The 69861-nt window shown below is 42.9% G+C and overlaps 5 protein-coding genes across 9 annotated transcripts; 1 reads left to right on the forward strand and 4 right to left on the reverse strand.

Moving 5' to 3' along the window:
* Positions 1 to 385: 385 nt before the first annotated feature.
* Positions 386 to 4893, reverse strand: LOC108033053 (N-acetylneuraminate 9-O-acetyltransferase). The gene is made up of 3 exons (XM_017107180.3): positions 4381 to 4893; positions 3706 to 3802; positions 386 to 3601 (listed from the first exon to the last, which is right to left on the reverse strand). The coding sequence occupies exons 1-3, from the start codon at positions 4685 to 4687 to the stop codon at positions 1378 to 1380; spliced, it is 2628 nt and encodes an 875-aa protein (XP_016962669.1). The 5' UTR covers positions 4688 to 4893; the 3' UTR covers positions 386 to 1377.
* A 75-nt stretch (positions 4894 to 4968) lies between these two features.
* LOC108033054 (vesicle-associated membrane protein-associated protein B) lies at positions 4969 to 12296 on the forward strand. Of its 4 annotated transcripts, none has more exons than XM_017107184.3 (6): positions 4969 to 5133; positions 5580 to 5788; positions 8037 to 8189; positions 8256 to 8365; positions 8790 to 9131; positions 9896 to 12296. In XM_017107184.3, the coding sequence occupies exons 2-6, from the start codon at positions 5728 to 5730 to the stop codon at positions 10049 to 10051; spliced, it is 822 nt and encodes a 273-aa protein (XP_016962673.1). In that variant the 5' UTR covers positions 4969 to 5133; positions 5580 to 5727; the 3' UTR covers positions 10052 to 12296. The 4 variants fall into 4 exon arrangements, with proteins under 4 accessions (XP_016962673.1, XP_016962670.1, XP_016962671.1 ...); XM_017107181.3 differs by having other exon boundaries at positions 4973 to 5408; XM_017107182.3 differs by having other exon boundaries at positions 4973 to 5209.
* LOC108033052 (protein lava lamp) lies at positions 12297 to 23452 on the reverse strand. Of its 2 annotated transcripts, XM_017107179.3 has the most exons (10): positions 23383 to 23452; positions 22820 to 23068; positions 22686 to 22757; positions 21633 to 21713; positions 17565 to 21566; positions 17386 to 17502; positions 13253 to 17315; positions 13073 to 13190; positions 12820 to 13010; positions 12297 to 12756 (listed from the first exon to the last, which is right to left on the reverse strand). In XM_017107179.3, the coding sequence occupies exons 2-10, from the start codon at positions 22871 to 22873 to the stop codon at positions 12629 to 12631; spliced, it is 8826 nt and encodes a 2941-aa protein (XP_016962668.1). In that variant the 5' UTR covers positions 22874 to 23068; positions 23383 to 23452; the 3' UTR covers positions 12297 to 12628. The 2 variants fall into 2 exon arrangements, with proteins under 2 accessions (XP_016962668.1, XP_043949262.1); XM_044093327.2 differs by lacking the exon at positions 23383 to 23452 and having other exon boundaries at positions 22820 to 23376.
* Positions 23453 to 24218: 766 nt separating this feature from the next.
* On the reverse strand, positions 24219 to 28906 carry LOC108033192 (L-asparaginase). The gene is made up of 4 exons (XM_017107436.3): positions 28094 to 28906; positions 26134 to 26369; positions 25322 to 26071; positions 24219 to 25262 (listed from the first exon to the last, which is right to left on the reverse strand). Exons 1-4 carry the CDS (start codon positions 28305 to 28307, stop codon positions 24555 to 24557), a joined length of 1908 nt encoding a protein of 635 aa, XP_016962925.1. The 5' UTR covers positions 28308 to 28906; the 3' UTR covers positions 24219 to 24554.
* A 584-nt stretch (positions 28907 to 29490) lies between these two features.
* Positions 29491 to 32106, reverse strand: LOC108032990 (venom carboxylesterase-6). Its single transcript, XM_017107067.3, has 4 exons — positions 31165 to 32106; positions 30212 to 30559; positions 29851 to 30143; positions 29491 to 29788 (listed from the first exon to the last, which is right to left on the reverse strand). The coding sequence occupies exons 1-4, from the start codon at positions 32053 to 32055 to the stop codon at positions 29581 to 29583; spliced, it is 1740 nt and encodes a 579-aa protein (XP_016962556.1). The 5' UTR covers positions 32056 to 32106; the 3' UTR covers positions 29491 to 29580.
* Between the last annotated feature and the right edge of the window lie 37755 nt (positions 32107 to 69861).

Genomic DNA, 69861 nt, shown 5'->3' on the forward strand with positions numbered 1-69861 from the left:
AGAGGGAATTTTTTTTTAATTTGCCTATAATCGAGATTTAAGAGTTGGTTTTTGCTTAAATTTCGATGTCTAATAATTGGTTAATATATAAAAAACTAGGCTCTGTGGGTTTAAGAAATATTTACGATTTTAGCCTATAGACAAGGCTTTCTCTCAGTGCAGCTTAGACTTAGTTTGCAGCGTGTCAATTAGCGCAATCCCTGCCCCGTGCGACTCCGACTTTTCAGCATTCCGCCATTCCGGCATTCCGACATCCGTGTGGATCCGCTTTAAAGGATGCCCAGTTCAGTGGCCGCCAGTCCGTCCACACAGTGGGTTTTTTTGCGAAAAGTGTGATAAATTTTCCGGTCGATGGCTTCCGCCCGGCGGCTCACAGTGTGTCAAATAAGTATATATCCATTGCTTTATTCACTTGCTTTATACATACATTTGGTTTGCCGCTGCTTGTGTTCTTTCTTACTGAGTGAGTGTGTATGGCCGGGTGAGTTGTTAAGTAATTTGTGCAAAATTTAATTAATTCTATGTTAACCCTAGGTTGTATACACATAAGTAAAATATGTATATATACATATATATCTTTGCAGTTTAGTGTGTGTGCCTACAGTGCGTTTCAGAACCATAAGAATATTGCCTAGTTAAGTTAAAGCCATACTTTCCGAAATTTGCATCTATGGCATAGAAACAAATCTCCATTCAAGGCAGTTATTTGCATAACCCTGCTGATAAGGTTAGTTCTTAAACAAAAATATACAGAATATTTGGGAGCTTTTCATCTTAAAATTATAACGAATTAAGGTACTTAGGTTGAAACAAAATATATTGCTTTTCAAAAAAATATTGCTACAAAAAAATATTGCATTAAATTAGATGTCGAATATCGAGTTATCTAAAGATGTAGAAAGTATTAACAAAAATCGCAAATCGCGCAAACATTTAAGTAAAGTTTAAGTTCCCGTTTCGAGACTTGGCTATCATTTACTTCTTATAGCTATGACACGCACTATATAAACTAGGGTGGTTCGATCTGTAAAGATATATGAATAAATAGGAGTGTAGCGAAAAATAATTTGAATGTAATGTTTTCTAGAACACGAACTAGCATTAACAAATTGAATTATTGTCTTGTCTGAATTTCAACAAAATTGGCATGAAATATTGGACCTAAGGTCCCAAGAATAAACGCGTATCTTTTAGAAAGAGTTGAGATATGGCAAAGGGATTTTGTAGATTTAAAGCTTGCATATTGAACCGATCCACCCTGGCGTTAAACACTTGTATTTGCTCTTATTGCTTTCTTTTTGCCGAAGGGGCTTGTCTAACTATCGAATACTTTGGGGTCACTAACTGGGCGGCAATTGGATTGCATATCGCTCAGGATCAGAACATGCCGTCCGACCGGGCGACGGGTATGAGCACGATGAGAAAGATGACGAAGTTGCGCATGACCAGCCGCCAGTCGCTGGGCACCGCATACGGCAGCAGGATCTGGGTGAGCCGATGCACCTCGTGCGAGGCGCACACAAAGATGAACGACGTGATGATCATGTTGAGCGTGGGAAAGCCGGGCAGCAGCACCAGCACACCATGTCGGTCGGCGGCCAGCCAAATGTGATACTGGCAGACGAACAGCTCCAGCGAGATGCGGCCAAACCAGGCGAAGAAGGCCGAGTAGCGGGTGCGCAGGATGCCCGAGATGTTGCGCAGGACCACATAGCCCACAATGGGGATGAATAGGATGTACGAGTGGATCTCCTCGCAGTTCTGCACGTTGCGGCAGAGGAACGAGAACGAGGTGTACACCCCGACACCCAGCAGGGCTAGCAATGTGACCGATATGGAGGTGCGTCGCGAGAACAGATTCCCGTGGTTGTTGTCATCGAACACATTGTACTTCTGTGCAATGTGAAAGCAGGCCGCGTAGATCATGCCAAAGGCCACCGTGTACCGGTCCAGCTTCCACTGGTGCCACCACTCGTGCAGGTCATCGTCCGTGGTTACGAACAGCGCCTTCCACGGTCGCGTCACGAAGATCCGTTCGAAGAACACCTCCGACATGAAGAGCACCGTGATGCCGCCCAGACAGCCAATGCATTTGCACACCAAATAGAGGTAGTGCAGCGGATTGGCGTCCACCGAGGCGGATGAAATCCGTGGCGGCAGGGCGAGCACAAAGTAGACAACGCACAGCCAGAAGGAGAGCAGCGGCACAAAGTAGTAGAACTGATACGGCCGGTTCATGCAGAAGCACAGCAGCACGCTGAGAAAGTTGGCACGGAACATGGCCTGAAAGAAGCGCACGAACAGCGAGCCACTGCCGCCGGTCTGCCACAGGTGCGTGAAGTGTGTGTAGCCGGTGAGGAAGAAGTAGCCGGAGATCAGCAGCTTGATGTGCATGTGAATGGGCAGCACGCGCTGTGCCCCCGTCATATAGTATATCAGCACCACCAGCAGTATCCAGCCACGCAGCTCATCGGTTTGATCGCGATTCAGCACCTTGGTGAACCGCGAATCCTCCGTGAAGAACAGCCCCAGGGCGAAGACATAGCCCACGGGTATCCAAAAGCTAAACTCCGAGTAGTATTTGTTCTCCTTCATGAAGAAGTTGGTGCGATCGCAGAGGTAGAAATAGGCCAGAATCAGGCCCAGCAGTGACAGAGCCACCATGGGAGTGCCATAGTCGGTTATCAGCGCGGATAAGGCATTACTAGGTGCTCCGGCTCGTCCTCCTTCGTGCGCTTGCTGCTGATGCTGCTGCAAGGGCACATACAAGGTCTGACCACGCAGGTGGAGCAGCCATCTGCGCAGGCACATGCCGCACACGAGGGTCATGCAGACGCCGAACAGGGCGTAGGCCACAATCTGAAGCGTGGTGTGCGGCTCGGAGCTGCTGCAGCAGGTGCCATCGTTGTAGTTCATATAGTCATTGCAGTACATGTTCCACAGCAGCTGGACCTCCAGGCGCTGGCCATGGGCGCACAGCTGGTGGCCATCGATGGCGTTGTCCAGCAGGCCGTTGGCTATGTGCCAGGCGGACTCCCAGACGCTGGCCTCCGTGTAGCGGAACACGCCTCTGGCCACGTAGTTCAGGCGATCGATGTGCTCGTTCTGCAGCAGCTTCCAACTCGGCGGCAATTTCTCCTCGTCCACGCGGTCGGCCAGCTTCCAGAGGACTCTGGATGTTTGCGCCACCAGGCGATGAAATGGGGCCACCAGCAGGGTGAGATTGGCGGCATATTGCCGCAGCACATCGTCTGTGGTGTTGCCAGCGAGCAGGCCGGCATAGGTGAAGCCCACCACATAGACGGAGGACAGCTGCTTCTCGGCCTCGAGGCGGTACAGCTGCTCCACCAGCGCCGGACTCACCTCCTCCGCCCGTATGTACTGGGCCAGCATGTGCAGCTTCTTGTCCTCGAAGCGGGCCGAGCCATCGGTCACCGAGCCGTTGTTGTCCTCCTCGTCGGCCACCTCATCGGCGGCCAGCGGCAGACGCAGTTGCTCCACAAACCGCTCGTAGAGCAGCCGCACACTCTCATCGCCGATGAACACAAAGTTGTTCTTGTTGTCGAAGAAGGCGAGGTAGCGCAAACAGCGCCTTGTGTCACTGTAAGCACAACAAACACCATACATAATGAGAATTTCGGCTGGGGTGAGTCATTAACGAGGTGGATGGGGTTATCTGGGCGGGAATGTGGGTTGATTACTCACGTGAGGGAGTACTTGTGCACCATGCAGCCGTACGGCTGCCACTCGTTGTCGCCCTTGAAGCGGCCCTTGGACAGCAGCCACTGGCAGGAGTCGCTGCCTGCGGAGAAACAGGACAAATCAATATCAATAGGAGAGTGACAGGGGCCGGAAAAGCGCCTTTATAAGCACCTGGGGAGGCTTTAGTTCCTAGAAATGCTATCTAAGCTGGATTGGTAGTGGTAAACGGTGTTTGGTGTGGCAAAACAAGGCTTTCTTACAAGTAAGATATTATTATTTGTACAAACCAACAAGATAAGTATAAGATTTTCTTTACGATTTCATATATATGAGATTGAGTTTTATCCATAAAGTGGAATTATTTTTAATGACCCTCAATTAGTCATTGCTTTAAGTTAGTTGTGTTATAAGCACAACAACAAGTCAGAGATGGGATGAAACTGACTCATTATCTTAGGATAACAATAAAATATACTATGCTTTATGAAAGAGCTAACAAGGAAAGTTATTATTTAGCTAACTAGGCCAAAATGGTAAGTCCTATATATTACATGGTTTGATTTCCGAATTGTCATGGTTCTTATATATGGTTTGTAATGGGAAACTATAGATCTGGTATCTAAACCTCGCGGGATATGCATAGTAAACCTATTTATGTGTTGGAATCCCTGCACCCACCGTAGTTCCAGTTGAGCAGGCCGTGGTAGACGATGAATCCGAGCACCAGGAGCAGGGCCACCTTCTTGGCATTGGTGGCGTTCAGTTGCTCCATGAATATGTCCGCCTTGGTGGGCATTCGCTGTCCTCCGGCGGCGCCGCCAATGCAAATGCCACCGAGCTCGGGACTCGCGGTGGCTCCGTTGCCGCTTCCACTTACGCTTCCCGCCGCTCCAGATGTTCCCGGCGCAGGTGCTCCTCCTCCGCCGCCGCCGCCGCCGCCCCCGCCGCTTCCACCATTGCCGCCGCGCAATTCGCGAAGCTCCATAATTTATAAGCCCGTCTGGCGGCGCTCCTGCTCCGCCTCTCCTGCCACTCGACGGTGACAAAGGTTCGCCCGCAGATTATGGTGTATCCGGGCTACAGAATGGGCATGGTTTCAACCCAGTTTCGCTCGAACCGACGCCACTTTTTGCCCTCTGCTTTGCCTTATTTTACTTTACTTTTGGTGGGCATGTCGAAAATATATCAAAATTGCGATATATCGATATTTTAAATTGTTTCAAACATTGGACAGCCCTGGTTCTGGCTTTAATCGATAACACCGCGCCCAGCCTGGTCACACTGCTCTAGTGACGCATGCGTTTCAAGCGGTTTTTTTCTGGCAGAATATCTGGCTTTTTTGCATGTTGCATTTGCAACTGAAGTTTTTGCAGAAACCGAAGCGTGAAAACCCACGAAAAGCGAACTAATCGAGAGGAAAATCAACTGAAAGTCGGTGAAGAGAACGCACGTTGATCGTAGTTACCTTTTTCCCGAAATTTTCTGCAAGAAAAGCCCGTGAGTGCGTGTGAGTGTGACTGTCTCTCTCTCTCTCTCTCGCTCGCTCGCTCTTCCTTATTTTTTTTGTCCATGCGTGTGTGTGTGGTCGCATAAATTTACCGATATTTCGCCTGTGAGAGCGAAACGGGTGAAAGAAAAAAGAAGAGGCGAAGAAGAAGCGAAAAACAGCAGCACTTTCGTTGAAATATTGGGCAAAAAACGCAAACGTAAGCGAAAAATCAAGAGCAAGTCCCTGTTTTTTACACCAGTACAACTGTGTTTTTGTGCGTTGCGTATGTGGGTGGGCGGTGTGTGTGTGTGTCTGTGTGCGTTCGCTTGTCCCATCTCCTTGTGTTTGTGTGCATTTTTATAAAATTTCGTGTGCATTTCCCTAACAGCAAGCAAGAACAACAAAATAGCTGGGCGAAAACAGGACGCACAACCGAAAACTAAAAACGAAAGAGAGGCGCAAAGCAGAGAGCGAAATCCACAACAGCAACAACAACAGCTACTACGACGACAACAACAACAGCAGCAGCCGCCACAATGAGCAAACACTTTGATCTTCCGTTGACCATTGACCCAGAGCATGAGTTGCGTTTCGTGGGTAAGTTCACGCAATTTACTTAATATATTTTATGAATCGGTGAATAGTTCGGGTGGCGGGCGGGTGGAAAGGTCGCTGCATATCGACCAAAAAAGCCAATTCACCTCCAATTTGTTGCAAAGAGCAAACTGCAAAGTTCGCCCCGTCCCTCTCGCTCTTACGCACACCGCGGCGGCGTACTCCCTCTCTCGCCGAAATATGCCCATCTCGCTCTCCTGCTCTCTCCCTGGCTTATCAATAATTTCCGTTGTTTTTGTTGTTCTTTCACGTACGATTTTTGGACACATTTTTGTGTTTTTGTTGGGTCTACGTGTTTCGCCTGCTCTTCCTCTTTCCTCTTAGTCTTGCTCTTTTATTAATTTCTTTTTATTTTATTCTTGATGCCGGCAGCTGGCGTCGCTCTCTTTCTCACTTGCACTCGCCGCTTCTCTCCCTCTCTCGCACAGGGTCGTCCTGCGTTTTTGGCTAGCATTTTATTTTTACACGCAAAAACTTGTCATGGGCCATTTTCATTTTTTCTTGTCTTTTACTCTTTGAATTTTGGCTAAAAAGCAACAGCAGTAGGGGCAACAACAATGCATATGACAGCACCAAGCTGGCACAGTGGGGCAGGGCAGGCTGAAAACCATACCTCTAATATATTACGATTTTTTTAAGTAAACTAAATAATTTAATTTTTGTTTTGTGCTAGAACAAACGTATTTTGATTAATATTTTGTAAATAATTGCAGGTAATTAATCAGGTTTTTAATCATTTTAAACCTTACGCGTAATTTTCAAAAAAAGGTTATCAAATGCCTAATCATAGAAGTTCATATTAAGTCTAATGCATATTAAACAAATGCATAATGCATTAATGCATATTAAAAACATGAAAATATAATTAAACTTAACGTTCCTTTAAAGTAAACAAAAACCATGCCTTTCCTCCCACTGTGCGCAAATATTTTAATATTTGTGTGTGCGCGCGTGTGTGTGTGTGAGCCTTAGCCCCATTCTTGTGCTCCGCCCCCTCCCCCCGGTTCCCGTTAGATCGCCAAGGGTGTGGGCGGCGGAGGGCGCAGGGTGGCAAACACATGCATGACGCGACTTTGTCTAATGAAATTTCCTTGGAGCAACACACTCTCACACTCGCACCGCAAACAGCACACGCACATGCCATGCTAAGAGAACAACAAAGTCCGTGTTACTATTCCATTTGTTGTTTTTGCCTTTATTTTTTGGCTTTGCTTTCCACCGCTGTCCGAATTGATAAAAAAATTACGATCGATTTTTAATTGTTACCCTGCAGATTAAAAAAATCTATTCCTAATCACATACAAATGGTTGTGTTTACTTTAAACAATTAATTTGTTTTCTATAGGTAATTCATTATCAATCATTTTCACCTTATAACCCATTTGATAGTACAAAATACTTATCAATGATAAGGTTACTTCATTTTGTAGGGTACTCAAGGTACGACTACCCGGTATTTTAGTCTGTTTTTTGGCTTTTGTGCCGCTTTTCGATTTTGTTTTGCTTTTAATTCAATTAATTTGAACTTGCTTTGGCCAATGCACAGTGGGCCATGCAAGACGAATTTTGACCAAAAATGGTTTTTTTTAATAGTAGCTTAAAACTTGTAAAAATATTTATAATACCATAAATTCAATATAGCGCACTTATTTCTCAAAAATTTATTTAAGAAAAAGTACATTTTCCTGTATTTTTTTTAGGTCATTTAAGTAAGGTTAAATTCTTGGGTCTGCCCTATAAGAAATATCTTGAAAATATACTGCATACATTTAAAATCAGCTCCATTTAAATGAAATAAAAGAACTTTTTTTAGGTGCTTTTTAGGCCTAATGAAAAGTGAGCTTTCTGGCCCAGTGTGCAGTGACGCAATGAGCGTGACGTGACACAAAAATCAGGGAGAGTGAGGAAAAGCGGGAAAGAGGGAAAGCAGGGAAAGTGCGAAAGTGGGGTGGCTGGCTGGGTGGGGCCATCATCAATAGCGTGTGACTAATCGGGTGCATCCAATAAGAAGCGCGATAACGCCTGCATTCAGTTCTAAAAGCGCGATAATGCCAATTATGTGTATAAACAAGATCATGAAGGGAATAACTTTAATACTGGTAATACATATCCTGACATGAGTAATCATTAAATTCCATATAATCATAATATAATCAATATATAATCATTAAAATCCATATAATCATAAATATCCAAACTTATTTTTAATTATTTCTTTACATTTTTTCAGGTCCCTTCAACCGCCCCGTCGTCACAATCATGACTCTGCGCAACAACTCATCTCTGCCCCTGGTCTTCAAGATCAAGACAACCGCCCCGAAGCGCTACTGCGTACGTCCAAACATCGGCAAGATTATGCCCTTTCGAACGACTCAGGTGGAGAGTGAGTATCCTTGGACTCCAAGGCCCATTTGCAGAGTTATTAATCGGGTTCCCTACACTTCTTTAGTCTGCCTGCAGCCATTCATCTATGATCAGCAGGAGAAGAACAAGCACAAGTTCATGGTGCAGAGCGTCCTGGCACCCGTGGATGCTGATCTGAACGATTTGAATAAGTTGGTGGGTGGAAACAGTAATAATATAGCCATACTAGCCATATTATAATGAACTACAAATAGGAACATACTTAAGCGCCGTTTGTTGAACTCACACTAAACCCCTAAAACCTGTGGAGACTTAATTATAACTCATGGAATTATACATGATTTTCTACTCTATCATCACAATTACCTCTCGAACTTTAATAGTTGTCAAAATATAAGCAATTTTTTGTTGTCTTCTAATCATTAAGTTGATAAGATCATTTTGTGAATACATAGGAGCTCTTTTTTTTCTCCCTTAGTGTAAAATTTAAAAGCGTATTATATGTTTTTAAAGCTTTTTATGACGTTCAAAATATAGATGTATTTTTCTGTGACTTAGGATCATTTAAAAAATTGAAAAGCATATTCCTAAACGCAAATCTTGAACTCTTCGCCCGCAGTGGAAGGAGCTGGAGCCGGAGCAGCTGATGGACGCCAAGCTGAAGTGCGTGTTCGAGATGCCCAGCTCCGAGGCGAACGCGGAGAGCACCAGCGGCGGCGGGGCCAGCGGCGTCGGAAGCGGAAGTGCCGGCGGCGGAAGTGTGGGCGCCAACACTAGCTCAGCCAGTGCCGAGGCGCTCGAGAACAAGCCGCAGCTCTCCGGCGAGGATAAGTTGGTGGTTCCCCAAATGCAGCCCCCAATTCCGGCCGATACAGCAGAGTACGTGGAGTCGCTGACCGGAGAGATCAACTCACTGCGTGAGACAAACAGAGAACTGCGCAAAGAAGTTCTGCAGTTGAAGGTAAGCAGCTGAGCTGTTTGATTATTAAAAGTTGTTGATGGTCATATTAGGTCGAAAAATGACTCTGATTTTGGGATTATTATAGCTATGAACATGAGGAGTTAAAATTTAGAAATTAAGTAGATTTCAAAATGGGAAATACCCTTTATATGTATTGTTTTTGTTTTTTTTTTAAGTCTTAATTCTGATATTCTTTGTGTAAATCTTCAGAAATGTTAAGAAACTGAAGCTGAAACAATAGTGGGATTAATGAATACATATATTTTTTTTTAATTTAAGATTCTTTGATTTCATATTTATTATTTTGTCTATATTTACAAAGTTTAAAGTGTATTTAATATTGTAAAGTATTTAAAAATTGTTTAGGTGTGGCACAATGTACATATATAGATTATTGTTCTTATGAAACAATTTTTTCAAAGCTTTTAATAACTATTATATCTATAATTATATATATATATACGAGAAATTAGCTTTAATGTGACTAGTTTTGATAAAAACATATATATTTTTAAATTTCTATAAGTTGTTCTGTACATCTGATATGTTGATTTTGATCTTCAGAATATTAAACATATCAGAAATAAGAAGTCTATAAAAATAAAGTAAGGAATTCAACTGAAAACTTTATTTAGCTCATTCGCAACTATCAGATTCGGTTGAAAATGAGCTTAAATATTAGATAATTACAATTAAATACAGCCATAACTAAATGGCCTTTGCATAAGACCCCTATTAACCCGCTTCCACTCCTCGTTTTGCAGGATCAAATCACACGCTACCGCAGCTCGCCGGCCGTCAAGCAGGTGAACGAGCCCTATGCCCCAGTTCTGGCTGAGAAGCAGATTCCGGTCTTTTACATTGCAATTGCCATTGCTGCGGCCATCTTCAGCCTCCTGCTGGGCAAATTTTTTCTCTGAATGCCATAAACGAACGCCAGCAAGCATGCGATATGCAACGTGCAGCAGCAGCAGCAGCAGCAGAAGCAACAACATCAGCAACAGCAACCACAGCGGCAAACACCATCAAACAGCAACTAACAACAACATCAACCACAACGAAAGAACAACTAGAACAACAACATCAGCAGCCGCAGCAGAAGCAGAATCAGAAGCAGTAGCATTGAAACCACCATCGGCAAAGGAAGCGAACCTTGGAGGAGAAAGTGTAAAGCTGACAAAATCCAAAACAAAAAAAGAGAAAGTCAAGAACAGCAGAGAAGTGGAAAAACTCTATAGGCGAAGACGTAAAAAGTGCTTGAGAGAAAATCTCACAAGGAAAATATTTAATGTTCACTTCTATATAGATCCCATACGTATATTGCTCAGATTTTCGATTGCATTTCCTTTCGCTATGATTAATTTGTAAGCATTATAGTTTTTAATGTTCGGAACCCTACGATTTTTTTTTATTCGTTTTCGATGGCATTTTAAGCGGCTAAAGTGAAGTTCTTCAAAGATCTTACCAAAATTACAATTAAATAGAACCTATCATACCTTTTCGACGAGCATACAAAATATATAAAAAAGAGAAAACACAAACCTGTTACTTAAGTGTGAGAATAAAATTCAGTTTTAATATTTTTTTGTTTGAATCCCAACTTTTTTTTTTTGTTGTTCAACCACCGGTCTTGGTGATGTAAAATTTGAATCGAAAAAAAAAAGAAAAAACATGAGCAAAATGCAAAACAAGCAAAAAAGCGAAAAAGAGGAGCACTTGTGTGGAAAACCAATCAATGAAAAGCTTCAAAAACCAAGAAAACATAAAATGCTCTGCAAGGCCGACGCGCTCTCTAAGGGAAAGTTGCTTCACCCCTCCTCGTCCCATCTCTCTTTCTCACCGTCTGTCTGTCCCCCTCTAAGTCCGCGCGGGAACTATGCATATATATATAAATATTTATATAGAATCATTATTGTTTTTGGTTGGCATTTGCATTTACTAAGTTTCGTTTTAGTCATTTCGGTGGTAGCATTGCCACAGCCACAGCCACACACTACACACACCACTCACTGAACGCTATATATAAATATTATACGAATATAATGAATTTCTATAAGCAAACCTTTATGTAATTTGTGTTGTTTGCCCAGGCAGGAATTGAGAAGTTCCCGGGCCTAGAGAAAAATGCATAAACTATATCTGAAACGATATATATAAGAGAGAGAAATCAATCAGCTTATGAGAACCACAACACACACATTTGACACAGGCAACACACACATCCCTAGACATATTAGATCCTCACCTACCGCCCCCCAAAAACTACTCGCTTTGGACTTGTAATAACCGGGTACTAACTGGCGTTGCAACTTGTTTTAGACCATCCCTTCGTTTTCCCGCCCCTCCACATATTTTACTGACCTTGTTTGTGGTTACGACCTTTTTTTTAAGCCATAGTTTGCAAAGCATTGACAAGGGGTATATAGATTTATACAAGAAAATATATATTCGCCGACATGCATGATCGCTGTATCTGTATTTTCATGGGCATGTGGACAACAACTCGTATTTAAATGTTTAACTAGAAATACAGAAAACAAAAGGGAAAACCTAAAATTAAATTAAAGAGAAGAAAGGAGAAGTGAAAATAAAAGCAAATGATAAAGACAGGCAAATCATAAGCAAAATGTACTTGATGTCAGCTGTAGCAAAAACAAAACACAATATATATGAGCATAATAATACAATTACACTTACAATAATAATAAAATGTGGAAACGGAACCTAACATTCGACAATTGTTTCGATACGTTCAACATTCAGTGGCATTATTTAATTGAAATCAATTCAACACACTCTACACTCACACCCAAAGGAGTCTCCTCGCAAAGGGCCGCAAAATCAAAGGATGGCATAGAAGTCGCCGGTGAAAGCGATGGGAAAAGATGATCACAACACACATACATACACACACACACACACGAGAAAAACAATTATAATAATTACAGCATGAATCTTAAAAACTAAGTGTTTTTTTCTCAAAGGAAAAATAAAATGAAACATTGTTAATTAAACATCAAATATCATTTGAAATAAATTTAAATAAAACGAAAGACGGTTGGTGGGCTGATGGTTTTCTATGTCCCAGCTGGCAGGATGATATACATGTATGTAAATTAACCCACGAAGATCATTAGTATTTGCGAATAAAACATTCAAAGCATATTTGTTTTATATCTGGATTTTGGTTTAATTGCTAAATTCTCTTTAGTTAGATTTTCTGGTTTCTCTCTTCTCCATCTTCTGCTTCGTTTCATTTCGTTTTGTTTTATACAATTTTTACATATCTACAACATAAAACGGCTTGGGGGGCAGGAGGGCTGTTTCGCAGCTAGCCAAGGTACATAATATCGTATAAAGAGCTCTAACGCCATCGCCGCAACGCCCTTGTCCGCGCCAGGAGGGCCAGAGCTTAAGTTACAGTAGTGATTCGTAGTTAAAGTGCTAGGCGCAGGGGGCTTCCGGGCATTGGGTTCTCGCCGGGATTGCGGAAGGGGCTAGCCGGAGGCCTGGTGAGCCGATGATGACGACGCCGCCGCCGCCGCCGCCGCCTCCTCCTCCTTGTTGCTGCTGCCCATGATCCAGTCCATGAGCATCATCGAGGGCGAGCGAAAGCCGGACTGAGCTGTGGATGGGCATTTGGGTTAGGTCATGGTGAAATGCTGATACTCCGGTGGCTTCAACTCACAGAGATCCACGCCGATGGGTGCCGGTGCTGGTGCTGGTGCCGGTGTAGTTGTAGTGGCTGTTGCCCCTGCAGATCCGGCTCCCTGCTTGGCCATGTCCTTCTGCAGCTGCAGCATCTGCTGGAGGCGCTGCTCACGCTCGTCCACGATGACCTTGTCCTTGGAATGCTTCACCGTCTGCAGCTCTGCAAGCCTGGAAAGTAGGACAACAATCTTGAGTTCTTAATCCCTAATCCTTGCTAGACTATCACCCACTTCTGCTTGAGGTCACTGCCCGCTGCACTGGTCGTGGAGCCCAGGAGCTCGCTGCTGCTGCTGGCTTTGCTGGGACTGCTGCCCGAGGCGGCCGAGGAGGAGGCCGTGGCACCGGGTGCTATATGATTGGAGATCAAAATAGGTTGGAATCAGCTGTCTAAATAAGGCCAAGCCACTCACGTTCATCGCTGACGCGACTGCGCTCCGTTTCCAGCTGGCGCAGGGTGTCCGATAGCTTCAGCTGCAGGTGGTCGCGCTCCTCGAGCAGCTGCACCAGCTCCACGATCATCTCCTCGACGCGCATGTCCCGCTGGTGGAGCATCATCAGGGCGTAGTCCAGATCCGCTTTGAGCACATACTCGGGCAGTGGTTCGTTGGCATTCAAGGGTGGTGGTCCGCCCGCTGAGATGGCAGCCGGATTGCCAGCAGATCCGCCGCGATTCTGCAGCCGGAAGGGATCGTACTGGGCGGCCAGGAGAGCATACTCCGCCGATCGAATGGCCAGCTGCTCCTTGAGCGTCACTATCTCCATTTCCTGCGTTTCCAGAGCCTTTTGCATCTTCAGCATCATGTCGCCGGAGGCTTCCTCCTGCGTGGATTGCTGACCCTGAACCTGGGGCTGTTCCTTCTGCTCCGCCTGCTGCAGCTGTTGGGTAATCTGCTCCAGCTGCGCCTTGAAGGCAGCCTCGCGCCGACCCAGGTGCTCCTGCCAAACGCTCTCCACCTCGCCGCACTTCTGCTTCACCAGCTGCTCCCACTGCTGATTGATGGCCGCCAGATCGGGAATTTGCTGTGGCTCGGGATTCTGGACAGGATTTTGCGTTTGCAGTACCTCCAGGGAGCGTCGCAGTTCGGTGATCTCGATGTTTTTGGTGTCCAGCTGGAGCAGCGTCTGCTTCATCCTGTCCTCCAGCTCCAGGCTGCTGAGAACATGGTTGTTCAGCACGCGCAGCTCCTCCTCCATGTCGGCCTTCTCCTGCTGAAGCTGTTGGCACTGGACGCGCAGCTGTTCCACTGCTTCCCCATCGCCCGCTGGCGGAGGCGCCGCGGACACCTGGTTATCCTCTCTGTCCTCCTCCAGTTGCTTGACCTGCATGCGCAGCAGTTGCAGCTCCTGGTTTTTGGTCAGGATCTCGAAGACCAGCTTCTCTGTTTGGTCCTCGCGCATCAGCTCCTCGATGCGTTGTTTCAAGTGCACAATCTCGGCTTCCTTTTCCTGCAGTTGCGCCACCTGCTCATCGCTCCTGGCGTCGACGTCAAGCTGGGCCTCTTGCCTTTGGCCACTCTGACGCAGTGCCTCCAATTCGGCTTGGTCGCGTGTGCGCTGAGCCTCCACTTCGGCTAGATGGTGGCGCAGTTGCTGAAGCTCCTGGAGATGATGGTCCTGCTGCTGTTTGAGTGCTCTTAGGTGCTCCACTTCCGGCTGAAGGTTCCTCAGCTGCTCCACCTCCGTTTGCAGGTTCCTCAGCTGCTCCACCTCGCTCTGGAGGTTCCTCAGGTGTTCCTGTTCCAATTTTTGGAACTCCAGATGATCCTCTTGGATTTTCTGACTGCCCAGTTGCTCCTGCTGCACTTTGAAGCTGCGCAGTTGCTCCAGTTCGGATTGAAGGCCACGCAGGTGCTCCAGTTCGGCTTGGAGGCTTCTTAGGTACTCGACCTCGGGCTGGAGGCTTCTCAACTGAGTCACCTCCGCCTGGAGCTGTCGGAGGGACTGTACCTCTGCCTTCAGACCCTGTAGTTCCTCCACATTGCTCTGAGCCTGCCTCAGCTCCTCCACCTCCTGCAATCTTTCCCTGAGTTGCTCCTGCAGGGTCTCCTTTTGCGACTGGACCTGAGCGGCGATTTCCTGGGCCACTTGGCCCAAACGTCGCTCCTCTTTCAGCTTCTCTTGCAGCTCCTGGCACTCGGCATTCAGATCCTGGTTCTCCGCCTGCAGGTTTTCAATCCTTGCCGCTTCATCGCCGCTTAAGGATGAAGAGGCGGCAGGAGCACTGGGAGTAGCTGCAGCAGCGGGCACATCCCACTGGTCCAGATGGTTGAGCTTCTCCTGGAGCTCCCGGATGCGCGCCTGATACATCTGCACGTCCATGTCCTGGCGCTCCTTCAGCTCCGCCATGCGATCGTTGCCTGCGGTCAGGACATCAATCCTCTTCGTTAGCTTCTCCTTTTCCAGGGCGTGCTGCTGCAATAGCTCCTCTGCCTTGGCTTGACGGGATTCGTGCAACTGAAGCTGGTGCTTAAGCTCATCGATAATGGCAGAGTCCAGGTCATTGTCCACTGTGACTGTGGGCGTGGCTGTCGCCGTGGTCGTTGCCTTCGTTTTGTATTCCTTCAGGCGCCTCATTAGCTTGGCCGCCTTGGCCTGCAATTCGGTTTTCTGCTGCTCGGCACTGGCCAGCTGCAGCTCCAATTGGGCGATTCGCGCGTGCAGGGGTTCCACATCCGTTTGCGGCGCCTCGGTGGCGGCACTCGCCCAGGGATCCTCGTCCACACCCCAATCGATGGATTGAGTAGTCGGCTCCTGATGTTCCTGCTTTGGCTGGCAGAGATACGCCTTTTTGGGCTGAATGAGAGGCTCCTCCACTGGCTCCGTTTGCGGCAGGCCCAGGTCCAAGTGGTGACTCACTGCGTCGGGCACTGTTTCCCCGCCAAAGAACATGTCCAGCGTGGGCGCTGCCGCCGGCTGGATGAGCTTCTCCAGCGCCGCCAAGCGCTCACGTTCCTCGTTGGCCGTCTTGATCTCGGCCAGCTGCTGATCGCGTTCCCTAAGCAAGTTCTCCAGCTCCCTGAGGCGCTGCTCCAATTGCAGGCGTCGCTCTTCCTGTTCCGCCAAGCTCTGGTTGCGCGCCAGCAGCTTCGTTTCCAGATCCTGGGCATGCTTCTCCAGATCCGAGACATTCCGCTGCAGATCCTCGATGGTGGGTGGCGGAGGAATGTGCGGCGGAGCACTGGCTGCCAGCGAGGAAACCCTTATGGGCTGGGCTATTTCATCGAAGGGCGAGGGAGCGGCCAAGGCATCGCCGCCAAAGAAAAGGGAAGCTGGAGGCGGATGCTGCTGAGATGGGGCCACAGGATGATGGATCTGCTGCTGCTGGTTCTGCTGTTGTCTGGCCAGCTGGGCCTGCAATTCGCTCAGCTGCTCGGCCAACCGCTTGTTCTCCGTTTCGATGTACACCTGGTCGTCCGTTTGATTCTGGCCCAGCGTGTCCAGCTCGGCGATCTGCTGCTGCAGGGCCTGCAGCTCCTGGCTGTGGTTGGCACAGAGGGCGTCGATCTGGGTGCGCAGGTTGTCCATTTCGGTCTTGTCCTGCATGACCTGCATGCGCAGCTCCTGGAGCTCCAGCACGTCCTGCTCGGCGCAGTCCTGCTGCAGACGCAGCAGGGTCACCTCGCGGCTCAAGTTGGACCGCTCCAGCTCCACCTGCTGGAACTCTTCGTTGAGTCGCTGCAGCTCCTCCGTGCGCTGCTTCACCAGCTCCTGAGAGCGCTCCACTTGCTGGAGCAGATCTCGTGTCTCGGTAGCGGCTCGTTCCACATGGCCATTGAGGTCGCACTCCAGTTCATCGAGTTCCGTGGCCTTGGCGGCCAGCTTGGCATCATAGACCTGCCGCTGGCGCTGCAGATCCGCCTCCTTGGCGGCCAATTGCTGGCGCAGATCGGCCAGCTCCTCCTGACTCTGGCTGCTCAGCTGTTCCCGCTCTGCCTGCGCGTTGGCCGTCAGCTGAGCATATTTGGCCTGCAGGGATTCGTAGTCCGCTCGCAGCTGGGCCAGCTGTTGCCTGGATTCCTCCGCCTCGCTGGCAGCCAACTGGAGCTGGCGCTGCTGAGCCTGCTCCCGCTGGCCCAGCTCATGTAGTCGCTCCTGCAGCTGCTGATCATGCTGACGCTGCTGCTGCTCCTGCTCGCGCTGCGCCTGCAACTGTTGCTCCAGCTCTTGCGTGTGATCCTCGGCTTGCGCCTGTTGATTGGCCTGGCTGGCGGCCTGCTCCTCGAGAGCAGCGCACCTGGCCTGCAGCTCCGACACCTGCGACTCCAGCGACTCAATGTACGAGGCATCCTCCTGCAGCTTGGCCTTGATGCCCTCGTGGATCGTCTCCAGCCGCTCGATGGTCAGCTCAAAGTTGGCCTTGTCCTTGGCATACTGCTGCGCCAGCAGAGAGTGCTGCTGCTGGGCCGCCGTCAGCTGGACACGCAGGTGGTGTTGCTCCCGCTCGGCCTCTCGAAGGGATTCCGCTTGCTGCAGCTTAAAAAAGTTGGGAAACAGAAACATTTCGTTACAGGCAGGCGGCTGACAGTCAACTGATCATACTAACCGATTGGGATTCCAATTGCTGCTGTGTGATCTTGGTAATGGCGCCATCGCCTTCGCCCTCGGCAGCACTGATCCTTTGGCTCTCCAGCTGGGCAATCTGCTGGCGAAGGGCAGCAATCTGTTTTGGGTTACAAAAGACTTGATAATGAAATGAAATATAGGGAAAAAGTGACTGCCCACCTCCTCGTCCTTCTCCAGCTGCAGTTGCTCCTGCGTGGCCCGCTTGGCTCGCACATGCTCCACCGGGCTGTCCTGATCCTGCTGCAGCTGCTGAAGTTCTCGCTGCAGCGCTTGAATGGTGGCATTGCGATGCTTTATCAGCTCCTTGGACTTTTCGAACTTCTTGGACTTCGCCTCCAATTGAAGCCGCAAATCTTCGATGGCGGTTGGCTGCTCCCTCAGCTTCTGTTCGAGACTGTGGATCTCCTGCTGCCGCTGGGAGAGTTCTTGCTTCAGCCTGGAGTTCTCCTGGCCCTGCTGGAAGACTTCTTGCTCGGCCTCTTGGCGCTCGCGTCGCAATTCCTTGTTCACCAGATTGGCATCTTGGAGCTCAGCATCGCGCTGCTGGATCAGCTCCTCCTGCTCCTGGATTTGCTGCTTCAGCTGGCGCAGGGCATCGCGGTTCTCCAGATTGACATGGATCTTGGCCTTCAGATCCTCGTTGAGCTTGCTGATCTGTTGCTGCAGCTGCTCCACTTGCTGGGTATCCACAATGGGCTCAGACTTCGCCGGTTCCAGCTGCTCCTTTTGCTTGACCTCCTCCTGCAGCTCCTGCAGCTGGGTGGTCAGCTCTTGGACCTTCTGCTCGAGCTCGGCATTGTCCTGCGTTCGCTTCTTGAGGTTAAGGGCGTATTTCTTGAGCTTCTCGCGCAGTTCGCGGCTCTTGAGCTGCTCCTCCTGGCGGGCCTGCTCCACGCCCTGGTACAACTCCTGGATTTGCTGGTTCAGGGCATCGATGGTCTCCTGGCTGGAGGCCAGTTCGCTGACCTGCTGGGCTGCCAGGCTCTTGCTGATGCGCAGAGCCTCGCGCAGCTGATCCGGATCCTCCTTGGCCCGCAGTTCCTGCAGCTCCTCTTGCGCGGACTGCAGTTCCAGCATCTTGAGGTTAAGATTATGCTCGTTTTCGCTCAGGTTCTCGATGAGTTGCTGCTTCTGCTCGGCAACGAGAGCCTGTAGGATGCTCAGTTCGCCCTCCAGGGATTCGCCACGTGCTTCCAACTCGCGCCGAATCCTCGTCTGCTGCTCCAGCTGCTTCTCATGGCTCATTTCCTTGGCGTTCAGCAGCTGATCGAACTGCTCCGCCTGCAGTTGGAGCTGCGTGATCTCGGCACTCTGCCTGGCAACCAATTGCAACTGATCGGCCTCGATTTGACGCAGTTCCCTGATTTGCTCCAGTTGCTCCTCGATCTGCTGACGTTGCTCCGCCTGGGCGGAGCGTGCGTCCTCCAGCAGCGATTGCAGTTGCAGGAACTCCTCTTCTCTCTGCGAGTCGTCACCAACTATGGCCAATCGCGGCTCTGCTTCGGGATAGCTATCCCGCAGCTCATCCAATTCCTGGCGCAAGCGAGAGATCACCGCCTTGAGCTCGGCATTCTGGGCGTTCAGCTGCTCGTACTCCGCCAGAGCTTTGCCATTGGGAGCGGTGACGGCCACCACAGTCTCAACGACCGTCACAGTCTCCACCGCCGTGCTGGCCTCTTTCACCTTGTGGAGCAGCTCGCTCAACTGGGTGTGACAGTTCTTTGCCTCCTTGGCCAGTTTTTTGGACACATTGAACTTGGCCTGCCTGTCGTTGGCCTTGCGATAGGCCTCCAATTCGGAGTTGAGCTTGCTCAGAGATTTCTCGCATTTCTCGAAGAGCTCGGGTCCTCCCTCGCCCGCATCCAAGGTGGCCACCACCTCCGAGGATCGCTGCATAGAACTGAGTTCTTGGGAGAGATTGGAAGAGGTGGACGTGGAGGAGAGCAGATCTTTCTCGCGTTCCCGTTGCAGCAACTGCAGAGAGCTGGAACTCTCCTCCAATCTGGCTTGGAGCTGCACATTCTCCGCCGACAGTTGCTCCAGCTTGTCCAAGACCTCTCCGCGTTCCTGGGTGAAGAGTTCCAGGCGTTCTCTCAGCTGGGCAAGAGTCTCACTGGAGGCATCCTCCTCCTCCGTTTGGGTGAGCTCGCTAACGAGACTGGGCCCTGGTGGATCCACCTGCTTCTGCTCCTGGGCATCACCCTCGCTGGCCGGACGCCTTTGGCCAAAGCACTCCAGCTGCTGGCGCTCCACTATTTCAATGGATTCCGCTGAGCTGGACGAGCTGAGCTTCTCCAGTTTGTCCAGCAGCTCCATGTTCTCGTTGATGTAGTGCGTCAGCTTCTTGTCCAGCGTCTCCTTCTCCGTCTGCAGGGTGTCCAGCTGTTGGCGCTGCTCGTGGGCCTCCTGCTCGAGTTGCTGAACGCGTTGCGTGAGCTGCTCCTCCATTTGGGCCTCGCTCAGCTCGGACTCGACGCGGGCAGACTCGTGACCCTGCTGCAGTGCCTCCAGGGCCTGCTGCAGCTCCAGTTTCTGCTCCTCCAGCAGGCGAATGGCCTCCAACTGCTTAGGATTGGACTCCGGCGATTGGGGTGGCTGGTGAACCTCCACCTCCGCCTTCGCCTCCTTCTTCTTTTCCTCCTCCTCCTCCTGCATGTTGGCCAACTGCCATTGGCCCTTCTCGTCCTCTAGGACCGTGATCCTCTGCTGCAACTCCTCGTTCTCCGCTGTCAGCGAAGCCAATTGCTGTTGGCCATCCTGGGACCGGAGCTTCTGCAGCTGCTTCTCCGCCTGCTTGCACTTGAGCTTCAGCTTGATGTTGGCCTTGTTGGATTCGTCCAGCTTCTGCTTGAGCTGCTGCAACTCCTCCTGCAGCTCCTTGCTGGCCGCACTGTCTTCCACACGGTCGTCCAGGAACAGAGGTTTACTGCGGCTGCTCTGGGCCAGTTTCTCCTCCAGCAGGCGCAGATTCACATTAAGCACATTAAGTTCCGTAGTCTTCTCCGCGATCTCTTCACTTTGGGCAGCCATAGCCGACTTCTGCTCCTCCAGCTGTGTGGACTGTGCTGCTATGGTGGCTTCCAGTTCCTCGAGGCGCTGGGAAACAAGCTCATCGCTCACCTGGAGCTTCGTTTGGGCGGCTAACTGCTGACGCAGCTCCTCGTTGGTGGCCTGCAGGTCCGTCAGCTGATTGGTGAGCTCCTGGAGCTGTTTGGCCAGCTCCACGCTCACCTGTGCGTCCGTGGACGCTGTATCCGATTGTGGACTGCTGGAAGACTTCTCGTGTTCTTGCTCCAGCTCCTGATCCCGCTGCCTCTCCCGTTCGCGCGCCGTCGTAAGTTCTTCCTGCAGTTCACAGCGGGTCGTCTCTAGCAGATCGTTGACGTTTTCGAGCTCTGCCAGTCGTTCTCTTAGTACTAAAACCTCTCCCTGGAGGCGGGTATGCTCCTGCTCCTGCAGGTTCTCCCCCTCCGTCGCCGCCTTCTTTTCCACTTCCTCTCTCGCTTGGCCCAGTCGCAGCTGCTCCAACTCCTCATTTCGCTGGGTCAGCGTGCGCTGCAGCTCCGCACCGGAGAGCTCCAGTTGCTCGATGAGATTGGCGCGCTTGGCCAGTTCCGTGCGCAATTCCTGCAGCTCCTGCTCCTGACGGCCCTGCTTCAGCTCCGTGATTTTCATGCGATTCCTGAGCAGCTTCACCCGGCTCTCGTCCAGCGGCTCCTGACCCTGGGCCTCCAAGTCCAAGGCCGAACGGTGGCGGGAAACTGGCGGATTGGAGGTAGACGCCGCCTGCCGCAGATCCGTCATGGAAGAGCCCAGCTCGGCGGTGGTTTGGTGGCCAATGCCAATATTCGACTTTACGGAGAGCAAGGACTTCGCCAGATCCCTCTTACGCTGCTCCAACAGGGCGCGATTCTGTTCCGTGCGCTGGGTGAGCATCAGTAGCTTCTCGCTGCCGCTGGTCTGCAGTAGGGACACATCCCCAGGGGCGCTGTCCTTCGTGGGCGAGACAAGGGGCGTGGAGGTGTCGCCGGAGCGCGTCTTCAGCACGGTGAGCTTCTGTCCCAGCGTCTTCAGCGACTCCATGGAGTCACTCATGCTGGACTTGCGTCGCCCATCCTGCGACTTCCTCAAGGCGCGCTCTTTTAAGGCAGTTAGGCGTTCCTGAAGGGAGGGATTTTGGGTAAAGTAGGGGTTTCAGATGGTGGTGCTTGGGTCTACCCAGCTCACCTGCTGCTTGTACAGATTCTCTTTAAGGCTGTCCAAACGGCCCTTGCCCTCGGTGCCTCTCGTTGTGCTGGCGGATACATTCTGAAAGGTGATGGATAATGTGAATTATACAGGTCACTCTTGACTGCTTAAGGTTCTTACACCTGAAACACTAGCCCTTAGCATCTGGAAAAGTACAAATTCATTGCGAGTATCTACTGTGTCATTACAGAATCTGGATACTTTTATTATATATTCGCATCTCAATAAGATTCTGTATATAACGTCTTCCTTTTAAAATTTCATTGGTAGGCTTTTAAGTTTTGTCCATTAACCGGTCCTAACTATAAAACCTAAATGGTTTGCCTATGAATTCGAAATACATTTATATTTAAACAATAATATAAGAATTATTCAAATTTTTATGTTAAAAACAGTCGTCCTTGACCGATCGTATCAGTTTAATAGAGCTAGTTCATAAAATCCTGTAACTTTAAACAGTTGTTAACTATGAAACTGAAATAATTTATCCAGGAATCCAATTACTTTTAAGTTTAAATGCTGATATAAGACCTGTTTAACCTTTTAAGTTGAAAATAATAATCCTTGACCAATTCTATCCATAAAATATAGTTTTTGCATTAGGTCCTGTAAATTATATCTTGTTTTTTGGGTTATTTTTGTGATAGTTTTTCGAGTTAAGGCTTTATAACGATCCTAACTATAAAACTAGGATAGTTTATCTATTAAACCAAGATAAAATATGATATAACCTCCCCAGTTGAAAGCAACTAATCCCTAATAGATCCTATCAATAATATTAGGTATTTTATAAGATTCTGTCAAAAAAGTATTGGTTCTATTCTCGATAGTCTTTAAAGTTAGGACCATAAAACGATCCTAACTATGAAAACCAAATAGTTTCTCTAGTAAACTAGGATAATATTAGGTTTAAACACCGATATAAGATCACCTCCACCTCTGAACTTGAGAACAAGTAGTGCCTGACTGATCCTAACCATAACATTTGGCTATTTCTTGTAGATAACCTGGACAGTAACCGGATTTACTCACCTGTGACAAGGACAGATCGTTGGAGCTGCCCGTCAAGCGTGCATCCACCTCGCCATATTCGTGATCCTCGGGCTGCAAAGGGGTAAAGTGCTCATGATACTCTTCCTCTATAAGGAATACGAAGTGCAACCCACCTGAACGATGGAGAAGTCGTAGGAGCTCTCCAGGGCAGCCGAATCCTCCGCCATGGTCGTTTCAATTACAAAATAACACTAACTATCCTAGTTACCGGGGATCGTAAAGAAAACAAACCGAAAAACAAAACAAAAAATAGGGGAAAACAAAAAACAAGTCGGGGAATCGGGAATATATACGCGGACTGGCTATCTGGGGGACCGATTATATATCCACGGTGGCTGCGCAGCGCTAGCTATCGACATTGACTGCAACGAGAGATGGTGCACCATGTAGTTGGCATGTATCTTCCGCCCAAGATCGTGTCGGGTTGACTTTAACCCAAACTTTAGGTTTCTTGTTTTATTTTTTATGGAATTCGTGGCACTGACGTGTGCACCTCCTTCGGTGTGTGTGTGCGTGCGGTGCGTGTGTGCCCCGTGTGTGTGTGCGTGCGTGTTTGTTTGCTGTTTTCCCTGGCGTTTCTCGGCGATTTTCCGGCTGGTTCTGAGTATTAGTTCACCGACAACTCAATTGCAGCCGAGGAACTCCTATGTGGCTGCGGTGGCACTCGTATATTTACCAATTCTAATTAATGCCAGCGTAAAAACAATGCAAAACCAGGGCTGCGCAACAACTGAATGGGGTCACTCTGCCCTGGCGAGTTATCGAGTGCCAGGTGGCTCGATAACATTGGCAGCTCCGGCTATCGATTAAAAATAAATTGTTTTTAAATTGGGAAATTAAACTTAAAGAACGGTATTATAGCTAGTTTTAGTAAGCTCAAAATATTAGATTTAACATTATTTGTTAGTATTTACTTACCATTACTTATTTATATTTATAGGAATACAAATGCACTAACAAATGTAGTAAAAGAAATTAATCTTGAAAAATTGTATTTTGAAGAGTTTCAATAAGACAAAAATATGAAATGTAACATTATTTTTTGATTTAATCAAACTTTTACTTGTTTTGATTAAGGTACACTAAACTCGGTAAAATGCAATACAAAATTTGTATTAAAAAATCCATTTAAAAATGTAGAGTAAAGAAATCAAAAACAAATTAAAATTAAAAAATGGTATTATTGCGAGTTGCATTGTTATTTTTACTTACTTTAAAATTGTTATCATTAAATTTGTTAAAATTGAATGTACAAAATAATATCAATTTAGAAAATATTTATATAGTTTTTAAAATGTAGTGTGCAGCACCCTTAGTTGTAATAGTTCAATATATAATCCCAGTACACATTGATTTTATTTAAGGTATTATTCATTATACCAATACACACCGCTTGTAATAAATACTCAACATTTTAAATATATACTTGTTTATTATATACAATTTTTCGATGTTATTCATGGACTTTCTAAATTATTCTTTAAAGTGACGTTATTAGGAATAAAAATAGGATTTATAATTAATAACTTTGCATTTAGTGAATTCAAACATAAATTAAGACTACTCAAAACAGGGTTTAGTGAGGGATAACATTTTGACATACAAAATAACATTTTAACTACGTTATGTTAAATATAAAATACAATATGTGAGCTATACAAAGTAGATAACAAGACTAGATGCAACACTTAAGTACAGCATATCGAGACTTGGGGTGTCACAAGAGCCTCTAGAGATTTTAGTTGTAAAATCTGGGACAAAAAAATCCATTAGTTTAAGAAGTTATTTAAGCGCTAAGGAACAATTTGAGTTATGGTTCGGAAGAGATTTCTGTGAGAAATTCCTGAGTTATTCGGTCTTTTTGAGAGCCTCTATAACCGCCGCATGTCCTCCACGCTCAGCGTAATCCAAGGCGGTCAGACCCAGCATGTCCTTCTCGTTGGGATTCTCGAAGTAGGGCAGCACATACTGCACCACCTCCAAGAAGCCATGCAGCGCAGCCACGTGCAAGGCCGTCCGGCCCGAAGGATCCGTCTGGGAGAGATCGGCGCCGGCATACTGATACGACTTCAGCCTGACCATCGATCCTCTGGCCGCTGCCGCGCACAGTTGCTCGCCCACCGCTCGCGAAGAGCCGGTCAAGTGGGCGCCACAGTTGATCAGCAGCTGGATGATCTCGTGGCTATCGGTGGACACGGCCTCCAGGAGCGGAGTGCGATCGTAGCGATCCCTCACATGCACGGACACCCCGTTCTGCAGCAGGTACTTCACGATCTCCACGTTGCCCAGCTGACAGGCCAAGTGCAAGGCCGTGCGCTGGTCATGATTCGTTCCCGACAGGTCAGCGCCATAGGCCTTCAGATTGTTGATCTTCTTGGGATCGCCCTCGGCCACGGCGGCATTGATCATTGCCGGAAAGAGGGTTTCGCCCAGCTGGTCCAGTTCCTGCGGCGAGGACAAATGCAGAGATCTGGCCACCGCATCTACCAGGTCGTAGTCCTCCATCTTCGGAGCCTTCAGTGAGGTAAGTTCGCCCCTCAAGTTGGACTCCATCATCTGCGAAGGGAAATTATGTATGAATAATCATATAAAATGTAAAAGTAACTTAGACTTACCTGCTTTTTGACCTCCAGAGACCACTCCTCCTTGCCAATGACATAGGCCAGCTTGGACAGCGCCGCCTCGGGCGTCATATCGTAGCCGGGAATCACGCCCACATCGCAGAGCACCTTGCCCGTGTCATAGATCTCCGCCACGGTGCCATTGGGACACTGTGTACAGTTGATGATGATGACGCCCCTTTCGGCAGCCGCCCTTAGCTCATCGATCAGATCCGTTCGGTTCGATGGTATGTTACCAGATCCAAAGGACTGCAGGACAACACCTCGAATGGGTGGCGCCAGGAATGCCCGGAATGTGGAGTGCGAAATGCTGGGGAAGATGCGCAACAGACCCACATTCTCATCGAGATTTAGGTGGACGGAGAACCTTTCTATGCTGCACGGCCGGAAGATCAGCCGGTAGTCCACATTCACATCGATGCCGATCCTGGCCAGCGGTGGCACATTCGGCGAATCGAACGCATCCAGGGCATTGGAACTGACCTTCACCGTGCGATTGCCGCGCATTAGCTTGTGCCCGAAGAAGATGCACACCTCTGGGATGATATAGTTCCCAGCTATTATCAAAGCCGAGGTGAAGTTGTCCTTGCCATCGGTTCGCGTCTCGAAGATGGGGATTTGGGAGCCCGTGATGATCACCGTCTTGCCCAGGTTCTCCAGCATGAAGGACAAGGCGGAGGCTGTGTAGGAGAGTGTGTCGGTGCCGTGGAGCACCACAAAGCCATCGAAGAACTCGTAGGATTGCTGAAAAATAATTGAAAGAATGATTAGTTTTAGGAAAAGGATTAAAATATATATTACTATACCTGAATATCGCTGGCTATCCTGGCCCAGTCGTTCATCGTCATATTACTGCTGTCCAGCAGCGGTGTGTACTCCGTGATCTGGTAGATAATCCGGCGATCCACGCCCTGGACGAAGGGCAGCACCAGTGGAGCCATCGACGCAGATGCTCCGAAGCGCCGCAACGCGTACTCCTCGTCGTGAATGTTGGGATACTTGCGAATGCTTCGCACCAGGGCATTGGGAATGGGAGCCAGCACTAAAATGGTAATGAAAATATTGTTAAAGAAATCTTATATGCCATTTAAAGCCTTTAAAGACCTATACAATCCTTATAAGACATTCTCTTTAATGTCAGCACTTTCATACATTTTTGTCTTGTCTTTTGAACGTGGTACGTGCCATGCTTAAGAACTTTGTTAGGAACGTGCGTCCTTCAGCAACTTTAATTAAATTTTAACATTCTTATGACTTTCTGACATCACTACCAAGGAATTTATATTAAAGTGCTAAATGGCTTCGAATTTTTATCTAAAAAATTAGAGGATTTCGTAGAAAATATAATCTTAGCTTAACAAATATTTACTTTCTACATATACGTGACTTTTTGATAATTTTTTCTGCTTTCACATGACTTATCTTTTTCTGTATGATATAAAAAAAGAAACCTTTTACCATTTCATTTAAGAAATACCTTATCAAACGCATTATAAAGAAGCACGCTTTACATGCCACTCAATATTATTAAAACAAGACTTAATCTCAAATGAGTCCATTAGTTAGTCAGTGTTAAGATGATTAACTTTCACGCTTCGTGCATTGAATGTTTGTTTTTCGAAACCCTGATTAGAATACGTAATACCCAACAATTAAATACTATAAACCAATATTTGTCAACATCAACAGGCGGCAATCTGTTGATTACAATTGCTTTCAGTGAGTGCCTACTTGCACATATGTACAACCTGTAGTATCACAACGAATATCTAGGTAATACTTGAGTGCAAGCACACCTGATTGCGTATAACAACTATCTATATTATTGAACTTATCTGTTAACTAATATAGACTGCCATTCGGTATTCAATCAGACTATTCTTCAGGTGCATCGCAAAAGTGTTGTTTCATTTATCTTATCTGGCTATATTTCGGGTACGCTCCTGTCTTTCGGCTATAAAAATACCATATATCATAAGATATGGTATCTAGTTAGATTGTGGTTTCCGGATTTGCTGTGCCTTTGGTTTTAACTTTTTGAATATACATAGGTTTGAAATGAATAATATTAAACAATACAAAATTAAGGCATACAAATGAGAATAATACGGGGCATACAAGTGATATAATGATAAATGAAGTTTTAGAGTAACGAAACATTTAAAAAAAAAATTGTATTCTCTATATTATAGATATATCTATTAAAATATTTTGTAAAAAAATATTATATTTATTATAAAGATATTTGAATGTTATAAAATCCCAATATTTAGGATATACATAGATGTACTAAGTACTTATTATTTCTATAGCTTCAAATATTCTATTTTATAAAAAGATACTTGAATGTTATAAAATCCCAATAGTTAGGATATTTTTGGGGTGGTGTTTGGTATATACACAATACTATTAATCTTAATGTTTTTAAAATAAGTACTTACTAATGATTTCTATATATACATCTATCAAAATATATTTTAAAAAAAACTTCTTTTTAATATGAAGATACTTAAATGATTTACTAATGATTTCTATAGATACATCTAACAAAATATGTTTTAAAAAACCATCAATTTAATATAAAGATTTCTATATCTACAAAATATATTTTTAAAAAACCTTCTGTTTAGTATAAAGATTCTTAAATGATTTACCAATGGTTTCCACTTCAACAACTATCAAAATATATTTTTAAAAATCCACCTAAAGCTACTTTAATGTTATGGGATCTGAATAGTTGGGATACTTCTGGAGTGGACTGCTTACCATTCCGCTCGTTGCGCACCATGCCGATGGTTCCGCCCGTATAGATGACCTTCACCCGCGCCTCCTTCACGTCCTGGGCCATCAGCTTGCCGTCGCTCTTGTTCCGCCGGATGGTGGGACTCGGCAGCGTGGGCGATGCCGGGGGCATGCTCTTGTCCAGGCTGGGAAGGCCGTTGGTCTTCAGGCTGGGAATCGCCACTCCGTTCGCGGCCATGGCGCACTTGGTATTAGCAGAATACGGCACTTGGTGTGGCGACCGGGGAGCACCGCCTTATCACTGGCTCTCTAGTTGGCTTCGTTTCGGGGCGTAAATAGATTAATAGATTAACCACCCGTGCCCGTGATTTTTATTTGGCCAGCTCGTTATCGCTCGGTTAATCCGGATTCGGAATCCCAATGCTGCGGCAATAGTTCGCGGGGGAGCGACGTTGCGGCACGTGGTGTCCGGGTTCTTTCGGGAAGGAAAGGAAATTGAAGCGGAGAGTCCGAATCGCTTATGGAGATAGCCACACGAGACTTTGGCCCACGACGTGCATGACTAATCTAATGAAATTCAAACGAAATTCCGCTGATAGCCGTATTTTGACCATAAATAAGACGCAATCAGCTGGGCGCCTATCGATAGACGTGTTCGTACGCGTTTTGCTTCAAATGTTCACGGTTATTTTTGTTTGAATTTATGAGTGTTTGCTATACTTTTCACTTTTTATTTTAGCACATTAATCCTCTATTTTTTGCCCCTCGACACTTTTCTATATTTAGAACTAATCTCGCTGTTTTCTGTATTGATTTGTTTGGACTTTTCTAAGGTTTTTCTAACGATTTGGTAGTGCCGGGTGGGGCGTTGCCAGATCAACCGATGCCGATAAAAAGAAAAAGCTAAAAAATAGCTGAAAGCTCTGAAAAATAATACAAATAATAAAACTTATATATTCTCGTTCCTAAAAATATTTTCCTTTAAAAAATCACAAAAAATATAGGCATGATTTTTGAAAAATTCTTTTTGCAGTTACTTATTTCTGTTTGAAGAAACTTCTTTCTGTTTCGTCAAAATACTTAGGCCGACCAGTGTAAATCAACATTAGCTACTAATGCTGGAAAAATATTTTTAAACGCATTTTGACCTTACTTACTTTCTATTGACAATATTTATAAAATTTTTTTTTTAAACATTTAAAATATTCCATAAAATTATATAATCATCTCCACGCTTTTTTATTAAACCTAAAATTTACATATTCCCTACAAAAAATACTTCCCAACAAAAGCTAAAATAATAGCTTCAATTAGTCTGGCAGCCACAGTGGCTTTAAAGGTCTGGCAGCTTCCCAGACCCGTTATGTTTGGCGGTAAAATTCCAAAGCCAAAAAAGTGACGCCAACGAGAAAGAACTTTTGGCTTGTGCGTATATTGTGGTGAAAAGTTAACTAAACATCAATTTAATGAAATGGATTGTGGAATACATTTGGATAGAGACTCGTTAAGGCCTACAGCTCGTTGTGGGCATGGCTGGCGGGCAAATGGGGCTGCAAATCGCGCCAAAAATCGGCGCGCTGTTGCATCAGCTCGTTTTCCAGTTGGAAAATGGACGTGGAATCCTCGGCTTTGGTGCCCAAGCGGGCGTATTCCACTGGATAACTGGAAGCGGGACTCCATTTTGGCAAATGGAAGCTGGCGTTCCTGGGATTTGGATCGCTATAATGAGGAACTACCATTAGTTGGGGTCCTAAAAACAGGTAAGTGGTATGCGGGCCTACCCGGTTTGCGCAAAGCTAACCCACAGGTGGAGCATCAGCTCGCGGAGCTCCAGATCTTTCTGGGTGGGTACAGCACTCACAAAGAGCTCCCTTCCAATGGGGAACAAGTACTGGAGCTCCTCCGCATGGCAGGTGCCGTAGAACTCGTTCCGGCCGCCCTTGAAGATCTCCGTAAAGCTGGCGGCGCCCTTGTGATCGAACAGGTAGACATATGTGGGCGCCACGTCCTCTTGGGACACCCGCAGGCGTAAGTACTCATCAATGCCGGCCACAAACCAGCCATCCGAAATCAGCTAAAATTGAGGTTGTATTAATGTATGTATTTTTATAATATTATCTAGATCTGTTTTATCCCACTCACATCGGTCAGATTCTGGTGATTGACCTTGTCGTAATCATGGCCCGCCTTGAAGTAGAAGTTCTCGATCCGTTGCGTTATGCTCCGCCGAACCGAATCCTCGTGGTGATCGTAGTTCAGAACGACGGGCAGAACCTGGTCGAACTGGGACTTGAACTCGTCCAACAGCTGGGGAAGATTTATCAGGGCGGCCGTCTTCAACAGGCCCTCTTCGGCGGTGGCGCCCACCAGGAGGGGCAGTGCCAAGCCGTGGGGTCTCAGAGCCTGGCGAGGTGGCACGGTGAGGAAGGCATCCTCGTGCTCCGGTTCAATCACTGGCGGAAAAGGTATCATTGGGTCAAAGTCCCAGACCTGCAAAAGAAGCAAAGTTCAATGTCATGCCTTGGGCTTCCCTTCACCTAATTTGTTTAATAATTCCATTGTACTCTCTTTTAATCAATAGCACTTTGAGTTTCAGCACAAAGCGCACAAAAGTCCAGCTTTTGGCACACATTTGTTGTGAGATACAACAAAAGTATTGTAAATAATAGTGGAATTATGGTGGCTTCTGTTGGTTATGAAAGTCTTATGCACATGGGTAAAAATCACTAAGTCAAAATGTGATGCATCACCTTTTTTAAATAAGATACGTTTAAGACAAACTAAGTATTCGAAAAAAAAATAGAAAACGCTACCTATTTTTATGATCATAAGTATTACTTTTTAAACCTTAAATAGTTTTTAACTTAGTTCTTGATAAGTTTAACTTTTACAAATCCTTTAAATTTACTTTCTGTTGACAAAACTATTTGTTTTTTTACTACTTATTTTTTTAGCATAATCTTTTAGATTTTTAAACACTTTTCACCTTATTTCTCCTGTATTCTAGCAGAAATCTTTTGATTTTACTAGCTTCTAATATTGACAAATCCCATTTGCAGCTAAAAACCAATCATTAAAAAAGAAGGTCAACTTACAAACATGTCGTACAGTGAGGCCACAATGTCATCGGCTGGCCTCTGTCTTAGGCACTCCAGTTTTTCCGGCCATTCCCCGGCGGATCCGCAGCCCACCAGCTCGGCCAACTTGGTGGCCCGGCCAGCGGCCACTCCTTTATGGGCAGGCTGTGCCCAGGGATTGAAATAGGTGCCTGATTGGGCGATGCCGCGATGGAGCAGGCCACGTGACTTCTCCGACAGCATGTGATAGGTGACACTGGCGCCTCCAGCGCTCTCGCCAAAGACCGTCACACTGTTAGGATCACCGCCAAAGGAGGCGATGTTCGCACGAACCCAACGCAAAACCTCCAGTTGATCCTTCAGGCCATTGTTGCCGGGACAATCGAGCGTCTCCGTGCTGAGGAAGCCCAAGGGTCCCAACCGGAAGTTGGCCGCAATCAAGACGATGTCGTGATCCAGCAGAAAGTCCGGACCATAGAAGCTGCTAATGCCAGAGCCACACTGCCAGCCGCCGCCATGGAACCACACCATCACAGGCAGGGAGCCATTAATCCTGGGCCGCTCCGGCGTGTAAACATTGAGGTAGAGGCAATCCTCGGAACCCTCGAGAATCATGTCGCGGCGGAAGGGATCCCGCTGCAGGCAGATGGGAGCATCCTTGATGGCCAACCGCTCGCCCTCCCAGGAGGCCTTTGCGACGGGCGCCCGGAAGCGCAGATCCCCCAGTGGTGGCTCTGCATAGGGGACACCCATGAATGCCCGCATGTGCCGGCCATTGTGAGTGGTCAAGTGGCGTCCGATCAACCAGCCGCCGTGGGACAAACGCACATGCAGACTCTGCGAGTTGCGTCCATCGCTCCACTGGACCCAAATGCACAGCAGAATCACCAGGCCAGCGTTTCTTGTCATCGTATCCCCGCGCTCGAAGTCCGACTTCAGACTGATTTCGCTGCTGCACCGTACGCCTAGTTTTAAGATTACAACATCATCACAGAGCCAGCAATCTCAGCTGGCCAGCTTCCGAAGCGAACTTGTTTACCGAATTTTTTTGGCGGCCCGTCTCTTAGCTCATTAATTCTGCTTATTTTTAATACCCTCTTCGGAGTGATTTAAATGTGGTAAGCAGTTCGAAAGCTCTAGGTACTGTCTTGCAGGTTTTCGTTTAAATATTTTTGCTCCTAAATCAAAGGTAATGATTTCTTAGAACAAAAATCAGTTTCTTTGATGTTTTTTTTTTAGATAAACATTTGCAGAATCTTAAATCTTTAAAATTTTGTTTGTATAACTTTAGTAATGACATATTCTTTTTATTAATAGGTAACAATATTACATGTGGCAGGGTATGCAAATGGCAAAGTGCACGAATTGAAATGTTTTTTGCCACTTAGCAGCGTAATCAGCATCAACATCGGCATCAGCGCAATATCAAGCATCGACATCAATTTCTGATGTTTAAGTTTCGTTTTGGAACACTGCGCAAATTTGGTCAATTCAAGCCGAAAACAGTGGTTGGACGTGTGTCACCCAGCGATGGATGTTAAGATGTATTATATTGCTTCGAAATTTGATGAAAATAGTTCCCCTTATTTAAAATTAATGGAACAGGTAAGTGCATATTTATATATACATTTTTATACAATTATTGTGAATTCCCATCTACAATTTTAGTATATAACATTTGTGTTTATCTTTTTTTCTGGGGTATTTACAATGAAGGGGTTTTTTCTACTACCTTGTCAAATTTTGGTGATTAATGATTAAATACTTTTTATAAATTTATCATTTGATCCCACTGTTTGCGTCTTAATGACTTAATATGGTCAACGTTGGCCTGTCAATGACATGGCATATTAAGTGGGAAACACGCGAACGATACTACAAGTATAATATACTCGTATTAATGGTATTTTTGACCAGTTGCAGATAACATTCCCCAGTTTGAAAAGGTGTTATACCGATCCTAGCTTTGGCCTTGGAGCGGTCTATATGTTCTAAGCAACCAAAAGAATTTGTAAGCACTCTGAAAAATTAAAAATAATTTTCTGGGAAAATGTTTTAGAATTTATAGTGAGTTAGAGAGTTTCTTATCACAAAACTGGGTTGTATCTACAATAAACAAGAAAGGCAGGTCGAAGTTTATATACTCTTTAGCTTGAATTATATAGTTTTTTAAAAATCATACGTTTATTACGAAAACTGAATTCTAAAGATTTGAATATGAAAATACTTTTAGTTCCTTTAAGTGCAATATGTTATATTAGTTTAAATATTGATGAAAAATATAAATTCTTAAAAAATACTATACCTCAGAGTAGAATAGTATATGATCAAAAACAACGAAGGTATATTATTCTTTTTATTATATTCTAATTTATGTCCCGTTTCTATTAGTGTATAATATTTTTTGAATATTATATTTTTTATTTTTGAACTCGTAATCTGATATTTGCTGAGTGTAGTAAAAACCCTATAGAGCTAGAGCATCGCCGATTAAGTAATCTGCTAATTTAAATTTTTACGAATTCATCTGAGCATATTTATGAGCATCAGAAATATGTGACGGTGGGTCGAGCCCACCAAATGTATATATAAAAAAAAAGAAAAAATTAAAAGCCCAAAACTTGAAAGTTGTTAAAACAAAGTAAAAATGCGGCGGGGAGATGAACTGACCCGCGATGAAATGCGATGTGAGATGAAGAAGCGCACTGAAAAAATGCCTTTGCATGCCGAAAAATGCTGTCGAGCTAATAGGACCCTTTGAAGTTACCTCGCAGAGAGAGCGAGCTGCTGATGAGGTAAAAAATTACAGAACTGGGAACTGGAATTTCTAATAGAGCACAGCATGGCCCACAACTTTCCGTTCGAAAGGAGGCCCTTTTTTAATTCATAACCTGACTTGAACTTACCTTTTTGTCGTTCTCTTTTTTTGAAACTAATATGCGAAGCAGACATGATATGCTGCTGCATCACCCCCCATAACCACCTTTTATTTTTCCATCCTGACAAATGTCCAGACCGGGCACACAGATTTATTTAGCTGCAAACAATTTTAATCCACTTGAGTGCCAATTTATCAGCCGGCAAACAAACAGACCGACAAACAAGTCAAACCAAATTGATATGTGTTACCAAGTAACTATATATCTGCCTGCATATGGAGATGGGCAGTGGTGACCGCCGTTGACTCAAGGACTTAATTCATTTCCCTTGCCCAGCCCAGAATATAAATCATAAATGCTCGCTTTTTGACCCACAACAAAACTGGTAGCTGACCGGTTGGTCGACTAGGTTTTCTTCAAAAAATACCCTAAACCGGTCCATAAAGCACCTCATTTAAAACCTTATACATAATGTTTATATTTACCGGCAGGTCTAGTTCTATTTATAGTAAACACGTTTCTCGTTTTACAAGTTCCTTGATTTTATGAAGTTTAAAATATATTTTTTAATATTGCAAGGAAATGCAATAGGCATAGATTTTAAAAAATATGTGCTGAACCATACTATTTATTTAGTAGATTTAAAACCAGTCATCAAAATCGTCTTAAAATCTTAGAAAGTTGTTGTTCTTATTTAAATTTATTGAATTCGGGGGATGGGTTTCAAAACCTTGTAAACATATGATATTATTAGTATAATATATAATCACATTACGATCTGGGTTCTCTGATTGTAAAATAAAAAATATTTAAAAATTGTTCAGGGAATGCAATATGCATTCTATTCTCTAAACCTTGAATCAGCTTTTTACATTTTACCCAAAAAGCTTTATGATTTTAAGACCCTTTCATTTAATTTAAACATATTTTCGATTTAAATTTGCTGAATTTGGGCTACAAAAAGGGGAAAACTCTTGGGGTTGACAAGAAACCCTTTTTTTGCGCTGTGGAAAGGGGCAAAGGTGTAAAGGGGATTTGCTGCCCAACAGCGAAATGGAAAATGATTTATTGAAGGTGAAATATTTATTGTTGTTTTCATTTTTTTTTGCGTACATGATTGTTGTGCTGCTGTGTTTCGGTTTTGCTTCCACAGTAAACAATGGCTATGCGGCATCTTTTGAATTCTTTTCACCTCCTTCGGTCGAAAAAAGTAAAATAATTATTAACAAAAACAAGCGGCGAACATGGAACAACAGATGCTCCGGAGGAGGACGAGGCGAGCGAAACCCTCATCCCTTCCGTAAATATTTATTTATTCTGCGTTTTGGGTCAATTCCTCTGGTTTCATTTAATTAAAAAGAAAAGCCAACTCGCGAGGCATAATATTCAAAAAAAAAAGAGAGAAGCAGGAAAAGGGAATATAAATATCCAGTCACATGCATGGATATCTGGGTGTCCTTTTTGGCTGCCGCCCGGCTTGTCCTGGTATTTACTTAGGATCAGGTGGTGAGCACCCATCCCTGCGCCGATTTTTCCCAAACAATGCCAAGAAGCCGCCGCGGCAGGCGAAGCCAAAATTTCAATTTCGCGGTTGCTGCATATTTTCCCAGCCTTTACTTCTCTCCACTTTGCTTTTGACTTTGCCAACAAGGGACAAGCCACTTTCGGCAATGGAATTTAAACGAATTTTTAAACAGGCCAAGTCGCCAGCCCCGTCTCTCCTTCCGATTTTCCATGCCCATCTCAACTTTAAAGCCACCCGAAATCCAAGAAAAAAAAACCGAAGTAGAAGCAGAACAGAGAGCTTAAGCGATAATTGGCCACTAGGAAATGTCGATGATGTTGAATCGGGAAATGCAAATTGCCAATGTCCGGAACGGGCTTAGCTGCCTAAGTCCAATAACCCAAAAATAAAAAAACTTTTCCTGTGGGCTTAGGTCCTGGCGACCTGACATGGATCAGTTTAAGCGTTCGCAGTCGGAGACAACAAATTGATATGCAGCAGATGTTGCCAGGTTTACATCCATAATAGTAATAATAATCAGGGGCCGGGGAGAGTTCATGGCGGGGCGTCAAGAAGTTTGAATACGCTTTCCTAGGGAGAAAAATGAGGATTTTTAATGTTGGGTTGAAGAAATCGCTAGAGTTTTGAAATCACTTTAATATACAAATTTTTAGGTGCCTAAAAGTATGCCGTGAAAACGATACTAAAGGAATTTATCGTATTTCAGCTGTTAAAATATTTTGTTGCATACTTTTAGGTGTGCAAAAACATTCTAAAGTGACTTCTAGTGATTTGTGTGGGATACTCGATTATTTGTTGTATTTCACTCTTTAAAATAATCTTAAATTTAATTTTTATAATATTTTTCCACTTTAAACAGTCTCAACTATCAACCATTATTATTAATGTCTTAGGTTTAGGAAATATTTGAAAGGGGTTAGTTTAAAAAGATATTGAATATTTTTACCACAAGAAGATATGTGAATCCACTTTACCCTCTCGATGGAAAGGGTATTAATGTTTGGGAAAATATCAAAATAAAGAGCAGCCTTGTATTCGGAGTCAGATTCTCAGAGTCAAAGTAAGCGTCATAGTCAGAGGATGTGGATGTCGAAGCCTGTCAGAGGGATTAGCTCGCCTGATTGGACACGATGTGATTAACTTGTCGTCAACGCGGTGACTTCGCCGCTGAATGAGAATCTGAATCCGACTTTTGGTTTTCCCCGCCGACTGTGACGTCGACACGTTCCACGTTTCACCGGAGAAGGCACCACCCATCAGCCCATCACCCACCACCACCCACAACTAGCACCCACCACCCACCACCCAAACCCGCTGTCCTTGCTAAACAAAAGTGCAAACATTGACAGACGGCTAGCGAGTGAAAGGGAGTGTGGGGGTTTCGCAAAAAGAGTGGGTGTTGCGGAATTGCCAGGCCAAAATTAACCCATTACGCACTCCATTAACGCAGTTTGCCTATGCATGTGGGCCCCGGCTAATTAGTTGTGGCAGCTGATGCTCCACACTCCCGATATTCCAGCACATGTGTAGTTAATACAATTACCAACGGCAGACAGGCGAAATGCCACTCGCAAATTTAGTTATTCAGCTTGGTTAAGTACAAATCGAATGCATCACAAAGCGCGGCCTATGTGGGTTAATGTTTCATTTTTCAGACGAAAATCTCTAAATTAAAACAAAGGCAATGATAAAGCTATCTAAAAGTATGCTTTGCTTTATGTATTCTATTTTCTATTTTTGAAAAGCTCAATCTTTGGAATTATTTAAATACATTTCTATTTTTAGTTTCAATTCAAATACTAACGTAATTTGTTTGATATATTATTTTTATTGCTGTATATTAAAGGCAATTTATTTATTTTTTTTGAATATAATAAAGAGGGGGTTTTCTATATTTAAATTTTATCACAAGGACCCCTGATTGCCTTCGGATTTGCTGGCCGAGGACACTTTTTAGCTCACAGCTGCCAGGACTCATCAATCAGCTGCAGACTAATTACATAATCTCCTCTTGATTATGTGGATGCTGCTGCTGTTGTCCTTTGGTGGGGCAAATGGAACTTGTTGAGTGAAGCATGGCGCAAAACGTCGCAGGACATCAGTAGCAGCCACAAAAGCTGAAAGGAAAAACCTTTGCTTTTCCAGCTAATCTTTGCTGCTGCTTAGCATGTGGAAAGCGAATGAAAATGGGGTGCAAATAAAATCAGGCTTGCTTCTGCGAAGGGATTTAAGGTTTGTCATTCATTAGTGACCTAATTTGGGGTTCAGCAATTATATTAAAAAATAAAGTAGGTATATTAAAATATGGATCTTAAAAGTCGTGGCTCAAAAACATTTCCAAAAGAAATATAAGTTTCGGCTTAAGAATAAATGCTTGCATACTTTTAGACACCCGTTTAAAGGGTTCCAAAATATTTTATATTAAATTTATATTTATGATAAGCCGTTAATTTTTACAAGTTGTGTGGTTTTAATGTAAAATCTCTATCTCACCTACAAAGATGTTTTAGAAAAATAAATGTCAGTTGGCAATTAATGGTGGCATACTTTTAGGCACATTTTTAAAAGATTTCAAAAAATTAAACAAGTTTTTTTTTATACATAATCAAAAATTGAATTTGAAAATCTCGTTAAAGTCTCTAAAAGTATGCAAAAATATATTTCGAACTTATAAACCTTAAAACCGCACATGATTTGTAAACTTACCCGTTTGATTATGTATTTTTTTTTTTTTTTTTTTTTTTATACATAATCAAGCCCGGAGATTACAGGGGGCTATCCCAATTCGCAAGCTCAAAAGAAGACATTTTGGGCTGCTTCTAAGAGACTAATATGAATATATTATTTACTTGAAACTAGTCGTAATTTGATCTACTCCTATATACCAAGTTGAAAACTAATTATAATTTATAATTAAGAGATTATTTACTTAAGAAAACATTTAGGTTAAAGGCTTTAATTAGATCTGTTCCTGGATTATATTAAATAAAGATGTTAATTAAAAAAAAAAAAAAAAAAAAAAATAAAGATTCAATAGCTAATGTGTCTAAAAGTTGGCTTTGCATTGCATATTTTTGGTTATAGCTTTTCAAAGTATTTCAAAATCTATTTCTTAAAAGTTTCTACAATTTTAAAAAAATTTTAAATTATTTAATGTATTTGTATTTTGAAATACTTTCATATATTTGGTATGTGTATGTATGTATTTTTAATATAAATATTATGCATTGAACAGTATATTTTTAAGTTTTTGCTGCTGAATTGAAAAATCTATTTATTTTTTTAATACTTAAATACTTTGAAGGCTTTAAAGTAAGTCCATCAGGAAGCCAAGATTTGAAATTAAAGTAAATAGATCATTAAATATATTTATTGTCATTTCCAAATTGAAAATTTTTATTTTGAAAAAAAACATAGGCAATCTTAAATTGAAATGAGCTCATCTCTGGGTTCTACAATAAAAGCCAACATATATTGTTGCTTTTGTGTTGTAAGCGATTATTATTTTTTTCCTGCCGTTCTACTTCCGTTTTCCTTTTTCTTTACCATGGGGCTTCCACCTTTATATTATTTTCATTTGTTTCGCTGTGCTCTTTTCAGATTCTTTCATTTCGAGTCAAGTGAATTCTCAAGTCGTTCTCTCGATTGCCGGCTGCGGATTACGCGCCAGTGCATCCGAATGCCTGGCATTTTGCATTGCCAACAATCACAACAATTGGCCAACGAGCAGCGGCGAACAAGCAACAACCATATTGTTGGCCATATAGCCACATGGCTGGCGGCATGGGGACTGCGGTCTGGGATGATCCGCCCTGTTGGCTGCCCAACAAGCCGCTAACAATCAAGTGCACAATTGCCATAAGGCCGAAAAAGGGGGCTACGCAGTCGCAGGAGACTGGGTGTCCCATTAAATTGTGGTTTATGAGCGGCAATTCGGTTTGATTTACCATCAAATATTCGCTGGCATGTCAGGGAATCAACAGTTGCGAGGGCCACATATTTGATTGGGCTTTAATTGATGTTAATGAGCAGCCGAGAAGCCATTAATGGGCACAATAGGGCACCTCAAACTGATTTATCAGGCAGTGTTTAATGTTAATTAGTGGGGATATTAAATCAAATATTATATTATTAGCATATTATCTATGCTGTGGGGTTTCCCTTATTTAAAGTCCTTTTGAATACATTTTTTATCTTCGCTTGACAAATGTTTGCACACTTTATTGGCCATTTGTTGGGGCTAATGCTAAGCTGCTTCGCTTTAAAAGCTCTTGAATTTCAATCTGGTCTTGTGTTTTATGGACGGCACAGCAGCACACGTCCGCTTCTTTATCCAATTATGAATTTTTGTCATTACGCGATGCCATCCATGGTCATGGCAATGGCAATGGCAATTGCTGCTTCCGTCGGTTGGCACTACCCCCAAACCAGAGCAAACCAAAGCAAACCATCCCATTACCATTTCCAATCCCCAATCCCATTCCCATTCCCATTCCCCTGTTCTCCTTCGTTTCTCCCTCTGCGGCGACAAAAAACGAACGCAAAAATCTCATTATGATTTCATTTCGTTCAAATGAAGCTCTCGTGCTGGGACTCCGCTCTGGCATCCGCATCCACAGTCCACATCCGTGTCGGTGTCCTCGTCCTCGTCCCCGTCCTCGTTCTTGTCCAGCTGCCAGCGGGTGGCAGTCCCCGCCTCCGCCTTTACATCCCACCTCCCGGTCTCATGTGTTCCTTGGCTGTCCGGCAATAGCCGCTATGGGGCACTGCAGCCAGAACCAAAGGAAGCAAAACAAAAATATTCGAAAAATCAGGAAACGCTTAGTTGTATGCTCTACTTTTCGTATTTTTGACAGAGATGATCCTAAAAATATTATCAATACCAAGAAACATACTTTTGAACGATCGGAACACAATTTATGGTATGCAATACTTTTAAAGTTTTTATTAATTCTATTATAAAAAAGTTCAACCATATACTCTACTTATCACGTTTTTCATAAAGCAGATTCATAAAATATCATAAAAATCAAGGAACCCTAACCGTTTGCTCTAATTTTTAAGTTTTTAATAAAGCTGATTCAAAATGCATCATAAAAATCGAGGATCGAATGCCCTACTTTTTACGTTTTTACGCTGATCCAAAAAAAATATTCATAGTAAGAAACGTTTAGCCGTATGCTCTTTTTTGTAATGTAAGTTTATGTTTATGTAAAGTTATAATATCTTTCGTGAGAAAATACTTAAACTTTAAATTGAACATCCTATTGTACTACACAAAACAAACATTGTATATAAAAAATAACTTAAAGGTATGTTTCTAAGATACCTCATAAAATCATAAAACCTATTTTTAATCCAAAAATGATGATAATGTAATATAATAATATCATTCTTTCTCATCTTTAATCTTTAGTTCCTACATTCAATCTAAATTTTGCTTTAAAAATTATTATTAGCTTCATTATTTTTATAGTTTACTTTCAGTATTTTATCATACAGTATTAAGATTATTATAAAGCTAAACATTTTTTTTGCAACCTAAACTTAAGGAATATACTTAGACTGCAGGGCAGTGAGCACAGCGTAATACCCTCTGTAAGGACATGGCGGAACTTGACTCTGGCGCTGCTCCTGTTTCAGTTCTCTGTTCCTGATATTCCTGCCGCGGCTGCCGTGGACAACGGATAAGGCGATAAATTTATTTTAAAATAAAATTTACTTCCCCACTGCTGACTGCGCTCCCCCCACACGCCCCCGCCTCCCCATTGTGCTGTTTAATTTTGTTTGCTTCTCGGGCGAGATCCTGTTTAAATATGTATTTTTTCGCCCGCTGTCCTTGTTGTCCCCGTCGTTGTTATTGTTGTACCTTCTGCTTACCTTAACGGCAAAAAAATATTGTTGTGTCCTGCCGTATTTAAATTAAAATGTTATTTATGTCAGCTGTTTGATTTCTTAACTTGGTCGCCCCTGCAACCACCACCTTCTCCTCTTCTTTTTTTTTTTGTATTTTGTGCTCCCAGGGACACAGGGCATTATTTTTCTTTCTTTTTTCGGACTGCCTTTCTTTTGTTGTATTAGAAAGTCGCCGGGAAGGTAAGCGGCTTAGTTAGTGTTAAACGGCTGGTAGAAATTCTTGGGGGGGTGGGGGAAAAAGGTGGGGACGTTCTACTTATTGTTGCAATGCTACTTAATATTTAGACAATTGCAATATTTTTTTTTGGGGAATTTTAAGTGTGAAAATGGTTAAGTTTCTGAAGTATGATGAAAACCCCTTCTAGGTTAAAAATTACCTTTAAAATTGCCTAAGAATGATTATTTTAAAGCATCGGTCGACTTGGACTGATGACTGCTTTTGTACGCTGTGCGAGTGCCGACAGAGGCTGAGTAGAGCCTTTTTATATGCCTGCTTAACTGCTGGTTTTAAGATATCTCAACATTTCATTAAAAATATATGAGAGTGAAATATTTAGATTCTAAAACTGAACTTGGGATCTTTAAAAATATAATTTTGTTTAAAAATATTTGTAATAAACTAAGAAAAAATAGTGATGCTTGGGATCCTCGGTTATCCAAAGTATTGATACTCCGTGGGCTGGAATGGCTGGAATACCTAAACAAAGGACTCTCCATACACACACACACATGTCCTTCGAGAGGTTGTGTGAGTTCGTGTGTGTGGGTTTCTTTGGGGGCGGCAAGTGTGTGGCTCATTTGTCAGTTCGTTCGCTTGGATAATTGTCCTGCGATAAACAAAATTAGCAGCAATTTACGCGAAAATAGCTGAATGCCTATTTGACGGGGCGCAAAAGGACGAAGGACGAAGCACGAAGGAGTGGAATTGGAATGGAAATGGCCAGAGAACGGCGACAAATGCCATCAGCAGCGTCATCAGCACAAAAACACACATTTTCCCGCCGTCTGTGTCTACGTCTGTGTCGCTTTTTGTGGGGTAAACCTAACCCAAATTTATAGTGCCAGCCAGGATATATTCATGTGTCTCTCACGCACTCCCAGAAAGGGGGTGATGTGGGGCCGCAGACCGATTTGGGATGGCCGGGGGTTGGGCGGAAGGGATGGACCCTTCAACATTCGTTATAGTTTTGATGAGTGGCATTAATGAGTCGTCTCTGTGTCTCCGTGTCTCTGCGTTTCCTTCTCGGGGGTTGGCATTAATGACACCCACACATGGCATCCAATTTGACAGTCAACACGACGACAAATTAGTGAAATCACAACTGCCACTAGAGCGTCCCCCGTCCACACCGTTCCATTCGATTCCATTCCACTCACTAACCAAGTTAATTTCTTACGCCCATCCTGCATTAAAGTCACGCAGAAGCTAAAAAACCACTTAAAACGCTTTAGCCCAGTTTTTCCATAGAGGGATATTTGTCGAACCAAGGAAACATAAGGAAAAAAAATAAAGAAACACTAAAATGCCTAGGGTTTTGAAATCACTCCTAATGGCGTCTAAAAGTATGCAACAAATGCTTTTCTTTTGTAGGATTTCACTATAAAAGGCATCTTCCCTTTTTACTGCATACTTTTGGGCACAGTTTTAAGTGATTTCTTTCGAACTTCACTAGTTTGTTAGGGCTAACCAGAATTATGGTTAAATATTTACAAATTTCATATATTTAAGGAGAAATTTCTAAGGTCAATACAAATATTTAGTAATTTTTAATCAGCCAAAAGGTTTTAAACAATATTTGATGTAAGAAAAGGTCGAAGGGCAGAAATAATTGTAAATCTTCATGAATGATTTATATGTAAGCACCTTCAAGGGTTCCCTTCAAGCTGTTTCAAGAAATTGTAGCACTTCTCAAGAGCACCCAAAACTTGCCGTCCGCAAAAATCTTGTAGTGCGACAATCTCGGCGTTAAATCTGAGCCAAATTTGTTGACTGCCGGAGGCCTAACGCACCCACTTCACTCCACTTGGCCACTTTAACCCACTGTAGTTGAACCACCCCACCGTCTCGCTCGAATCCCGGCTATCTGGAACTCGGACTCTATTAAAAATGCTTACAAATGCGCTTAGCAGCTGAAATAAATCTCCATATGTAAGATGACAGCTCGGGATGGGAATGGGCATTGCCGTTGGCACTGGGACTCTGTGCACTGGGGGCTTTCTTCTAGCCAATTCCGATTTGGAGCAGATCTGGCTGTCACTTAAAAGCCATAAATAACTCATGCCCGTTACTCATTTCGACTGCTGTCGATGGCTATCGCGAGAGAATTGCGAGGCCTTCGGGTCCCTGATTTTATTTGGTCAATGGCAGCTGACGCCACTCACATGGCCAAAAAAATATGGGAGTGGGTTCGAAGCAGAAGAAACCACTGGGAATGTGAACTTCAGTAGTTTTTTTAACGATTCCAAAGTGTTATTTGAGAAGTATATAAGTTCTTTTAACCTGTAAAAAAAATGTCCATACTGATGGGATCCAGAAAACTTTGTAAAACAATTAAGCATAGTCATTACATCAATTAAAAAATCTTAAAATGAATATTAAACGAAAAAAAACCCCTGGCAAATATTTAAAACAAAAAATTTTAATTAACGCCTGGTGTTGAACTCCGTCTCCTACTACTACGAACCCTCTATATTGGCTATATCTCAGGCATCAGCCTGAGTTCCAGGACTTATCGTCCTCACTGCTGCAATTTGAAAGTCTCGCCAAAATGATTGGTTAATAAAGCCATTTGCCGGGTTCATCTATGGCAACGCCAGTACATTCGCAAGTTCAATATTTGACTTTAAGCAGAGGGCCAGGTGCAACCATATGCCATAAAGACTTTTTGTTTTTTTTTTTCGGGGGGAGGTAATGCGACGCTCAAGGACCGCCACAAAGGAAATTCCCTCAGCTGGCTCGTGTGTTTGAGAATTTTACTTAATTTTATTATGAAACCAAAGCCGGGGGTGGGGGTTTTCGCTCGAAATTCCCCCCGCAGCTGATAAGGCAGCAGCGTCTTGTGACTTTGACTTTAATGACTGGATTTATAGGTCCTTGGAGATAATCTCGGGCAGCTCGGTGGCCCACACACACACTTCCAAATATATATATACAGATAGATAGAAAAATCTTTGGGGGAGTGGAGTGCGGAATGGCTGCTGTTTTGTTTACCAAAACTGAAGAGCCGGCTGGGGGGAGGGGTATTTTTTGTGGGTCGGGGTGGGTGGACAGAGGAAGACGTCGTCGTTGTTACAGGGTAATTAACATCAAAGCCCGACAAAGCTCATAAAAAGAAGCCAGCAGCTAGAGAGCTGGCGAGATAAACAAGCTCACATGAGAGACTTCGCTGGCGGAGGACGAAGGACAAAAGCGGATCTGGCGCTGGAGCTGGAGCTGGGTATAAGTTGGGTAGTGGAGGTCATCAACTTGTCTGGAGTGACGACGTGAGCGTTTGGCGACTATTTCCCAGCTCCTGTTCTCCGATTTTCCCAACGTGAAATAATGTTGACAGCGCCAAAAAGGATGTTAGACGCACACACAGATACACCAAATATATATATATATATATATAAAACACATACGATGGAGAGACAGATGTGCAGGTGAGTGTGTGTGCGTGGGGAAAAGGACAATGATGTGGCACGCACATGTTTGAAGCAATTAAAATCAGATAAGTTATAGAAAATGGCCTGTCGTCGACATTTAGACATGGAGCCGCTCCAAAAAGAAGCAGCATTGTCGTTCGAGCATGCCTGTATGGCACGGATGCTAAATATATTTTTTAGAAATAATATTTTACATATTTCTGGTTAAGAAAGCTAAAGTAAAACAGGAACTTTAAGGTCTATAAACTGATGTTGAGTTTTAAAAAAAAGCAAGCAGTGTTCACAAAACTGATCAGTGATCAGTAAAAAGCAGTGCTAATTGTTTTAAATTGAGGCAGTTACGCATGGGCAACGTAGGAATTTTTTTGTATTAACAAAAATTCTAAGTTATAGTATATCTTCGCCTTTTTTTTAATTTTACGGATATTTTCCGATTTTTTTTTTGGTAAAACTTTGTAAAAGTCATAAGTAGCAAGCAGTCGGCAAGCAGTGCATTCTGGTCAATTTTTGGCCCAGTGTCATATGGCTATAATGAGTGTAGGGCAGCAGTGATGGGTAACAGCGGTCCGTTTCCTTTCCGTTCCTTTCCTTTCCATCCGCATGTCTGCTCCAGTCGCACGGGTCCGTCTGTTGTCTTCCGTTACGTTACGTTTGTCACGCCGCCTTTTGTCCGCCCACTCCGGCCTCTTCCGCTCGATGACAACCGCTTCGCTTTGCCTTGCCATAATGAATTTCAACAAGCGCTGCGAACTGCAAAGTGCCAGCGCAAAGTGACAGCCAAACGAGCAATCCACTGAAGCACACATACACAGCAGAGGTCAAAATAATAGTGCTCGAAAAATAACTTATCAAAACAGATCATTATCTTCTTTTTTAGGAAGCAGAAGAGTGCTTAATTAAATACCAAAACAACATAACAATTTTTTATTGATAATCATTTAAAGAAAATTATATTTTGTCTATTGCCCTAGAATGAATAAGTAAAATATATTACAATTATATATATATACTGTATAATATGATTTTATATCAAAACCCGAAGTGCTATTATCTTAGACGCTACCGTGAATCTCGGAGGTATGTTCCCACATACACATCCTTTCCTGTACGTGTGTGCAAAGGTGTGAAATATTTTTCGGGTTCAGGTGATGGTAAACACGGGGACATGGCATTTGTGCAATCCGCACAAAACCCCTAAAAAAATCCCATACTCCGGACAAAGGCAACTCCCAATTGCAGACTCCAGCGCGAACGAAAGGCTCCAATTGGAATCGCAGCGCCAGTGGTTGGGGGCCACTGGGTGGGTGGTGAATGGCGCGTTGATGTATTCATGGCCTTGACGTTAACGGAGTGACAAAGTTCGCACCCTTCACTGCAGATGGAAGTGCGAAAGCAGCGGAGAAAAAGTGTGGCGCATTGCCAATTATAGCGAATGCTGAATACTCTTATGTAATATTTTTACTTTGTTGGTTTTTATCGATGTATAAAAAAGATTATTTTTTTTAAATATTAAAAAATTGAAAGGAGGTCATTACCATCATATATAATAAGAATATATCGAACTGTTATATCTTAAAAACTTATGAGGTGGACCTAAATAACTCATAATATAACAAATTTAATCCCGATTTTTATGTTTTCTATTCCCTAAAAACTTTTTGATTCAGTTTTCCAAAACAGTATACTGTTAGTTTGTAAAATTGCGGACCCGTTTTATTGTTTTAATTTTTCGATGATTTTTAAAAAGGTGACCACAAAGTGGACCCAAAACTTGACCATTTGTATACCAAATCTATAGTGTTATATCTCTTAAATCGTTTATTATCTTTATTATTTTATAATAAACTGGAACTTCTTTGGGTATATTTTTTAAAGGCATATTGCATATACTAGTTAATGTACCCGCGGCTAGCACATTCTGTGGAAAGCTGTAAAAACGCAGCCACGCTCTTGTTATCGCATGGTGAGTGTGCCAGTCCCCTCCCAAAAAGATTTTTGAGGAGGTCATAACCAAAGCTTGAATTCTTGGGATTCCTTGATGCGCCATTTGCACCGCTCGAAGGTGAGACACTTTTCAAAGTGGGCGGTCGCTAAACGATGTCCTGCGCCAAATTATGTCTAAGTATAGAACAGAATAAAGACAGTAGAATGAAGAAAATTAGGCACAAGTTTATAAAGCTGATGATGGGAGAGCCATAACCCTAACTATTGGTAAACAAGGAAAGGTTTAACATGTCATTTTAGGAAATTAGTGTATCTGACTTAACTTTAAAATTTATTTGGCTATACATAAATATACCTAATATATTTTTGGGCTTATACTTTTTTTATAAGTATGAAATCCGTAGTATGGATATTTATTCCCAGGACTTCGACATAGTGTTTATTAGGACAGCTAAATCAATTGATTGGGCGATGGATATGCAAATATTCAGTTGAGTGACTTCGGTGGAGAGGCCAATCATATCAGTTTTTTTCTTTCTTATTTTTCCCCTGCATTTCAAGTTGCCAGACAAGTAGGATCCATTCCACCTCCAGCTGTGTGTGCATATATGTGCTGTACTTTTATCCCTATAGCAGTGGGTTCCATCTGCCGACTGCATTTCTCATTTCCCTCTGCATTTCCATTTCTGCCACTCGAGCTGCAGCGCCATCAGTGTTATCCACATTCGCTTGTTGGTTTTTCCAGCTGCTTAACAATTTTTCGTTTCTTTTCCAGCTTTTTTCCCACGCCGAACCCCCCGCTTTCTACCCATTATCCTGACAGGCTTTTGTTGATTTCTAGCTGACTGGGTCCCCAGTTCGTTTCTCTGTTCGTTTCTCCTTTTTTTTTTTTGGAACCCCTCGGCTGCCATCCTCTATTTTTTATTTTGTGTGTGTGGGTGTGTGTGTTTTTTTTTTGTCATTCACACAAACATATCCTGCGGCAGAGAAAGAGAGAGAGAGAGAGCGAGAGAAAAGGACGAAGTGAGAGAAAGAGGGATCTCCAAAGTCCCGACTTTGGGTGTGTGTGCCTCGATTCTGATTGGACACATCAGTGCGACACCCACACACATGCGACACCCACCCACCCACGCACACACACACACAATTATCCTGGCCATTCGGAGGCTCCACCCACATCTGTATGGTCTCGCTCTTATATACAACTCACGCGTGTGGTACATAGGATCTACACCCCCCGGGAAGTCAGGGGTTAAGGGGTGTCCTTCCGCTCTGACGTGTGTGTGAACTCATAGGGGGCTCTCCTCCCTCGGCCTCCTCCTGCGAATCCCCGAACCCAATAGAACAGATAAATCGATGCCGTTTTCGGGCTTAGCCTGTCATCATCACACCACATACCACCACCCACTCCTGTTTTCATATCCATTTAGTTGATTTGTAGCCAACAAAAATAATATAAGCCGTATAATGAAATTAAACATAAAACATACCCCAATCGCATGCATTTTATTTTAATCAAAGTTGCAAAGTTTTCCTGTTTGTCACAAAAGGCTTTATGTTGGGGGAGAGCATGAAGATTTCTAGAGTTGAACTCATAAGCAAAGGTTTTTTATTTTGGCAACGGTTTCTTTTTTAATTAATGAGAAGATTCCCAAAGTTGTAATTAAGAAAACTATAACATAATAAAAACGTTTTTTATCATCAAATTTGTATTTATTTTGTCACTTATGCGGTTCTAGAAATTTCTATTAATGTCGCCTAAAAATAGGCAATGAAATATTTTATTTCAAAAACCTTTAGAAAGAAGTTTCTTATTCTTTTGCGGTAAATTTAATGATAGATTTCAAGAATCAAATAAAGTATTGAAATTACTGGTAGTGCCAATAGTTGGCCTTATTGCCTTATGGCTAACATTTCCTTCTTTTGTCTTAGAGGGATGTTGTGCGATAGATATATATAGTAGTGGGGGAGCACTAGGACTAATTTGGCATTCCGCTGGCAATCGTTGCCAAGTGGAGCACGAACACACAAAAACACACGGAGCATTCGGCACGAACCGAACTTAATGCGATCATGCACCCAAGAAGCCCAAGGTGCGATACTGGACTCCAGGAACTACTGACTGGCGGCTGGTATCTGGGATTGGGATTCGGATTGCCTGGCCCCTCGTTCGCCGCTGATAATCCTGGTGAAAACTTGAAAAGAGCAAAAGGAAATGATTTCATTACCAGACACGTCCAGTTGCACTTCGAGAAATTATGGAAACTAGAGAACTGAATTATATTGCAGAGTCTAAAAATATCCAATAATATTGAATTTATAGTTGCATACTTTTTGACACTTTTTAATAGATTTCAGAATGTCTTTGCATATTTTTTGTTTGAAGACGAGAATAATTTATATCGTGTTTTGGTTTTTTGTTAAATTATTGTAAAATGTTTAAAAAGTAGATAGATAGCTAGATAGAAATACCAAAATTCTGCCTGATATTTTTTTGAAACTCTTAAATGTTTCTATGGTGTTTTTTCCCAGTGCACTCGCTGCCTGGGCAAAGTGTGTGCGAAAAGTCTTAGTTCCAGGCGTCACGTACGCTTTTATTAAGCCCGTCGAGCGTAGCGGCATTGATTACCAATTCAGCGGTCATCTAATCACGGACGGAACGGCGGTCGCCACCGGAACGTGCCGCCTCTCGAGCGCCACAGTATACGAGTATATCCTCACCGTTACCTTGGATGATGGCAGCTAATTAAAACGCACTAAAGCGGCTGCAAAATGTCTTGTTGAGAGAGATGGAGGACAGCGACATCGACATCGACGTGTTGTGGCATACAAAGGCCAAAAACTGTTTCAAATTTCGAACGGGGTGGTGGTGGTGGTGGATTTTTGGGTGGCTTGTCACACTACCCTGTCGCGAATTATGAGCCATAATTTGTGTTAGCGCCAAGTGTCGCCCATCCTCGCCAGCCGGAGGAAGGAAGCCCAATCCAAATCCCCGATCCGAGCTACGTTTTGGATGCGCGAGTAGCGAGGAGCGACAAATGCGGCGGCAATTTAGTTAATTGCCTGCAATTATCCTAATGAGCGCCTTGCCTTTAGCCGATGTCGCTGCCAGCCGCCCCGTCCCGCCTCCCTGGAATCCCCTGCTCCTCCGTCGCCCCCCATAAGTCGTATATCTTTCCCAAAACTGACTTATTGTATTTATGACCTTATGGCGTTTTGCCATGCATAAAACAATTAGTGCAACAACAACGGCTCTGCTACACGGAAAATGTTAGTGAGTGTTGAATAAGATCGATATCATACTATATCTAAGAAGTTAAGATTATCTGCATTGGAACTTGGGAATATTCATATAACATTTTGGGAAGGTGTTAAAAGAAGCGTAGATTATGTTGGTTTTCTGTTCTAATGAATACTTCTATTCCCAGACCATATCCTATGTTATTAAATAATAAGAGCCCAATTATCAAATAGTCAAAACTATTCAGATTCTTTCTGTGTAGTTTCCTCATTCATACGCACATTGCTCATAATTAGATAAGTTTTCGTTGAATGGCCTTCTGATTGAACTAAAATCAATCAATAGTTGTGCAAAATCTGAGGGTTAAACTGGGGAGTGTCTTCTATTTAAATAAATTGTGAAGATCTAAAGTTGAAATTTCCTATTCGAAGCACATTTAACAATATAGTTTATTTTGCTTTTGAAAAATTGCATTGCATTGCACTGTCTTTTGATTATTAGTTATATATCCCATTTTCTTGTGGTGCACTCTTCTCTATGCAAAGATCCTTTGAGAACACATGTGTGTCCCCACCTGTCAATGGCACCTATAAAGCCAATTTCTCAGACCCGCGCTGTAGTTTGTAGTTGCCAATCGTAGTTCGAACAGCCAGCTGGAAATGCAATTTAGTCGAATTTGATGATGTGAAGGAAAACCATTTAAGAGACACACACAAGCACACAGGTACAAGGGGGAAGGACATAACCGCATGAATTCGCATGTGGTCCTGACATGCCGTTAGTCATGTGTGCCGGCGGAGTTTCGTCCTGTTTCGCCGTGCTTCGTCCCAAATGACATGCCATTTAATGTTAAACTTTAATGTTTTCTTGTAAGTGAAGTCATAATTTTGTCAAGCGGTTGTGCCAAACGAGAGCTCCACTCCGTCACTCCACCCAGTTTCGCCCTGCCATCCCGAACCCACTCCAGCCAGCCTCACATTCGGATCCACATCGAAGGCACAGCACAGGTGGCATTATTTACGCAGTTCGCTTCCTTTGACTTTACACTGAAAAAGACAGTGGGTATAAATATTATAAAAAAACTATAACATAGGGTAAAATTATCATTTTAGGGGGTGTATATTGATATTTTCTTTCTGCATTTATCCTTAGAAAACTGCAAGTTTTCATTGCATACTTTTAAACACTTTCATATAATATATGTAAAATGTATTTTATTAGGATATACTACCCTTCAATAATCGTCGGTGAACTAAAATCTCTTTCTTAAAACAGCGGTCATCTTGCGCCACCTACCCTTTCGTCATATAGGTATATTGTAGCATACTTTCAGACACTTGTTGGTAATTTTGTTTCTTTATATATTTCATTGTATTTAAACTTTTGTTTTACAAAGTTTTATTTATTTATTCTCAGGCAATTGAAAATGACCCTAAATCTATTGTTTTTATAAGTAATTTTTAGGAAATGTGCATAAAAGTATGCTTAAAAATTGGTTCTTAATTTTACATGTCTTTCTTAACTTTCCTAGTTCTCAGGTCTCGACCTATTTTGTAATATATTATTATTACAATTTTTTCCAAGTGCCCTCGTCTGGAGTCGGTCGTCTGTTGTTATTTATACGTTTGGAGTAAGTCCATTTCGTGGAGGTGTTTTTTCTGGGGGCGGGTGGAAACCGGAACGCGTTGACTGTAACGACCTCATGAAATAATGCGCCAAGTGGCGTCCTCGCTTTTGTTTTCCTTCGCCGCCAAAGTGTTTTATGCCATAATATTTATCTGCGTGCGCGTGTGCCCCTCATTATGGAAATCGTGGATTTGCCAAATGCTTGCACGATCATTTGTCATTCTTTTTTACAGTCTCAGTCAGCTACTGCTGACATGGCACCGGATTTTTATCCCGAGCAGCTCCCCTTGGAGCCTTGTAAATTATTGAAAATTGTCGGTTGGGCTGGGAGTTTTGGCGATTCGGCGGTGGCATCATGAATGAAATATAAGCCAAGCCACAGGCTGTCATAGCGGCTTTAGTCGCTAAGTGGCGAGTCCTTGTCGTTTCCCTGGGACTTCCAATCCATGTATGTATGTGACAATGGTTTTTGGGGTATTTTTCGTTTTTTTTTTTGTTCTTCGAGGGTGCACAAGGCACACATGTACGATTTTTCTCGGGAGTGTGTATGGGGAAATTGCAATCAAGTGATTGATCAGCCGGGAAATGGAAACGGAATCTGTAGTCTGGGAATACACGAAATATCATTTCACTGCGAAGTTTCCGGGAATTCACTTTACCAACGTGTTCAATAATGCATGGTGGCTAGCGGGTTCAAATATTACCTGGAACAGTGGTCGAAAGAAGTTCGGACAACCGTTTCCAATGGGAAAAATGGTGCTTGACATTGTATACTTCTATATGGAGCTCTTGAAATCCCCAGACACTTGTCATTTATTCTTCAGTATTTTTTTTCTACATTTGTAGGAATAATATTCTTAAATATTTATATTGTGGAAACAGAAATGAAAAATAATTGTAAGTGTAATTTATGGACATTTTATGATACATTTTGGCTCTGCAAGTAATATTTAAATTTACTAAGTCCATCTAAACTAACAAAACAAAAAAAAATTGATAAAAAGCCCATACATTTTTATCGGTATACAAAAGTGCTGTGAATTATTACCCTAATATTCCGCAAATTGTCGATTCATTAACTCTGGCCAACATCAAATTAAAATAACGCTTTAATTTCAGGCTACACTTCTCAAGGCCCTCCGTTTACGCACTTTCCGAAAAGTCGACGACTTTTATTGATTTTTTAGGTTTTCCACCCGGGGAAACCCCTTTCCCTGGCCCACGCCTCCTTATCTTTAGGCGCCCACTTTCAGGAGTTTTTGGCCCGCGCTGAGTTTGAGGCACATTGAGCAACTTTTCAAAAACACAAACACAAAACTTCTGAGGTCTATAAAACCATTGCCACCGCCGTCGCCGCCGCCGTTGAAGAAGTTTTAAAAAAAGTATATATAGAAAAAAAAAACAAGAAACAAAAAGTGTGGCGAAACTTTTGCGACGCACTAAATGTTATCATTTTTGTTGCTGTTCTTGTTTCGTTCGCGGCGGCGGCGGCGTCTAAGCCAAGCATAGAATCAAAATAAGGACAAAAACAAAAAAATGGGCCACGCAACTCTTTAAAGCGCCACAGCCCCTGAGAGCACTCCCCCAAACCCCTGCGATATCAAAAAGTTTGCAATTAGGTATTGTCAAAAGTTTGTTCTTGTTGTTGGGAACTTTGGCGACGGTTCGGCCTAATAATAATATGGGGAAACCAACGGAGTGTGCTTAAGTTTTTAAAGCGAACAGAATGGAAATCAGCTGATCGGCGGTTTTCCTTATCGCCGAACAGCTGTTGGCTTGGGTTAGGTTCGGTTTTGAACTCGAATTCGGTGCCAGGCGAGTGGGAACCCTGGGAAATGGAACGCTGCGATACGGATTGGAATGGAATGGCGGGGGAAAAGTTTATAGTAAGTATACCGGGGAGTCCCAGACGAAACTTTTGTCTCAGCACAAAGTTTGCAGTCGACGGGGAAGCGAAACTGGGATAAGAAAAAGATGGCCGGCAAGCGGGAGGGAGGAGGAAGAGCCGAGAACAATTTAAGCCTTTCACTTTTACCACTATGGCAGTGGTTTTGGGGTTAATGAAATGTCTTAACCGGAGGCAGGCGGTATTGCTTTAAATCAACTAAATAGCTAAGTATTTATTAAAACTTATAACATGGCTGTCCTTAGAAAGTATTTTTAAAGGTGTCTAAAAGTAGGCAATACTATATTCTTAAAAAAAGGCCCATGTAACTGTAAGCTCTTTTCCCTCTGAAAAATTAGTCAAAGCTAGAATTTCTGTCCCAATTTATTCAGGCCATCTGAATCTTAATCCCAAAAAATCCTGATGCACCCCCTTGCAAAATATCCAAAATTTTCTCAAAAAATAATTTTTCTAAAAATTATTATTATCGATAAGGAAGTCGCCAGAAGCTTGAAACAGTCGGTCCTTTAGGTGTACGCCTTGATTTGACCAATCTACGAACAATCTACGAAAACCACCAAAAAAAGAGCATTTTTGGAAAAAATCAAATTTTAAAAAATTCTTACAAAAAATCAAAAATTTTCTCAATAAATAAATTTTTCTTAAAATTATTAGGATTAATAGCGGAAGTCGCCAGCAGCTTGAGACAATCGGTGTGCGCCTTGACTTGGCCAAGCTACGACCGAAAAACCACCAAAAAATGATAATTTTAGGCAAAAAATCGAAATTTTTACGTCTTGGTTACGCTTTGATTTAGCTAAACTGCGATCAAATGATGTAATTGCATGCAAAAAAAAAATGGTCTTTAACAGGTGTCCAAGAGTTTACAACAATATTTGTTTAAAACTTAAGAGACCGATGGATTCATTCCAAAAAACGGTATTGGAATTATAATTTGTTTTCAAAGCTCTTTTTCCATTACCAAACCGTTCTTAAGATTATTTTTAAATTATCCTAAAATCTTTAAAACCAAACCTATTCTAACGAAATCTTTAATTTATTCCATTTGTAAGACGAATCTTTACATGGTATGGATAAGTTATATCGAGAAAGTCCTGTTTAGGGAAGTTTTTCGGAACTTTTTTTGCGGCTAGCAAAAGTTTTGGGTCAAAGTTCAATGCTCTACGCGACTTCGTCGGCACTTTTAGTTATATTGTATAAAATTTTGCTTAAAACTGGCGTAAGTTTAATTTTTTCTTGCCCAACTTTAGAACAAAGTTTCCGCCCGGTCCGCCATCTCGCTCGCACTTTCGCAGTCTCTCTCTCTCTTTCTTTCCCACCAAACGAGTGAGTCACTCAGAAGTTACGACGGAGGGGGCGTGGCGGCGGACGGCGGGCGGTATGGCAGGGGTTTTTGGCACGCCTTAAAGTTTAGTTGCTGGCCGCCATACGCAAAGTTCTTTGGGATTTTTCTTTTACAGTTACTTTTCCCAGTGTCAAGGTCATTTCGAAGTTTTGTTGTTGTTCTTCTTCGACTTGTTGTTATCGCTGTTGTTGTTGTTGCAGCAGCTCATTAAATGCGTAGCAAAAACAAATCCATGGGAAAGGCGGAAACTTTGCTTTGGTACACGGATCAAGGCCACCAGAGGCATTATAGCCACCGAACCCATCCAACTTTCACCATCGGCAACTTTCATCCGAAACGGCTCGGATATTTCAGAGTATTAAAGTTTTCTACTGGGCTGGAGATATAGAAATGGTAATGTTAGTTTTTAAATGCATATATTTTAGGGGGAAAATGTTGATAAAAACAACTAAATAATAAAGGAATGTAATAAATTTAATTAATGCTTTAGTAAGAACTAAGACCTTACTGGAAATCAAATTAAAAATTTTTTTTTTTTTTTTTTTAATTAACATCTTTATTTAATATAATCCAGGAACAGATCTAATTAAAGCCTTTAACCTAAATGTTTTCTTAAGTAAATAATCTCTTAATTATAAATTATAATTAGTTTTCAACTTGGTATATAGGAGTAGATCAAATTACGACTAGTTTCAAGTAAATAATATATTCATATTAGTCTCTTAGGAGCAGCCCAAAATGTCTTCTTTTGAGCCTGCGAATTGGGATAGCCCCCTGTAATCTCCGGGCTAGACGATTACGGTGGGCAGTTAGACGGTCGTTGTACCTGCTTGAGAAGAACGATATTTGGTCTTCAACAAGACTCAGGTTTAGGTCATTGTGAAGCGTTTGGCCGCTAACGAACCACTCACAGCCAGTGATTTGTCTTAATGTTTTGTTCTGGACGGTTTGGAAACGTTTTCGGTGGGACGCAGCCGCCACTCCCCAAATTTGGATTCCATATCTCCAAGTTGGTGCGATGATTTGTTGATAAATGTGCCGCTTGCATCTTAGAGATAGTTTGCTTTTCTTGTTTAGCATCCAGAATAATTGGTTCCGCTTTAGGTTGCACATTTTGACGACTCTGGCAATATGTTCTCGGAAGGTTAGGCGTTTGTCCAGTGTGAGGCCTAGGTATTTCGCCTTAGTCGCTTGCTCTATGTCCACATTATTAATGTGGACCACCGGAGTTGTTTTTCGGCGTAACGTAAAGCAAACGTTTACGCATTTGCTTTCGTTGATTTTGATATTGTTCGCCGTGGCCCATTTCTCGAATTCGTTGAGGTAGGTTTGCAGCGTTTGTGAAGACTCGGTCTCACTGTTCGAGGAGCTGAGAAAGCAGACGTCGTCAGCGAAGCTGGCCAGCAGCATTTTGCTGTTGTCGTAGGTCATTTCTTCATAGCTTGGCTTGGGGATGTCTGCTGTAAAGATGGAGTACAGTAGCGGTCCTAAGACGCTTCCTTGGGGAACGCCAGCTGTAATGGCAACATTTGCAGAGATTGCGTCTCTGGACTGGACGCAAAAATCTCTGTTTGTGAGAAACGATCTGATGAGCTCAAACAGGTTGGCTGGCAGCGCTGTTTTGACTTTGGCTAGTAGTCCCGGGATCCAAACTCTATCAAATGCCTGTTGTATGTCAAGAAAGATGCCGTTGCAGTATTCTTTATTGTCGTAGGCCTTCAGGATGTGATTGACTACACGGTGCAATTGCTCAATCGTACTGTGGCCGGCTCTGAATCCGAATTGGTGCATTGGGATAGTATCATTGTCTTCTAGGTGTATTATAAGTCGGGAAGCTATCAGCCTTTCCATTACCTTCGATAAAGAGGGCAGGAGGCTGATAGGCCGGTAGGAGCATGGATCCTGTTCCGGTTTCCCTGGCTTTAGAATCATACTGATTCTAGCACTCTTCCATTTTTTGGGAAAGTATTGCACTCTAAGTATCGCATTGAATATCAATGTGATAAGTAATAGTGCTCTCTTGGGAAGGATTTTAAGTACTGCGTTGCTTATTAGGTCATGACCTGGCGCCTTTCGACTTTTGAGGGTACGTATCATGTTTGAGACTTCTTCCAGACGGATATGTCTTATTGGAGGTGGCATCTGGAAAGGGCGCTGTAGTATTTCGTTTATTCTGTTGATATCCTCCTCGGATGCGAAATTAAACGCAGTGAATCTGTCGCCAAGGTGTTCCGCAAATGTTTGTACTTGCTCTTCTAAGGAGCGACACCAGTTACCATTGCTGTTCTTCAGAGGCGTAACTTTCTGTGGCATTCTTTTTACTTTTTTGGTAAAGGACCACATATTAAAAATGGAATCATTAGAATAGTCCATATTGGTCAGCATATGTTCGAATTGCGCATTTTTCAATTCAGCCATGGCAACGTGAAGCTCTCTGGCGCATCTATGCCATTGAGCTTTATCCTCAGGACTGTGCGTTCGAATATAACGTCTTCTCAGTGCTCTCTTACGGACTAGAATCTCTGCAATGTTTGGGTCAATTCTATTCGAGTGGCGTATGAGGGCTCTGCCATGATTGTTTGCAGTGTACACGTTTGCACTCCTCGCCGCATTTGTCACGTTGGTAGTGAAGAGGTCTACAGCGTCGTCAATCTCAGCAGCAGAGTTGAGCTCAATGTTAAGGCGTATCGATCTACATAGTTCTTCCTTGAAAACAGCTACATTTGTGTGTTTGCTAAGAAGTTGTCTACGTTGAGTGCATTGTATGGCTTCTGTTTTTAATGTAGTGATGAGAGATAGGTGGTCCGATTCAAGGTCCCAGCTGTCTCTGATGCTTAGCTTGTCGTGTGGAATGTTGCGATAAATTGCAAAGTCTAAACAGGATGGTCTTCGATTTACTGCGCTTGGATAGTATGTTGGTGCTCCAGTCGCCAGGAAAAATTAAAAATTGAATTTGAAAATCTCGTTAAAGTGTCTAAAAGTATGCAAAAATATATTTCGAACTTATAAACCTTAAAACCGCACATGATTTGTAAACTTACCCGTTTGATTATGTATAAAAAAAAAAAAAAAAAAAAACTTGTTTAATTTTTTGAAATCTTTTAAAAATGTGCCTAAAAGTATGCCACCATTAATTGCCAACTGACATTTATTTTTCTAAAACATCTTTGTAGGTGAGATAGAGATTTTACATTAAAACCACACAACTTGTAAAAATTAACGGCTTATCATAAATATAAATCTAATATAAAATATTTTGGAACCCTTTAAACGGGTGTCTAAAAGTATGCAAGCATTTATTCTTAAGCCGAAACTTATATTTCTTTTGGAAATGTTTTTGAGCCACTAACGACTTTTAAGATCCATATTTTAATATACCTACTTTATTTTTTAATATAATTGCTGAACCCCAAATTAGGTCACTAATGAATGACAAACCTTAAATCCCTTCGCAGAAGCAAGCCTGATTTTATTTGCACCCCATTTTCATTCGCTTTCCACATGCTAAGCAGCAGCAAAGATTAGCTGGAAAAGCAAAGGTTTTTCCTTTCAGCTTTTGTGGCTGCTACTGATGTCCTGCGACGTTTTGCGCCATGCTTCACTCAACAAGTTCCATTTGCCCCACCAAAGGACAACAACAGCAGCAGCATCCACATAATCAAGAGGAGATTATGTAATTAGTCTGCAGCTGATTGATGAGTCCTGGCAGCTGTGAGCTAAAAAGTGTCCTCGGCCAGCAAATCCGAAGGCAATCAGGGGTCCTTGTGATAAAATTTAAATATAGAAAACCCCCTCATCTGACGTTCATTTTGCGGACGGTAAACAAACAAATAAAAACAGGATTTTCCCTTAGAGTCCTGGGAGTCCTTGGGCTCATCAGCAGGGGCATCAACCACCAAAGGCGCTGATGATGATGGCAGGCAGGTGGGGCGAAAGGCACTGGGCTCATCCACTTGTCTGAGCAAAATGTCACAAAGGACCCGGCACTCGTCCTTCCGCCGCTCCCCCCGTCCAGCAATCGGCTTTTGTGTCCGGTAAAACTTTATTAAGGATATGCAAATATCCTTAATTCGAAAATGATTTTTAATAGGATCGAATGGAATTAGTTTATTACTTTTAATGAATTTTTTATGTTCGTCCTTCGTCCTTCGCCGAAGGAACTCAGCTTTTGTTGCGCATGAATATAATGGTTTTCATTTGGCCTGGCCGTTCCCGGTAGAAGAGGGAGGCGATTGGATCTATTTTCTAAAAGCCAATCACGTGGTTTTAGCCTGCGATTCGGCCGGCAAAAGAATACAAGTCTTGAGGGTAAGAGAGCTGGCAAGGACAACTTGGGTCGAGCCGTGTCCAAGCAAGACTAATGGTCGGTCTTTTGACCCACCACCCCTTTTTCCCTTCTCCTCTCTGCTTTTTTTATTCGTCCACCCACAACCGTCACCCAACTAATTTGCTTGCAGATGATTTATTGATTTAAGAGCCCGGGCCACATTGAAAAGCCCATCCCATCAGCTGGAAATCCAGGGCCCTTTGTTTATCTTGCTATTTTTATTTCTATGTGCATTTTTTCGTAGGCAGCTAATTGATTTTCTCTGCCGGCTAATTTCCATCCAAAAAGAGTTTTCCCCTGCTCTGGTCTCTCGATTTTTTCCGTCGCTTCTGTGGTAATTACATTTTTTGCCGCAATTCGATGGGCCGTGTCTTTAAGCCAAATGAGTCAATGACTTTAAGGAAAAACACAGTGATTAATTAAACAATTAAAATACAAAAAATGTAATATTATTAAAGCATGGTATGAAAGTCTAGGACTGTGTTCAAAAACTTATTGGTTGTTAGAAAAAAATGTAAATCCAAAAGAGTTGTTGAAAAATCTTTAATGGAATGTCAATAAACGGACAACTATTTTCGAAACACAACTCACCTTAAGGGATAAACAACAGAGTTAACTAGCAATTTTGGGCACTTAATTTCAACTGTACTATGCAATAAACTAAGTATTGTTTGGCTATAATTTGCATTAACAATACCTTTTGTTTGCCGTTTGATTCATGGGGTAAGACCCATTAATATCCCTCTACAGCTCAATTTTCCATCGATTGTTTTGGATTTCTCATCAAAAGTTTCAATTTCCAAAGAAAATGTGGCGGGCTGCCCCTTTTTTAGTCTGGCAGTCACAAATGGTTGGCTCATTTTGATAATGGGGATACTAACCCACCATCATCATCATCATCATCATCCTCAACCTCCACTTTTTCCGTCCGCAAAAGCCTTATGCTATTTTGTTGATTTTCAAAATTCATTTGAAGAAATTACAAAATTTATTATGCCCGGGCCGTGGCTGAAGTGAAATTTGTCAAACAGAAATGTGGCCAAGTCGCTTCTGGCCCAAAGCGGATGGCAATCGGTTGGGAGCGGCGGTCCTTTTTAGCCAGGTCGCTCGGTCCACTCCTTGTTGTTTTTGTTGGCAAGCAAATGCCGCTGTCCGCAAAAACCCAAACACGTATTTTCAATTATTTCCGTGCCGACGTCAACGTTGAGGTAGACACGTAAAAGTCCGGGCCACGGACTCCACCCATCGCCCGCCCCCAAAAATTACCGTAGTTGCAGTTCGGTTCTCCAGGAGCCACTGACTAATATCGATGAAATGGCCGAGGCGAAAGTGTAGAAGCCATATCGCCTGGCTTATGGAAATTTCGTATGCAAGACATATTTGGCCAAGAAACAAAAGCCAACAGGACAATGTATTCAGCCCCTTACACGGTAAAAAATAGGGACAAATAGGTTTTTATAAAATCGAAATCATAACTTGGGGCCTACATAAATCAAAAATGCATTTTAATATTGACCGTTGTCCATCGTAAAATACTTTATCCTATTTGAATAATATCGTTAAAGTTTTTTTGTTTAGCATTAAAAATTAATTTAACAAAAATGAACAAATTAAATATCTTATAAGAGTGTCTAAAACTTTGCAACAAAAAATCGTTTTTTACAGAAAACGTTGCATACTTTTCGACACTTTTATGAGTGATTTCAAATCGCGCAATATCAAAAAAGTTAAAATCTTGATTTTTGTCATTGCCATAAGATCTTTTCAATATTTTAAACACATTGCATGCTTCTCTGTGTATTTTCCACTTTATCGCCTTGAACGTCTTCGCTGTCCTGTTGCCGTGTCATCAGCCTGTCGTCTTCTTGGCCAGAATTTAGTCATTGCAATCTACTTAATCATTTTTGAGGAGCCCCAGATGTTAGATAGAATGGGTACTACGGGGGTTGGACAAATGGGGCAGACAGTTCCATGTGGCATTTGTAATTTGGTAACTGCAGCTCCGTGAGGACAGTTTGGATTTTGGGAATGGGAATGGGTTTGGGGCCCGGGTCCGGGGAAAATTCCTTAATTGTTCCGGTTAGCCGCACAATCCATTCTGTGCATTTTACATTTTAACCTCAGCATCTACGACAGCAGCCGCGTCCAGGTGCCACTGACACTACTGACACCACTATGCCCAGCCCGAAACCCCATTCCGCAATCCTCACGAAAAATGGAAATGGAAAATGGTGAATGGTAAATGCGGCGAGACGAGGCGGGGGCAAAGGTAAACCACAGAAATACAAATCAAATTTTGTTGTGCGGCCAAAAAGCGTTTGCAACGCTGCCTGCCCTCCTGCCACTCCCTCCACCTGCTTTCGATGTCCTGGTCGTTGTCCTGGCGCTCCTGCTAGTTGCTGTGGCTTTTTAAAATCCATCCAGGCAACTCCCTGGGGTATCGCGGATCGACTTTTGGTTGGCAAAAAACTATAATTTTATTAAAATAGTTTGGGTTTTGTAGGTTTAAAATTTAAAGTTCAGGAAATAGCGTTTCTAAAAATCATTTTCTTTTTTTAATATGTTAATAACTATATAATAATAAATAATTATGTACTAATAAATATGCGCAAGAACTTCTAGAATCTGCGTGCCTCTACGAGTAAAGATACTTTCTGGGAATTTCTTATATATTAAAATATTATACCCTGTTATTTTGGGACCTTAAAATTCCTAGGTATTCATTCTTCGAGTTCCCATCTCACCAACTAAATGGCATTTGTTTTCGTGTGCATTTTGCATACGTGTGCTTCAGCTAACTAACTCACCTTTGCCCTTTCCCCCAATGCGGTTGTGTGTGTAATATTTTGGGGCAGAATATGTTTTATGCCCCTGCATTTGGAATCTTATTTGGCTGCTCACCGATCGGGCTAGCATGCACACAAGGTGAATATGCTTATATATATGTTTTTTGCCATTCGAGAGTTACTCGTGGTGTGGGATGGGATGTTGTGTTGTCCCCGCCAGCAAACGTAACCAAACCAAAGCAAACCGAAACGGAGCCGGGGAACCGAGAGCTGACAGCGACTGACTAACGCACTGACAGCTGCCACCCGCAGATCCCCGAAAGGCAGGGCGTTCGGGGATATTTCGGAGACTTTACGGGCAAATTGGAATGGGTATTTCGCCCATCGACAGCAGCGCGGCTATAAAACCTCAACCTTAATTGTGCGGCGCGCATTCGGCGGTTAGTTTTACGCAATTCAATTTGGCTGCAAGTGCTCCGAGCCCCGAAATTTATGCAGGGAGACAGGCGAAAAGGGGCGTGCTACGTTGAGGTCCGCTTAAAGCGATCTTAAGTGTATCCCACCGTTAGTTGTTGGCCCTTTAAAGAGCTTATTCGGCTTCCAATTAAACAAGATACACAGAGAAAAACCATACAACATGATTATTTTATAGTACAAAGTATTTAGGATAACTTAAAAAGCAGTATATTAAAGGTTCGAAACTAAGGTGATTTAAAGGCCTAAAAGTAGGCTATAAAAAGCACTAAATATCATTTTTGCCTTATTATGTTATTGCCTACTTTTAGACACCTTTGTAAGGGATTTTACTTTATTTTTCAATAAATTTATAAGAAAACCAGCTTTATTTTTAGGCAACATTTAAATTACCATTCTATAGGCCACTTCTTCTCAGTTTGTGAGAAATATTTAATCATTTCATCAGATTCTTTCCCCAAGTGCCTGAATGGAGTCTTTACTTTGCCATCCCACCGTTCATTTAGCCCTTTCTTTCCACCATTTGGCCGCTGGCAATTGAAAATGTAGCCAGTTTTCAGCGCTGGCCAACAGTTAGCGAGAAGAAAAAGGTCAGATAACTGGAAAATATTATTAAAAACGAGTGAAAAGACGCCGAGACTGAAGCTGAGGCGCCAATTTAGATTGGGTTCGAGTTTGGCTGGGTTGGGCTCGTCGGGTTTATCCCTCAGGAGTTTTACTCTGCTCCACGGCCCACTCAACTCTCGAAAATGGACCGGACTTGGCTTGGCCTATCCGCAAATGAATTAAATTTCAGTTTTATTATTAAATTAACTTGGCATGAACACCTAAAGATCCAACAACAGAAATTTTAACCCCATCAGCGGCAGGAAGTGGGCGGACCTGCAGGCCGAAGGACATTCGGGCTTGGGGGTAGAGTGGGGCTGGACCGGGGGGCAGGGTGGGTGGAATGAGGATGGTCTTTCTGGATTTTAGACGCTGCCTGGTGTGGAATTGAATTTTCCCGAGAACTGAACTCATCTTCTGGCTCGCTCAGCTGTAAAGTGGAATGAAATGTAAATTTTTAATAAGCGTTTTCGCTAATGGCTATTTAAAACTTCGAATTCCCTCCTGCACCAACCCTACACTCTGCCCCCCACACAGACACACACAATGTTGGCCGCCCGAGGGGGTGGCTGGATGGATTCGACTGATTCGACAGTTAGTTCCCGAGTTGGCTGAACATTTTTGGTACACAGGAAGAAAAGGTATTCAAACAGGAGACTGATGATGAAATATTTTTCATACGTCTAGGATAGGTCGTGAATTTAAAAAAAAAATTGAAAACAAAGAAAAACTTATAGTTGAGAATTTTTAAAATAAACTATCAAGAATTTACTTTTATTATATGGGTATTATATATTTGGAAGTCCCTGGAACTTTCCTTAGCACATATTGGCCTTCATAGGACATATCAAAACTAATGAAAAAAATTGATTTGAACTCTTCACCTTTTTATTACAGCGTTACAACTTTTTTTTTATAAATAATTATTTCTAAATAGAAGATAGATAAGTCCTCAAAAAATATATAGTACAAATTATCTTATCAAAATTATACAAAAATCACATTTGCAGGAATGGAACAAATATTAAGTTTAACTCTTGGTATGAAATCACATAAAATTTCTCTCAGTGCTGCTCGCCAGCCATCCAGCGAGCAAAAACTATAAGAAAGCAATTTTCTCATTTGCGTTCAGTTTGCTCAATTGAAAAACTGTTGAAATCATATTGGGGGCATGGCTGGGCGCTCGGTTAGGGGATGTTGTGCTGCACAGGGAAGGCAAGGGTTGCTGGCCATCAGGACCAACAGGGATCAGGATCCTCTGTCCACTCCACTCCACTCTGCGTTCACTTCAGTCCAGCAAATGCGTGCAAACAATGAGCGACTCCAAACTCCATTCAGCGAGTGCAGTCCGGTGAGATGAGGGTGTTGGAAATATGAAATATAAACGGGGAGCTGCGCCAAATAGTTTCACAAACATTTTTTAACATTTTAATAGATTTCCAGAGAAAAGAAGTCATTAAGAGCATTAATGGGATTATACAACATGACCGAGGCACGTCTATAACAGGGCTTACTTATAAGATGTATCTCTATCGCTGTTTAATTAAGATGATATACATATTATATGAAAAGGTACATTTTTAAAATTAAGTAGTGTATATTTTTTATCATTTTTATGTAAACTTGGTAATGAAAAAGTGCAAAGTTCCATTTTTGGTGCCACTATTTTTTTTTTAATTTCTTTTCGAATTTTCTACATTTTTTTTTAATCTTTGAGGGTAATTTCACCTCCAACTTAACACCTTTCTGGCCAGCTTTAGCCTTTCAATCTCTGCCGTTGTCCCTGGTAATTTGGCAATTCTGTCTCAGCTGCTTGCAATTTACCAGCGAATGTGGAATGGGATTTCTAGGGGATGGCATTATCTCATTTCTGTATTTGCAAGCTCACTTTCAAGGACCAAAAACGTAGCCGGGTAGCACCAGAACCCCCTGATTTGCTGTTGACTCTGCTCTCTGGGATAATTTTAAATCTTTGGCAACATTTTTCATCATTTATCATTTCATCGAAAGCCAAACTCAAAATGACTGACAACGAGCTGATGCCACCGGAAGTGGCTGTGTGGTGCCAAGTGGTTGGGGAAGTGCTTTCGGGTGGTTTATTTGTGGTTCTGGCGGTGGAGGGTGGAGGGCAGGGCATGTGGCGACCCGCGGTGTGCGATGTGCGATGACTGACGACTGAAGGAATGGGATCCCTGAGCGCTTAAACGTTGAAAAAATACGAGAAAAAAAATGTCGCTTATGCTAGGCTACACCGAAAGAAAACAGCAAGTTCGGGGGGCCAGATAAATTACCAAACACTTAAGTTGGATTTTCGAGATTTTTATCGCCCCTGGTATGGATTAAGTGACTACGGCGCATTGTCTGACGCTCCTTCAGGTTGGGGTTCAGGTTGAGGTTATATTTCAGTTTTGGATTCGGATTTTGGGTTCAGATTTTTGGCCACAGATTCCCGCTGCTCATTTGGGTTCTTCGCGCCGTTACGGGGGCAGGGGAGGCGGTGGCAAAAGTGAAAAATGTGCCAATTCATTTGGTTTAAATTAGCGACCTCCGTCAGGGGCGAGCAACAGTCTGTTCCGGATGTACTCCATAGCCAAGCACATCTCCGCGCCGCTTGTTCTGCCATTGTTGGGCATTGTTGGAGGTCGCGGCTCTGATAATGCCCATTCCAGTGGTTTTGATTAATGCGCCCAGATAAGCGCGATAAATTTCATTAAAAATTGCACGGCAATTCATAAAAACCATCTACGAAATGAGTTGCAAATTATTTATCCTGCCACAGGAGGAGGTCGAGAGGCAGGGCCTAATTGAGCACTGGCATAGATACAAGGGGCACTGAGAGGAAAGTGTCTGGGGAAAATATAAGAAAATGTTACATAAATTATTGGGAGGCCTAGGCTAAAAGTGTGTAAATTAATAAATAATTAAAATGTAAATTAAATAAGCATATCAAACCTAGACATTAATATTAATATTAAAGTTAAGGAAGTTCTAAAAAGTTGTAGTTAAAAACAAAAAAAAAATTCATAATAATATTTTGAAGCTCTGTTCTGTGTTATCTTATGTTTTACTGATATTTCGAAATATTTTATTGTTCAATCTCAAAAGAAATAATTTGGGGCTTACAAATTCTTAAAGCCATACTAGATATGAGACAATAATGTAGAACTGTCTCTGTTATAAATTTGTCAAACTTTCCTATTTCTTTTATGTTTCATGTTAGTTTTTTTGTTATTTCCATGCGATTTATAGAAATTAAGTGGCTAATCAACGTTTAAATAAATATAAGCACAACAAAAAAACTAGATATGTTGCGCATACGTAGTAATTCGATCCCAAGATATGTAATTTAGTGTTCTAAAATTAAAATCATTAGGAATATTACGTATACGCAATGTTATCATAACTATTACATTTGATATATCAATTAGATATTTTATTATAAATACATACATATGCCGTTATATTTAATGACCAATTAAAATTACATTTTATAAATGTAATGTTCTAAATGTTAAAATATTACGCATACGCAGTGTGGACTTAGAAATATTTGCTTTAAATGTGGAAATGGATGTATGACGTACTGAAATCTCGAACTAAATCGAAGGCTCCGAAAATACTTAAAATATAATTATTGCAAATTCTTTTCTCGCAGTGCACTTTCACATACATATGCACCACACATAGGTGCGTTTTTCCATGTGCACGTGTGAGTGTGGGAGGGTGCAGGGTGCGGGGGGCACTAAATGCTGCAGAGGAAATCAAATTTAAAGCCAGGCAAAGCGCAACAAAAGCATCAAATAAACTAACAACAAAAAATGGCATGCCCACACACACACACATACACAAGTGCAAAATAAAATGCAAAAGAGAAAGAGGACGAAAGTGTGAGGTGGAGAAATGGAGAAGTGCAGCCGAGCAGAGAGGGAGACAGACAGAGAAGGAGAGAGAGCTGCCCCCAAAGCCAGCGAGAGACGCAGAGCTGCAGGCGCATCGTGCGAGAGAGAGTGCGAAGTGCAGACGCAGTTGCCGTCTCTTTCTGCGGGCATGCACCCCTCTCTTTCTGGACTGCAGGCTGCAGGCGAATGGCCCAAAAGCTCCAGCATTTCGATAGGCGAGGCCAGAAAAAGAAGGCGGGTCCATTGCCAGGGCAACGGGAAAATGCGAGAACCGGAAAATGCACAAAAAGCTGTAGTGGAAAAAAAGGAGGAAAAATCAGTGGAAAGAGGAAAAGCCAACGTAGTGGCAGCGACGTCGGCAGCAAAGTAGCGGCATAAAAAAGAAAGCTACAAAAACGAGGGAAATGGAATGCGAAAAAATGATGCTAGGCATCTCGCTCTGGCGGCCCCTCTTTCTTCACTCCATCTCTTTCGCTCTCTCTCTCTTCTTTTCCCACTCCTTTCTTGCCGGGCGTGTTGGTCGCCATTTTGTACGATTAGCGGTACTTTTTCAGTTCGTCCACAGTCCTCCTTTCTTTTTTTTTTTTTACTTTTTTCCTGCCATTTCTTTTCTGCAGTGGTTGAGTGCAAATTGCACTGTGGAAAGGGTAAAAGGAATGAGGAAAAAGTAGAAAAGGAGAAGGAAGCTAGAAAGAGAAGGAGAGAGTGCGACAGGGAGATGCAGCTGGGGTGATGGAATTAAAGCTTAAAAATTTGACAATTGAAAAACAATCGCCGTGATCGCTCGTTGAGTGAGGGGATTACCTACCTAACTATCCATTTAACATTATTTGAATTCAAAACTTAAAAAATTCGTACCATGGATTTTAATACTAAATAGTTAAAATACTTTTAAACATATTTGGGGCCAGTCTGTACATTAACTTAGTTAAAAGTTTAGATTTTTTCTATATATAGCATACTTTTTTGCTTATAGTAATACGTAAACTATTACTGGTTGTAGGTTTGCTTTTGCTCTCTCCAATAACCCACTTAATTCTGTTTAGTTCTTTAGTTTATTTTGAGTATACTTCAACCATATTTATACTTGTTATAAACATTACAAAAAACTGCATTGCTCAATCCATAAAAAATTTATTATTCAAAATTAACATTGAAATCTGTTAGGTGTTGAATTAATTCTTATAAGAAAAACTAAAAACAATAAATACGCCAATATCCTTGAAGTTTGCAAATTAAAGAAAATCCTAGGGCTTAAATCCGTTAAAAGTTAAATCATTGCCATACTCGTATAACTATATAACCTTGGTTCTTTATTCTTGCACGGACGTAATTAGTACTTTTCAAGTTTTTTTTTGTAATTCTTCGACTTCTTACGTTTAGAATTCGGCCAACTACCATTAAGGAGGCCCCGAAATAAAGGCTATGGCAAATGGTGAAAATTCCTGTGATTTTATTGATTGACTCGGCAGCTGCCAAAGAGCTAATTGTTATGGTGGAAAAGTGGAAGAGCCCAGTGACCCTCCCACCAGAACAGCCAACTGTGACGGAAGAAAGGGGGCGGGGTGCCGGGAGAAAGTAAGGCGGGGGGTTGCAGAGGCGCGTAAATCGCGCCAACAATTGCGCTGAAAAGTATGTCATAAATTCTGACGCTTTCGCCAAAAACAAGGGTGGGGTTAAAATGCGAATAAGGCGAGGGGGGCTATTTTTTTGGGACGGGGTCCTGGCAACAACAATAAGGATAATAACTAAGGCCAGCCAAAGGACCAGGCCAGAAGAAGCAGCTGCGCCAACGACAAATTCTGGCAATTAAAATATGGCGCGCTTTTGGGGCAACAACAAAAATTACACAAAAGAAAAAAAGTTACAACTAAATATTTTTTTGTTTAAATACACTTATACTTTCTAATAAACGTTTAAAGGGTATTTGTAGCTTACGAAAAAGCTAAAATAACAGTTAAAAAAATTTAAATCTGGTTATGTAATCAAAAGTTATATGAAATCTAGGAAACAGCCTATTTTCAGCATGAACATCTCCGTCTCTCTCGCACTCATTTTAGACTATAGGGTCTTCTCTTGTTAAATTTTCAGTGTACCAAAAAATAAAAACAATAAACGCAGCAGCGATAAGCAGGACAATGGACAAGAAGAAGCGAGGCAATCTTTGTGAATTTTGCCTCCGCTGTCGCCCATCCGCGGTTACACCCCCCAACCAACCGACCCAACCACCCCCTCGACACCCCACCGCCCATCACCCCCCCAAGGCCACACCCCCACAGTCCGTTCTCTGTTCGCTGTCATTGCCATTGTTAATGAGAATTTCTTGTTTTAATGAAAACAAATCATTGAGTGTAAAAGACTTGGATTTTATTTTTCATTTCCGTGATTTTGTTTGTGCATTTAATTAAGAAAATGGAATTAACGCATTTGCCACTACTCCACCGCCACCCGCCAATTTCCCTCGCTTCCACATTTTCCCATTTTCCCTCTGTTGCGTCATTCATTGAAATTGAAGTTCAATTTCGGAACAACGGAATTTCCTTTTATTTTTTTTTTCTTTTGCGCCTCGTCTTTTGTTTTGGTTTTTTTTCTTTTT

The sequence above is a fragment of the Drosophila biarmipes genome, chromosome X (assembly GCF_025231255.1).
Source record: "Drosophila biarmipes strain raj3 chromosome X, RU_DBia_V1.1, whole genome shotgun sequence".
Lineage (NCBI taxonomy): Eukaryota > Metazoa > Arthropoda > Insecta > Diptera > Drosophilidae > Drosophila > Drosophila biarmipes.

Coding starts and splice junctions, on each gene's coding strand:
- LOC108033053 (XM_017107180.3), bottom strand. CDS start 4,687: ATGGAGCTTCGCGAATTGCGCGGCGGCAATGGTGGAAGCGGCGGGGGC. Junction 3,803..4,380: donor CCTGCTCAACTGGAACTACG/GTGGGTGCAGGG, acceptor GTTTCTCCGCAG/GCAGCGACTCCTGCCAGTGG. Junction 3,602..3,705: donor GTGCACAAGTACTCCCTCAC/GTGAGTAATCAA, acceptor TTGTGCTTACAG/TGACACAAGGCGCTGTTTGC.
- LOC108033054 (XM_017107184.3), top strand. CDS start 5,728: ATGAGCAAACACTTTGATCTTCCGTTGACCATTGACCCAGAGCATGAG. Junction 8,366..8,789: donor TGAACGATTTGAATAAGTTG/GTGGGTGGAAAC, acceptor CTTCGCCCGCAG/TGGAAGGAGCTGGAGCCGGA. Junction 9,132..9,895: donor AAGAAGTTCTGCAGTTGAAG/GTAAGCAGCTGA, acceptor CTCGTTTTGCAG/GATCAAATCACACGCTACCG.
- LOC108033052 (XM_017107179.3), bottom strand. CDS start 22,873: ATGGCGGAGGATTCGGCTGCCCTGGAGAGCTCCTACGACTTCTCCATC. Junction 17,503..17,564: donor AGCTGGAGAAGGACGAGGAG/GTGGGCAGTCAC, acceptor AACCCAAAACAG/ATTGCTGCCCTTCGCCAGCA. Junction 17,316..17,385: donor AGCAATTGGAATCCCAATCG/GTTAGTATGATC, acceptor AACTTTTTTAAG/CTGCAGCAAGCGGAATCCCT.
- LOC108033192 (XM_017107436.3), bottom strand. CDS start 28,307: ATGGCCGCGAACGGAGTGGCGATTCCCAGCCTGAAGACCAACGGCCTT. Junction 26,370..28,093: donor GGTGCGCAACGAGCGGAATG/GTAAGCAGTCCA, acceptor TTACCATTTTAG/TGCTGGCTCCCATTCCCAAT. Junction 26,072..26,133: donor GGATAGCCAGCGATATTCAG/GTATAGTAATAT, acceptor ATTATTTTTCAG/CAATCCTACGAGTTCTTCGA.
- LOC108032990 (XM_017107067.3), bottom strand. CDS start 32,055: ATGACAAGAAACGCTGGCCTGGTGATTCTGCTGTGCATTTGGGTCCAG. Junction 30,560..31,164: donor CCTCACTGTACGACATGTTT/GTAAGTTGACCT, acceptor CTTCTTTTGCAG/GTCTGGGACTTTGACCCAAT. Junction 30,144..30,211: donor ATCACCAGAATCTGACCGAT/GTGAGTGGGATA, acceptor CCTCAATTTTAG/CTGATTTCGGATGGCTGGTT.